Raw genomic sequence first — 60,948 nt, 5'->3', positions numbered from 1 at the left:
GGCAAGGGGGTTTCACACACACTACCAAGGTATCATGAGGGTTCAAACTTGAGATCATTGATTTACAAGTCAAGACCCTTTTTCATTGGAGCTAGACACCGTTGACAATTTATTTTCTTTGCTTACATAAACATAATAGGGTTATGCACATGGTGACACCACAGTGAAAAAGTTGGTCAAACTCTCCCCTTCTCTCACACCCCTATCCCCACCCCCAAGTTAGCCCATTTTTCCACAGTGGTGCCATCTCATGTGATCCTGATCTAATGTTTTACTTAAAGGTGGGCTCGGTTTGGTTTGGTTCGATGTTGAGCCATAACCAGAGGCCGAATCTAGAGCCTTGGTGGAGGGAATGGTAAAACATTCAAAATACCAGAAAATACCTTTAGTTAATGTAAAATTAAGAATTGAAATTATTAATTCAATGAGGATAATATGATAAATTCACACTTTTTCATATTAAAAAAAATTAAATTAAAACAAAAATAAGATCAATTATCTTATTTTATGGAACACAACTATCCATTATCTATTTAATTCTATAAAAAAATTAAAATTATTTTTAAAAAGTATCTTATAGGTGTGGAAGCGCTTGCGGAGAGCCTATTATTTAATTATACTACAAAATTTTGAAAATTTCAGAAAGAAAACCGCAACAATTTTTCCATTAAACAAAAAACAAATTGCTTTTTATTTCTAAAAGACAATATATTTGTACCATTTTACCCTTTTCTATTAATTGGTTTTACAAAATCGACCTATAAGAAATTTTAACCCGACAAAACCTAAACCTCAAATCCACCGTCTCTCCCGCTGATCTGCAACTCTCTTTTGCCGCTTGTCCCGTCTCTCCGGCGGATGTGCTGAAAGCCTTCGTTACACTTGGAACATCGAACTTCTCAAGGTACTCTCTCTGTCTCTCTCTCACACACACACACGGGACATAAATGAAGATTCAATTGAGCGAAATTGAGAAAAAATTTATGTATTAGCTGCTGTAATTTTTCAATGGAGATTTAGTTTGCGTTGATCAGGATAATTCATCTGCATCACTTGAAAATCTCAAACAATATAAAAAACCGGTCACTTGATATCTCAAAAAATAAAACCTTCAAATTTGTATTTGAATTCTTGTTCTAACATCGAGGGTATTCAATTACTGTAATTTACACTTTGTCTTATGCGGACCACCCTCAATATGATTGACCCAACATGGCAAATTTAGGTTATTTTGTTGTTATGTGTCAAGGCTTTCCCTTGCCATGCCATATTGCTGATTTCAAAATGGTTGACCCCTGAACTGTGCAGTAATTTGGAGGGAATAACATGCTCATAGAGTATTAAGAAACTGTCCCTGTTATTAGTAGCGTCATTCACTGCTTGAATTGAGTGAGGCACTTCACTACCGCATCGTGTCAGCCTATTCCCTAGCCATGAGCCTGTAAAGATTTACAAAAACCTTGTTAGAACCAGTGAAGGGGCTTAAATAAGTGTAAGGGAATGTCTCTGGTCTTTTAAATGACTTAGATTTTCACCCTTTTGAGGTCTCTCATTTTTCCCCTGCTAACATCAAAGGTGATTAGTTTAGGACATTGCCTCTCTTATTATTTTTTAGACAATATGTGTCCTTTCACTTCTGCACACTGCATTTTCATTGTTTGTTGGTTGGTCACACGTTTTTCACTGTGAAATGTATTTTGAGGTATCCATTTTACTTTCGTTACACAATACTATTTTTCACACTAGGCAAGAGAGGCTATATGTTTTTTGGGCAATAGAAAAATGTGGCTAGAAGTTGGTTATACATAGACAATGTTCTTCTTTAGGTTTGTAGATGACTTGTGCCACAAATAACCCTGCAGCATGTGTCCAAAACCAAACTATCTGTATATATCCCATGTTGGCAGGAAACAAAGCATAGTGAGACTAAGAGCCACTTATTTGAGAAATTTGTGGCAGCTGAGTGGCTGTTTTAGCTGAAGCTTTTCCATTAAGAATTTCCTGTTGAATTAAACCATTGCTTATGAATTTTTGAGGCCTTTATCCTCCTATGCTTTTGTTTTTCTGGTAGTTCTCTATTCATGTTTTGAGAATGAATTATTTCATGTGAAGCGTAACTCTTAATGTCTATGTATAAGAACATATTTGGCAGTTGCCAATTTGCCTTTGGATTTTCTCATGATTAGCATTTTCATAAGATACAGTTGTATGCTATCTATGCTATTACATTTTAAGCTTATTATAATTCTTTCCTTTTTTTGCAGATTCTTTCCATCTTTCATCACAAACTACTGAAGTTATTGGTCCCTGATTATTTATTTATTTATTTATTTCTGTTCATGATCAAAAGAAACCAACATGGGAAGGGAGAAGACAACAGATTTGGAGTTTGAAGCAAGGAAAGACAAGAAAAAGTTAAAGGAGAAAAGGAAGAAGGATGAAGCTGATAGAAATTCCTCTTTGATTGAAGTCTTTAAGGACAAAATGGGCGAGTTAGTTCAGGTGCAGAAATTTGACAGGAATGGTGGAGAAGGGGTCAAAAAGAAGAAGAAAAGAAAGAGGGAAATGAAGGTGGCTGATAGTGAATTAAAGTCAAACCTGACTACTGAACAGGTGCTCATAAAAGATTGTGACAAATCCAATGGGAAAGTCATGGAAGAAGATGACTTTGCTGGTAAGGAAAAGAAGAGAAAGAAACTCTTTGAGGATGACAAAATGGATGAGTCAGCTAAGAGGTTTAACTGCTCTAAAGACAAAGACGTTGCCGAATTGAACAAAGTAGAAGTGGATAAAAAGAAAAGAAAGAAGAAAGAGAGGAGAGAAAAGGTGGGTGGTCAATTGGTACAGAACATCACAACTGATGGAAAGGAGACTGAAGTAGAAAGTGAGCATTCAGATGGGAAAATCATGGAGAATGGTGGAATCATGAAGAAACAGAAAAGAAAGCATACAAAGAATTCAAGAAGTGAAATGCAGGAAACTGTGGTTGAGAAACTGGGCACAGAAAGCAGTAGAATTCAAGAAAATAGTTTCTTAGAGAATGACGGTAATGTGCATGCAACTGGAGATGAGACAAGCAACAGAAACATAGATGATGTGAATGTAGAAGATGGTAATAAAGGGAAGAAGAGGGCCAAGTCAGAGAAACATATGAAAAAAGCTAAGTCAGATAAAGGAAGCCTAAGAACCCAAAAAAGTGGTAGGGGTCCTGATCTTTCTGAAAATTCTACACCTAAGAAAGTCACAAAAAGAGTAAGTTTTGCTGATGATGTGGAGGTCTTTTCACCATCTGATGGCCCAAAAGATGAGGAAAAGGGCTTAGTACGAGGTAAGCGGTTTTCAAAAGAAGAAGACAAGCTTGTAAAAGAGGCTGTTTTAACATACATAGAGGAACATGGCTTAGGTGAGGAAGGCATCAACAAGATACTCAATTGTGGATCCAACCCTGAAATAAGAAATTGTTGGAAGGATATTGGGGGATTCTTACCCTGGAGGCCTTATAAGAGCATATATTATCGAGCCCATATTTTATTTGAACGAGCTGAGGAACGTAATTGGACCACTGAAGAGTATGAAATAGTAAGACGTGCCGCTATGGAAGCTGAGGCTAAAGGTGAACCCAAACCCAATTGGAGAAAGGTGGGTAATGAACTTGGCAAACACAGAATTCATGTCAAGGATGCATGGCGTAGAATAAAACTGCCAAACATGAAGAAAGGACAGTGGTCGCAAGAGGAGTACCAGACTTTATTTGATTTAGTGAACAAGGATCTGCAGATGAGGGTGTTGGAAGAAAAAAAATCCAAGCATGGCATGCTGCGAGATAATATTAAGTGGGAGTCAATTAGTGAGACTTTGGGCAGCAGAACCAATCCCGTTTGCTGCCAGAAGTGGTATTACCAATTAACATCACCTTTAGTAACTGAAGGTCTGTGGTCTGATACTGATGATTATCGCCTACTTTATGCTCTCGATAGCTTGGATGCTTGTTGCATGGAAGACGTTAATTGGGATGATTTGCTTGAGCATAGGTCTGGAGATGTATGTCGAAAGCGATGGAATCAAATGGTCAAGCACATTGGTCGGCATGGGACTAAGTCCTTTGCTGAACAAGTTGAAATTTTGTCGAAGCGTTATTGTGCCGATGCACTTGAAGCAAGAGAAGTCTTTGATAGTAAGCCTGTAGTTGACTGAAATTTGTTTGGTATCAAAGTGGCTGCCTTTTCTTGTTTCGTTGGTTTTGTGTCAAAGACGAAGGTTGTGTTGAAGAGGAGATCATTTGACATTGTCCGGTTATAAAAAATTAGTCATATGCTGATAGCCTCGGAAGGTTCCAACTGAATTTGCATGTGATTGCAATATGCTTTTTCAGAGTTGTATTCAGCTCATGAAACTTGATCTATCTTTAGTTTTAGTATCCGCATTCCTCAGCAGTAATCAAAATGTTTGAATTTGCATGTTGTTGCCCTACTAGATCCATAAATTATCCGTGAGAGACTATTTTTCCGTGTTTCATTTTGATGAATGTATTTTTTTTTAGATTGCTTTGCGTTTACTTCAAACTCAGTTCTTTTTACATGTTTACTATGGAGGATCAGACTGGACTAGCCTAAATTAGCTAAATAACTAGATTTCATGTACAATCAAAGAAGAATATGGATGTCATCTTCTAACTTGAAGGATTAAGGGGGACTATTCGTATGGGGTTGATGCCTAGAACTTATCTCTACTATTCATATGAGGTTGATGATTAAAACTTACTGTAGTCCTCTTTACACCACATTTTTGCCCTTCTCTCCCTCTCCATCTTCTCCTTCGTCGATCGCTCCTCAACTCCATCATTGGTGTTGCTCATCTCTCATCTCTCTACTTGTCTTAGGACTCAAATCTCATATTGAAAAAATGGCATATCCTAGAGTGGTTTAAGAACTTGTCTTTAGGACTCAAATCTCATATCGTTGCTTCTCTACCTCTCCATCTTCTGACTGGTTTGGTTTAATTATACTACAAAATTTTGAAAATTTCAGAAAGAAAACCGCACAATTTGCCCATCTCTAAGAGCAATTCCAGCGTAGAGCCCTTCCCAGGCAGGAGGGCCCAAGCCCCAAATTCATCTTCCAATGGCTGAAGCAAGCTAGGCAGTTGTTGGGGCCCACCAAACCAGCTAGCCCTCAGGCAAAATGAGCCCATGCTCTAGCTGGGTTTCTTGACAAGCAACAACAAAAATATGAAAAAAATACAAAAATTTCAGAATCTTTTTAAAAATAAATACTTAGTCATATTCTTCACTTCCCACACCAAAATTCCATACAAATTTCTCTCCTCATATCTTATGTGAATAGTTGTTCATGACAATGGGTGAAAAAAACAAGTTTTTGTAAAAAGCGCTATCACTATTTACGTGAATAGTAATAATTCTTTCTCAAATGCGTGGAAGTACTCTAAAGACACCCAACAATTTTTCCATTAAATTAAAAACCAATTGCTTTTTATTTACTTTTCTTTTTTATTTCTAAAAGACAATATTTTCATACCATTTTACCCTTTGCTAATCATTGTTTTTACAAAATGGACCTGTAAGAAATTTTAACCGACAAAACCTAAACCACAAATCCACCATCTATCTCGCTGATCTGCAACTCTCTTTTGCCGCTTCTCCCGTCTCTCCGGCCGATGTGCTGAAAGCCTTCGCTACACTTGGAACATCGAACCTCTCAAGGTACTCTCTCTGTCTCTCTCTCTCTCTCACGCACACACACGGGACATAAATGAAGATTCAATTGAGGGAGATTGAGAAAAAATTCATGTATTATCTGCTGTAATTTTTCAATGGAGATTTAGTTTGCGTTGATCAAGATAAGTCATCTGCATCACTTGAAAATCTCAAACAAGATAAAAAGCCGGTCACTTGATATCTCAAAAAAGAAGAAACCTCAAATTTGTATTTGAATTCTTGTTCTAACATTGAGGGTATTCAATTACTGTAATTTACACTTTGTCTTATGCGGACCACCCTCAATATGATTGACCCAACATGGCAAATTTAGGTTATTTTATTGTTATGTGTCAAGGCTTTCCCTTGCCATGCCATATTGCTGATTTCAAAATGATTGACCCCTGAACTGTGCAGTAATTTAGAGGGAATAACATGCTCATAGATTATTGAGAAACGGTCCCTGTTATTTGTATCGTCATTCACTGCTTTAATTGAGTGAGGCACTTCAGACCACATCGTGTCAGCCTATTCCCTAGCCATGAGCCTGTAAAGATTTACAAAAACCTTGTAAGAACCAGTGAAGAGGCTTAAATAAGTGTAAGGGAATGTCTCTAGTCTTTTAAATGACTTAGAGTTTTCACTCTTTTTAAGCTCTCTCATTTTGCACTTGCTAACATCAAAGGTGATTGGTTTAGGGCATTCTCTCTGTCTCTCTGATTATCTGTTGGACAATAGGTGTATTTCTTTCACTTTCTGATGCTGCATATCACTGTTTGGGCTCGTTTGGGATTGATTCTGAATAGGCCAAAAAACACTTCTATGGAGAATCACTTCTCCAAATAATCACTTTAAGTAGTTTTAAGTGATTTTATGGAGAAGCATATGGGAGGTGCTTCTGCCCATAGTCACTTAAAATCACTTAAAAGTGATTATACGGAGAAGCACATGGGAGGTGGTTCTCCCTAGAATGATTTTGGCCTATCCAGAATCACTCCCAAACGCGCCCTTTGACCTTTTTCATTCAGAACTGTATTTAGATGTAGTCATCTTACTTTCATTACGGTACACTATTTCTTCAATACACCAAACAAGGGTGTGTTTTTGGGCAAGAGAGACATGTGGCAAGAAGCTGGAAATACACATGCAATAGTCTTTTTAGTTTTTTGGATGACGTATGCCACATAAAACCCTTGCAGCATGGGTCAAATGACAAACTTGTTCCAGACTCAAATTTCCAATATATATCCCCCATTGGTAGTGAACAAAGCATAGCGAGACTAATAGCCACATGCAACACACTGGTTATCCAAAACAACGATCCATCCAATTTCCAATATTATTTGGTTCACAAACTTCACTAAAACAATAGAAGTTCCAAAGCATGAGACTAATGAAATTTCAACATGATAATCACCAATCACATGTTTGGTTGGAAGATAAAAACAAATTATAGGTAATATCAAAATAGTCCAAGAAATTAAAGCAAGATATTTTCTCATGTAAGGACCTTATTCTTTAGGAGAGTAGGGATTGTTTACAGATGCTATGTGGTTTAAAAGGATGTGTCAAAATTTCTTACGCTGCACGTGTTTTTATACATGCACACACATATGTACATGCAATGAGTTTGTTTCTCCTGCGACAACACCTAACAGCCCACAGTTTTCTTCGTGCAAACCTCCTTAGATGAATTAAGGGACTCTTTTTACTTATTTGATAAATTTGTGGCACCTGAAGGCTGAGTGAGTTAATTGAAGCTTTTCCTTTTAAGAATTTTCCTGTTTAATTAAACCATTGCTTATGATTTTCGTAGTCTTTATCCTCCCATGTTTTAATTTGGGGGTAAATCTTTTTCATGTTTTGAGAATTAATTATTTCATGTGAAGCATAAATCTAGACTAACCTTGTAAACCTTGTTTCTGTGGTCTTGTTATTTTTAAATGTTTGTTTATAAGAACATACTTGACAGTTGCCAATTGGGCCTGTTTGATTTTCTGATGATTAGGTTTTCTTAAGATACAGATATATGCTATAACATTTTTATGCTTATTAGAATTGTTTCATTTTTAGCAGATCTCTATCATCTTCATTTCTCATCACAAGCTACTGATACACTTTAGTGAAAATATAAATGGAGCTGACCACCATTAAAGATGCATTTGATCGTGTTGCAAAGAAACAAAAACTGTCAAGCTCTAAAGCTCAAGAAGTGATCGATCAGATTGACCAAGAAATCCAGAAGACATTACAAAAGATCCAATCATCTAATGATTGCGAGTCTCAGGTTGATTATAAGTCTGCCCTTGCTGAACTTAAAGTGAAGCTAAAAGATATTGCTCCACTCAGTCAGTTGGAAGGCACGCAGAAGGAACTGAACGGAGCACTTAGCAAGTATCCAAAGCATCTTGAGAAATTCTTCAATCCTGATATATCCAAGGCTTATAGAAACATTGACTTTGATACACACACAGTTAATGAGATAATTGGCAGCCATTTCTGTCGGCAAGGCCTTTTCGAAATTGGCGACTGTTTTAGAACTGAGGCGAAGGAACCAGAATCTGAAGCTTCTGTGAAATCTCAGTTTCAGGAAATGTTTCAGATAGTTGAAGCAATGAAACATCGGAACCTAGAGCCAGCACTGAACTGGGCCATGACTAACTCTGATAAACTCAAACCAAATGGATCGGACCTATTACTGAAACTTCACAGTCTGCAATTTGTGGAAATACTGCAAAAGGGAAACAGAGATGGAGCTCTCCAGTATGCCAGAACTTATCTTGCTCCTTTTGCTTCTGACCATATGGCTGAAATTCAAAAGCTGATGGTGTGTCTTCTGTGGACCGGAAGGCTTGATCGCTCCCCATACTCTCACTTATTATCTCCAGCCAATTGGGACAAAGTGACTGGAGAGTTAACCAGGCAGTTCTGTAATCTTCTGGGGCAGTCTTACGAGAGCCCATTGAGTGTAACTATGGCGGCAGGGATTCAGGGGTTGCCACCTCTTCTCAAATTTATGAACGTAATGGCAGGAAAGAGACAGGAATGGCAGTCTATGAAGCAGTTACCTGTGCCAGTGGAGTTAGACCGTGAGTTTCAATTCCATTCTATATTTGTGTGTCCAGTGTCTAAGGAACAATCCACTGAAGAAAATCCGCCTATGTTGATGTCATGTGGACATGTGCTTTGCAAGCAGTCTATTACGAAGATGTCAAAGAACGGCACAAAATCCTTCAAGTGTCCATACTGTCCTTCCGATGTCGATTCAGTGCAGTGTAGGCCGCTCGTTTTCTGATGAATCTGCAAATGAACTAGTTGCAACACACTGTCCCAAACTGGATTAAGCTTGTAGAAATTAGTCATGTTGTGTTATGTAGCTATAGGATGTGTGGTTATGGTGGCAAAGCCAGTTCGTCTGGTGTGTTGCGTTTGTTGTAAATAGATATTCTTTTTACTGGCTGGCAGTACAAGCAGTCCACTTTCCCTGAGAATAATTTGAATGCATGATCTGGGCAAACGAAAACGGACAATACTGGCTCATCCTTCCGAATGAGTTCTACTTCTCCTGCTGGGTCATGTAAATTGTAATGGGCTTCTCAGGCTCTGGGCTTAATTGTTGAGCTGGATCTATTCTGATTTTCAGGATCTCAAATCCAGGTCAGTCTACAAAGCCGTGTTTGAGGCACTGGTAAGAGTCTTTTTCATCTAAACTGACCCTAATGACCTGCCTTTAGAAGAATGAGGAGCCTCCCCGGAAAAGTTCTCACTTTTTAGTATCTGTATCTTTCTCACCAACACAATAGACATTATAATATTTGTACTTTTAGTAATTTAATTTAGTTGTTTCCTTAACTTCTTGGCCTAGCAAACAAATTTTGGATGACCATTGGATTCTTATCTTGTTTGTTATTCAGGGTAGTTAGTGAAACAACACTCTCTGTGTCCTCTTTTTATATTTCCTCCTTGATTTAAGAAAAGTCTGAATCATCTTGAATTTCTCCCATCTTTTTTATCTCTTCATTTGATTAACTCCTGATATTCGCACTGGTGATAGAAACATATTATCTCTTTGTTGCTAAAAATTGAAAAATTGGATTTATGTTCAATGGATCACACCCACCAAGAAAAAGTAATTTGTTTTTTTCAATTCGTAATCATATATGAAATAATGGACGGTATAAATTTAGCAAGCAGTATTAGTGACTTACTTTAGAATCCTGGATTTTGTCACACATTATGGGAACTAGGCTACCCCAACACACATGTAATCATATCTTGGTGGTGAAATATTTATGCAGGGGCATAGAAAAGTGTTATGGATGATGTGCCTTTTGGGATGTAAATTTTATACAAGTTGGTGCTGCTTGGAGATGCACAATTGGGAAAAGAGAAGTGCAGCAATTAAAAAGGTAGGCACTCATGCAAACCCACTAAAAAGGCTTCAAAAGTGTGCGCAATTTATGGAAATCATCAGTGTACCCCCAAAAGTGCAATAAAGAGCTCCTGGCCAGAACAATAGAAGGAGTGTCTCAGAGAAAACGAAAACCTTTTTCAAGCTTAAGTTACTGTCACTCCCTTTCTTCTCTTTTCAGTTTTCACGCAGATTTAGGTTTGTAAAAGTGTTTTTAAGACCTTTTGTTTTCACCTTTATCTTTTTACTAACGTGCAGCTAAAGCCATGCTAATGTAATATTATGTACAAAATTAAGAGGGCTCTCAGCTAATATGATGGATATGAAGTGGTCCATGAATAAGAGCATGTGATTAGTTACTACTATGGAGGGTGGAGTGGGAGAGGGACTTTCCCATACCCATCACATTCTCCCCCCCCTCTCTCTCCCCCCATGTAATTTAAAGAGAGAGAGGTGACGCTGCAACTGGAGTAGGAAAGTATTTATCACAGGCTGGAGATCTGAGCTTAAGCAATTCCATGGGGACACTGTGAAGATGATTTCATAATTATAGTCTTCTAACATCAAGCATGTCATAACTTACTGGTTACCGCAAGCACACGTGATTGACTTCTAATTATTGATGCATTGTAACATCACAACGCATCATCGGTTGAGAGTCCCTAATATTTCTGCTTGTATATTCAGCTATTGATGTTAGAAAAGATCCCACATCAATTCATAAACTTAAATGTGGTGTCGATACAACTACAGATCCTTTCTTAAACCTCTTACATCCTAACTAATTCGATAGGTATGTCTGCGGAATGTGTTGGCTCTGTTTTTCTTTTCTTTTCATTTTTTTTGGAGTTTCTCAATCTGGTTAAGTCTGGTCAATCGCAATTCAAGCAAACTGTATGAAATTATGTGGAATATTTATATTAAACAAACGTGCATGCATCCTATCCAAGTTCCAACCAAGTTATTATCACCCCCATTTCATTGTGACAGTCGTGGGATTCTCATTGATTGGAAATGGCCCCCCTCAACTAGAATGATGAAAGATAATGGGACATGTGCAATGTATCCTCTCCCACTCACATAATTAATAAAAATTATGTTAGCATCGGTCGTCATTAACGTATTAGTAGCTCATAGTTATGTGGACGTATTAGTAGCTCATAGTTATCTACAAACGCATGGACAATTGATGATAGTATTCCTCAATTGACAATTACAATGTATTTTTTAGTTCACCCAAAAAACAATGTTTTTCTTTGTTTAGGTACCACTAAGGGTCGATGAATTTGACAAGTGCGCCACACATGTGAAGAAAGTGGTCAAATCTGAACACATATACATTGTACCACATCTAGTGCCAAATTCCCTTTTACTAAATCAAGCACTTGGTGCGTTCATAAGCATTTGGCAATCATTAAGCCTAATTTAAAACCCTACACTCCAAAATTCTTACAAAATATAGTGATATATAAAAAGGTTTTTTAGGTTTTAGACATAAAAAAAATTTCACTTTTGGAAAAAGCCAAAGCTTTTTCAAAAAAGACAAAAAAACCACTCAACTTTCAAATCAAAGACATGCAAATGTATTGGATTCCTTAGAAATCTAAAAATAAATAAGGCATTTTGTCCATTTTTGCTTCTTTTAAAATTTTTCTCTCTCCATTTTGCTTTTTCCAAAATGTCCCTAAAATTTTTGGCGTTGGCATCATCTTCTGCTTCATCTTCGAAGGCATGATTCTTTGTCATGCAGTCGGTCATTTGGAAGTGAAAGCTTTTGTCAATTTCTCTTAAACCCACCAAAAACCACTGAGGAGGGAGCCAACAAACAATATTACAGCTCACACAAACTTGCAAAAAACCAAAACCCATACATCACCTGCAGCTCATTATTGATTAGACCCAACCACCATATACAAACCAAAACAGCCATCATTATTTAAGCAATCCACTACCCATTCCCTTGGGTCTCTTTGGATATATCTAAGAACTTTGCTACCCACAGTCAGCAAGGTGTGGACGAAATCTAACCGTTGATGCATTGTTGGTTCTATATATCTGATTATTGATGTATTGTTGATTCAATATGAAATAACGGTCTGAACTACACACACTTAGAATAACAGTCAGAAATCGCTCAAACACACGTAACCGACTTAGGATATAGGTATATTTAAATACACATTATTTGGGTTTTGGGTTTTGGGTTTTTGGCGGGGAATGCTAATTGATAGAGACAATCAAAAGAGAAACACACCCCACACACTGAGCAGTGCAAACAACAAAAGGCTTCGTATTTTTTCTCATGTGGGGTTTAGGTTCAATGTTTGCCCTTTTTCTCTTCACTGCCACTATCACTATCCACTCATTTCCAAAAGGGCCAAGCCGTCCGTTCCTGCTTGTCGCTATTATGGGCCTGGGCCCAGGACCCGGGCCCATTTTACTCAAATTTATTTTATTTTCATCATTCAATATTAATATATTCCTTTTTGTATTACAATTACAAAATATATAAAATTTTAAAAAAAAATCTATTTTAAAGAAGAAAAAAAACTAAAATCTGGCATTTTCGAAGCCGTGTAAGTCGCTGACTCTGTTCAAGGACTTTCTGATAGTAGCCACCTTGGCCAATCTTTCGGCGGCTCGCCAAGCCGATGTTGGAGTAAGCGGCTCTTGCTTCTCCTCCAAGTGTCCATTATTGGCTCCTCCTCTCTTGCTCTGCTTTGCCTCAACCTCAGCTTGAAGCTGAACCTGCCTGCGCCGCTGAAGCTCAGCCATCTCGCCTTCCAAACCGCGCAGGAACTCCTCAGCCGAAGCCGAGCTCGTCTGGAGGAGCAAGGACCGCGCCGACGACAGCAGGTGATACGCCCCCGAGAAGTCGCTGCTCCGCTCCACAAATCTCCGAGACTCCGCCACGGCTCTGGCAGCCACGTGGAGGTTCCTCAATCGTTCGATGTTAGGATTGGATGATGCTGATCGAACGGTCTGAGATCGAGGTACGAGGAGGACCCACTCTTTGGAACACACAAGCTCATTGGACGACGGGTCTCTGTGTGTGCACCGTACGGACATCACGTTGTGGGGAGAGTGGGGCCCACCAGTGGCGGTGCTGGTTGATGCCAACGCCTTCAATTCGACTAACAACTCTCTCTCCTCTCCGGCGTACAGGTCTCCAAGTCGGATCGACCCGGATCCGAGTGCCGCCGGGCGACCCGTGAGAGAATAAACGGCGGCGATCTCCGCCGGAGCGGAACCCGAAACGACGCCGAGTTGGAGACTGAGATCCTGAACGACGACGCTCAGCAAGCCCCCTAAGCATTTCGCCAGCGGGTCATCACCGCCGTCGCCGAGGCCGACAGTGTGGACGGGGATGTCGAGGTGAGGGAAGCGCGTAGAAGACACGACGGGGGAAGACGAGCGCTTCTGATTGGAGTCCTGAGAGCCCTCCGATAGGAGCATGATGCTCGCGACGGCATTTCGCTCGCGGCGATCCTGGAGCACCTTCGCGGCTTTCTTAAGGGCGTCGTTCACACACATTCCATTGCCGACGCCACAGAGCGCGTCTACGATCCGACGCGCCGACCGTCGGCCGGCGGAGGTCATTCGCCGGAGCGGCAACAGCCGCTTCGAGGTTGAAGAGAAGGCGACGATGGAGAGACGGTCGGTATCGCGGAGCGACGAAACGATGAGTCGCATAGCGCGTTTCATCATCTGAATCTTCGCGTTGCTCGCGCTCGCGCTCACGTCCACCACCGTCACCAAGTCGATGGGAGCTCGGCGCTGCAACGACGCCGTTTCGGACCCAATAGGTTGCGGAGCTTTGATTTTGAGAACCACCGCGTACGTCTCGTAGCTCCTTCCGACGGCCACAACTGCCGATTCTGGCAACAGACTGACCTCCACGTTCTTCACATTCCGGTCAGTTGAACTCCGAGTGGAGGGAGGTTTGGAACTCGCGTTGACGAAGAAGCCTTGGAACTCGACGGCGTCGTTTTCGTCGTCGTTTTCTTCAGGGATTGGGTTGAAGCGAGAACCGGAAGTTGGGGACGAGAGGGGCTCGTCGTCGTTGTAAACCCTCAAAGGCTTGGTCTTGACATCTCTGGGCTTCTTGGGTGATGATATTGGCACCTGGTGTTGGGTTTGTTGCTTATTATTGGTATTATTATGGACAGAGATTAAAGGCAGCTCCTTCCAGGTGGTGTTGCAGACAGGACACAGGAGGAGCTGGTTCTTCTTGACATGAGTGGCTATGCAGCCAAAATGAAAGGAATGCGAGCACTCAGCTGTGAAAATGGCTGTGCCTTGACCACTTTTCACACTCTGTAAGCAGATTCCACATCTACTCTGCAAAAAGGAAGAAAAAAAATCGTCACTAAAAAGGTAAGGTACTAAAACTAAAAGTCAAGTTTTTTTCTTTCTTTCTTTTATTTACAAAAAGTGAGATGATGGTATTGTGTTGTGTTGTGTTGTGTATTATCAATTTATCAATTATCAAAAGAAAATAAAAACTGGAAAAAGATGCTTACTTTGGAGAGGCGTAAGGTGGACTTGAGCAGGGAGAAGCTGGACGGTGATTTTGGTGATGATGGGTTTGAGCGTTGGAACTGGAAAAGTAGTCTTGGGCTGTAGCTGCTGATTTTCTTAGGGTTTGTGGTGGCTGAGATGTTGCATTGGAGTTTTGGGCTGTTGGGTAGTGAGGAAGTAGGTGTGTTTGTGGTGGTGATGGTGGTGGAGGGGGCGGTGGTTCGACAGCGGAGGCCGGGGCTTGAGGAGACTGGTTGAGATTGAGATTGCAACCGAGGCGTTGATGGGTTAGAGAAGAACCCAAATTTGGAGCTGATTTTGGGGCTCTGTTGATTGCTGCTGTTGTTGCAATGTTGTTGTTGCTGCTGCTGCTGCTGCTTTTCTATAATCACTTTGGTGTCTCTGTCTTTTGGGATTGATGTGCAGAAGGCCCTTCGCCACCCAGTCACCATTTTTTTAGTCTCTCAAGCTTTTTGAATCAGTGGAGAAAAAGGGGTTTGATTTGGATTTGGTAATTTAGGAGATGATGAAAATGAAATGGCAGCAGAACAAAGCATGAAATGGAGAAGAAGAGATGTTGCTTTAAAAAGACAAAAAGAGTGGATTAGGATTTGGAAGAAGCAGACGCCCTTCTCATCTTGGACTTTCCCATGTTTCCATTTCCCTTATTTAAACTCTGCCTCTGCTTCTGCTGCTTCTTATTTGCATCAATTGCTCTGTTTCAGTGTTTTCTCTTTCTTTCGAAACCCCCCAAAAAGAGAACACAGCAATGGAAAAGGCCTCGCTGCTCTTGCCAAATTCAATACTCTCTCTCTCTATCTCTCTCTGCTTTCTCTCTCTCTCTGGGTCTCTACCTATAGGATGCTAGATATATCATATATGCAATATTAGTAATACAATTTACACAGACTACTACCGATGCCTTTCCATTATTTACAACAATAATTTATACTTTAAATTAATGTTATTATTTATTTTTAAATTCAAAAAAAGGACTCAGAGGGATCCCATAGGGATTAACATTTTCTTAATTAGTGACTGGCAAGTGGAGGTTGTTTACCCACAGTAACAAGTCAACGGGGCCCATTTCCATGTTATGGTCACCGACCTTGCTGCACACAAATCTCACTTTTTTTTTTCTTCTTTTTTTTTTATATCCCTGGTTTGGCAAAAAATCACCCTATCTCATTTGTGTATCAAATAAAAAATTTGTAGTTCAAGTAATTAAGAGCAGTTGCGTGTTGAAATTCTTCGTTCACCGACGTGGCTTGTGTCAAAAAAATAAAAAATTGAATGGATATTCTTTACCCAGCCTTTAGCCTTACTCTTTGCCATCTTTACCTTTTCTTAACGAAGTAAAATACAAATTTCCCTTTTTGTATGTATTTTTTATAATATAAAAATGAGTAGTTATTTGCATGAAATGATTTATGGCAAGTGCTGAAATTGGGTTGGTGTGCAGTGCAGGGATGAAAGCTCAGAATCAGAGTAGCTGACCCAAACTTTGATCCCTCTGGTCCTATCCGTCCCAGTTGTGGGGTCCATTTCGTTGATAAGAGGGTTGAATGGTCATTTTGGCACTGATTGTGATTGTTTATTATTATTACGTCGATCCCTATAAATCCAAACCAGTGCTGGGATGGAGCAGAGAAGGCTACAGTGGAGGATCAAGCATCCCACAGCCCCTATAATTAAATGTTATTTATTTATTTTGTTTAGGTCATTCTTTTTCTTTGGTGCCAAGTTTCTTCTAGGTTTCAACTTGCCCTTCACTATTAATTAGGACCAAAGATGAGATAACCAAGTTGCCTAAAGTCTTGGAGCACTATTTCGTTGAATATGAAATCAAACTCAATTTTCAAAATGTTTAAAAATTAAAACTTTTGGAAATGTTGAGCTTAACTGAACATGTATGTGTATGTCAACCTAATTTGACATTCATATTTTTCTTTTAATACAAGCGATATTTTACTTTAATCTAATCCAAACAACGGAGATGAGAATTCGAACTAGGTGCAGAATATGGAGCATATCCGTTCTAACCAACTTGGCTAAGTCCATATTTGCATTTGAAAGTTGAATTCTTACTCACATTTGACATTACATGGCATACTTAGGTGCCTACTTTGCCCAAAAGATTTACCAGTTGGAAAATTTAAAGGAATCTATTAAATCTTTAATTAGCACCTAGGGGCTAACTTAGTTTATGATAAATTTAGGCAGACCATTAATGCAATAAAGGTTCTGAAGCAATAAAAATATAAGCAGCTTTCTTTGAAGCACCTATCATATGATGGATAGATTCTTGGAATGGCCTTAAAATACAAAGGTCAACACATTTTTTTGATCCAACTAAAAATTATATAGTTGGCTAGGGAATACGATGTCTCATACTTAATTTTTATTATAAATGATCTCCAAAATGTTCAATATGAAGTACAAGGTCAAATTGTTGGTGTGTACGAGGGGAGAACTAAGATTTTTTAAAATGGATTGAATTCAGATTTAAAGAGATGAATTAGAGTTTGTTAATGGATGAGCTATGGGCTAAACTAACTTAAGTGAAATTGAAAAAATAAAATAAAAATTGCTATGAGCTAAAGCCCATGCTGATCCTCCATTACTAGGTGTGTTTATACCAAAATGAACAGTCAATAAGCATCGGACACGTGGACCAAATTGGAGCTATGGAAGCCTTCGGCACCTAGCTACAGTTCCATTCCTACCGATCGCACGATTAGGGCAACTCCGCCTCCAAGGGCCCGTGGCAGTCTCACAATTAGAGTCCACAGTCCCACATCGAAATTCTAAACAACTTGCACACCTCCCAAAGCCTATAAAAGAGGACAACTATCCCAACTAGGACGTAATCAATCAGAACTTACGGCATACTGCCTATTGATCTGTAGTTCAATCTTACTAAATCCGTACTTACTTAAGCATCGGAGAGCCTTCGGCCGGTACCACATCGGTGCCCTAAGTCTTACCGAGCGTTTGTTATCTTGCAGATCGAACGCCCTACCGAGACCCCTAGCATACCGAATGCCCAACATCACTAAGTTGTGCGGGAAAGTGCCGAACCATTTTTCTGCGTCAACAAGGTGTGTGATTAGGGGTCATCTCAATTCAATATGAAAAATAATTGAACTTAACACGAAGTCAGAATTTGCTCATCTTCAAAAGGGTATCAATCCCTACAAATCAAGGATCAATTAATTTCAATACTTTTAGTGTGGGGAATGGTTTCATCTGCTTCTGAAGAAGACATCATTGCCCTTGCAATTTAAGAGAGAATGAAGGATCCCGAGTCTTTGAACACACTAATGTGGTGTGAGCCAAAGAGCCTTCAATGCCAAAGTCAATTCCAAGATTAGAAGAAATAGGGTTTCTTAGGCTGATGGAACGTTACCTCCTCATCGCGGTGGAGGTTGGGTTTTATATGGCCCATTGGTGGCTCACTTGTCGCTAGAAGAGGTTGTGTATTTGTGTTCACACATCCAGTCAATTAGTCATTTGACATGGGATGTGTGAGATATTTGCCCATAATGTATGGCCATAATCTCCTAGATTACAGCACTAATTAGGAAGATCTTGGGGAATCAATGTTGAACAATTTTGTAGGCGTGTTGCCCAAGGATTGGCCCTACTTTGGCGTGTTCTGCAAGCCTAGGTAAGGCTTATTTTAAGCCTACGTGGTTCTTGGGAACCGTCCTGAGCCAATTTGAGATAATAACGTCACTCATCCCTTCATTAATGAGAGATGAATGTGTTTTTGGACTTCGCATCCTTCCACCATGGGGTAATTTGGTCCATACGGTAGCTTCGGATACATGTGACGCTTAATTATTGGCATGCAATTATTTGCTCCCATATTTACATAGGCTTAACTAGTGATTTACCTCCAGAACTTGTACTTAACTTTCGATTTATCTCATATCCTTTTTTATTTTAAAAAAATGAAGGATATGAACTTCTTTTTTCCCCCAATTTTTCCCCTGCCGTCTAAATCATCAACATTTCATCCAATTTTTTTGTTAAATCATTAAAAATAAATTTATTTTTTTGGGAAAAATTAAAGAAAAAAACAAAAACAAAAAAAGAAACTTATCCCTACCTACATACCACCTACCCCCTTCCCCTATCTTTTTTTCTCCCCAACCTGATCACCCCCATCCCCACCCACAACTTACCCCAAGACCCATTCACAACCCATCCCCATCCCCACCATCACTGCCTCCTTTCACAACACACCCCTAGACCCACGACCACCCATTTACCTATCGCGGCCTCCCCTTTCACTCCCCCACCCTTCCACAGCCACCACCGCATAACCATCACTTTCTCTCTCTTCCCCCAAACCCCAAGCCCAGGCCTGACACCCACATAGTTACCCACCTCGCCACAACCCCTCGCTCCTGGTGCGGTTTTTGTTCAAATAGATCTGATTTTTTGTGTGTTCAAACATGTGCATCTGGGTTTTTGTTTTTTTTTTGTTTTTTCAAATATATGGTGGTTGTTGTATGGGATGTGTTCGATCTTTAGGTGTAGTGAGGATAGAGATAGAAGTCAAGGGAGATAGAATGGGTGGTCGTGTGATTTGTGAGGAGGACATGAGAGGCTAAGATTCGGGGAAGAAGGGCTTGGAGAGAGAGAGAGAAATATATATATATTATAATTATTATGAACCTTTCTGCACACGCTTTGCTGCGAGAGACTTTTTTTAAATTTAAATTTATTTTAGAATTAAAAAAGATAATGGGTAGTTGTGATCCATAAAAATAGGATTCATTATCTGATTTTTCTTTTAATTTTAATATGAAAAAGTGTGAATTTACCAAAGTATCCTAATTTAATTAATAATTTCAATTCTTAATATTTGCATTAACCAAGGGCATTTTTTGATATTTTGAATATTTCACCATTCTCCGCCTTTTGCTATATATAGAGATTTCAAAATTTCAAAATTTATTTTAACATGAAATGACCAATTTTCTCTCATATTTACTGGCAAATTAGATGGAATATTGAGGATTTAGATGGCAGTGAGGAAATTGACGAAAAAAATAAGTTCATATTCTTAGTTTTCTTTTTAAAAAAGAGATATGGGTGAATCAAAAACAAAGTACAAGTTCATGGTGCAAATAACCAATTAAGCCTTTACATGAGGGTTTCTTTTTGGGTGACAAAATAGTACACTGACTATTTTGTATGAACCCTAGCTCATTCAATTTTTCTCCTCCTGCATTTTGAAACTCATCTCCCCAACTCCATTATTGAAGACCGTTCGGAAAATAATCACAAAAAATAAAACTTACAAATTCAATTTTAATAAGAAAATTGAAACGTTTTTCAGCTGAAAGGACAAGAGAAGTACCTTGTGAAAAAGAGTGGGGAGGGAGGCATTGATTTGACTGTTGACAGTGTTTGAACGTAAACCATGACAGACTGACACTCACGTGCCCTCCTCGGCACTAACGCTGTTAGCTCCGCCCTAAACATCCCTTGTTTACGAAACTGAGGCCAGTGGGACGGCGTTAGTCAACTCCCCAGGACAAGTCGCAAATCCCACGTTTGGTCTTTGTTTGTTTATTTACCTCGGAACTGGCTTCTGCCTGCAGTCTCATCATTAACGTCACGGTAAAAAATGTGTGCCTTGCTGGATGATGTAATTAGCGTCTAATAATTCAGGCTTAAGCTCCTCGTTAATTGGATCCAAACCCAAAAGTCACTTTCTCCTCACGGTTCACACTGTTTTTTTTTTTCCCTAATTAACCGGCCACCGCCTGCTTTGGTTGAGTAAGTTATAATTTTTATGAGATAAAAAAAAAGAGAGTAAGTTATATAATTTGGATATTTTTGGGGGGCAAGAAGCCATTTATGTCCCATGTGGCACGTGATACGTCCCTAGGAACAAGCCTAGGCCTTGGTTGGCTGTCAGGGTGACTCACAATTCTCGTCTCAATTCTCAAGGTAGAACTTGGAAGAAGCTAATCAACACACAAATTATTTTGATGTTAATTTGAAATGAAATTGACCCAAAATAAAGGTTGAAAAGTTGACTCCAACTCCGATGGAATCTAGTCTCTCTCTCTCTCTCTCTCTCTCTCTCTCTATGTTAGTATGTCGATGATCATTTGGTTGAGGTGAGTGAGCTCCATGGATTTCGACTTGCATGCTATTAAATATCAATCAATATGGTATCTTCGCTATTTCTCAATATTATATCTTTGATAGCCACTAGCACGTTTGTAAGGTTTCACATATACCATTTTTGGTCATGTAGTTAGAATTGTCGGTGGAATAAGATCTGCGGCCAATTTGTTCTTTGACCAGCATAATTGTAAGTTTATTTCACGTGTTATGTGAGTCATTCTCATTTCAATTTCATGTGTAGATTCAAACAATTACGGTCACATAAATGTTACGATATGTTTATTACATGCTCAGAAAAATCTCACTCAAAGATATTGATCCCCATCAAACTTAAATTTTTTATTTTTTATATTTAAAGTTTCAATATTAACCCTAAATTTGACCTTATATATGCATATGGCAAATATCAAGCTCTAGTGCTTTGGGCATTTTGTGAGGACATGGGATCAGAGGATTGGCCACAGAACACAAGTTGCTTTGGCAGTGGCACCAGCCTAATCATTTTCCCTTCAATAATTCTTATCCACTGTTCAAATGATTTTATTATAGTGTGCCCCCACGCCCATACACAGAAAATCCACATGGTAAGAGGCCGTTGGTAGAGCACGATATCTGCCAAGCCAAATGCTGCCAATAAGATATATGAGAGAACCCTTTACTCATAAACTAATACATTAATTAATTTAAAGGGGACATCTGCCTTTGACCACACTCCATCAACGGATGTAAGTAAAGATTTGCACATTAAAATTATCATGCCTTTGGTGAGCTTAATTTTTAATAATAATAATAAGGGTTTTCAAAGCTACCCCATATTTCTCTTTTGACTTTATAAATTAAATTAATTAATATAATAAAACCTTTTTTCTCATAATATTATGATAATCTTGCAAGAGATTCCCAATGCACCTGACTTGGGCTAAGGCAAAGGGCATGTGAGTTGTCCTTCATATCCTCAAGGGATGGATGTGTTTTTAACCATACAAAAGTCTCTATCAAAGGAGCTTGAGGAGGGTATTTAGGACATTTAATGTTATATAGGGCACCCATATGATTGCCCCTCTTTAAATTTTTTAATATATATATCACCTTGCACATGAAATTTGGACACCCCCCACATGATAGATCCATCCAGAAACACTTTAAATAAGTTGATCTTGTGAAACCAAACTTTAGCAAAGTTTAGGGCAACATAATCATATCTACCTCAGATCTTGGTTGAGGCTTTAATCCTACAAAGTTACATTATGGGGAGATTGAGGCACCCATCAACATCTCTTATTGGATTCTCCTCCTTTTTTATGAATACCATTCTCACGAGAAAATTTTAAAAGTCACCAGTTGTATGTAATCATATGTCTATCTCTACATGAAGAGAGAAATAGACATTATAAACAGATGATATAGTAAAGTTTTTCTACCGTCACACGAAAATATCTCAAGTATAACCGAATGTATATAAATCTTAGGTTAAACATGATATTTTTAGAAAGCAACTTTTGCATAATTAAGGTTGTAGGGTGGATAAGGATTAATGTTGGAAAAGAACTAGGATAGCAATAATCAACTATCATAAACAGCAATAATCAATGACAACTTTTTAAAGCATTTGTCAGGTTCTTAAACAGCTGGGGGGCTCCTAAGCGTTTGATGATGCTAAAGAAAAAGGTTAAAATAAATCATCCCTTCCACCATATCGGGTGTGGATGCTTGCAGAAAGTATGAAGTTCATCCCAAAGGACAGAAACCAATGATGGGCTAACTAAATTACTCGCCCTACATGTCCACAACTAAGGAATGCATTCACTGACATAATTATAACCATCTTATATTTTTTTAAATCAAAGTTTGTTTTTACATACATGTCTATATATATGCATGCATCCAAACATATATATATTCTAAATTAATTCAGCAAAAAATATTAAAATATATACCCTAATTTAACCAAGATAGAAAATTCCAAGGTGTGACAGAAATATACAATTGAGCTATGATGAAAGGTAATTAATTATGTTCACCTTTTGATCATTTTCTTCAAGTAAACAACATGGTAAAAAAATTAGTACATGATTTACTCTCATACACATTCTAGTGCCATTATAACTTGGGGAGGTAAAGTCACATGCTTAAGCATATAATATAATCAGTTTCTAAGCAAATAATTAATAAATAGGATTAATAATCATACAATGTTATGAAATTTGTAAGATTTTCCACTCTGGTTGGTAGTTGCGATAGGTTCTCATTATTGGGGCACATGCCATGAATATAAACTGCTACGATCTCTGTCAACTCATCATAATAATTGCATCGAAAAAGAAAATGTTAATTATATATTAGAGTCTTCCTGCAACAAGATCAGAAGATGCGTCCAATTCGTTCATATTGGTCTCCTAACATTTGGGCATTAGGCAATCCAATATAAGAGGTTTGAGAGAAAGGCAAAAAATATATTATATATTTAGTTAATTAAGGGATCGTTTTGAAGTGATTCTGGATAGACCAATAATCACTTTTATGAAGAATCATTTCTCCATATAATGTTTTAAGTGAACATATAGAAAATCACATCCCATGTACTTCTCCCGAGAATCGCATAAAATCACTTAAACGTGCTTATCTCCATAAGTGATTATTGGCCCTTCCAAATGCTTATGTGAGATTCAAAGCCTTTGAGAGGATAAGGGGTGCCGCCCCCTAACCCTAAGTTATGAGGTATAACGTGGAGATTTTGTTACCTCTACAATGATCCTATTTATTAAATTTAGGCCTTAAGCTGAAAAAAGCCTACGCATCCAGATATTAATGAGCTAACGTTTTCAGAAGAGGCATTTAAGGCCTGATTTTGACTCACACCTTCCAATCTTATTAAGTCTCTATTTGTTTTCAGTCAAAAGGAAGAACAGAAAGAGAAATCAAGAATATTGTAAATGGGCATATGTGGATTAGGCCAGGGCAGTGAGTCCACCCCTCCCTTAGCACCCAAGTTTGAATTTCCCTCTCTTAAATTAGATTAATTTAGAGGATATTCGAAATGGGTGTAAAACATGCCATAAATACTCCTAATTAAACCATCCTTATCAAAATCTCTCTCTCTCTCTCTCTCTCTCTCTACATGTAATGAAAATATTAGCCATGCACGTTCCCAGATTTCATTTCCGCTGAACCAGCAATGTTTTGGAAGCTGCTGAAACTTAAATGCAAACATACTTCAAAAACATGATCAATCGGTATCAAACTGCATCAATTAGAATTAAATTCATGTCGTACGTAGCTAGGTGAAAAAATTAAATACCAAAATTGTGACACATGCATGTTTGTATATTTGCATAAAATAAATGGGGTAGTAGGAAGAGCACGACGATGGCTTTAAAAAGAAAGATTTGCAAATTGCAGCCATTGATTCGTACGCAGCAATGTGGCAGCATACAGCTCATATATATATATATATATATATATATGTGTGTGTATACAATTGAAGCATATCAAGGCACTGCTGAAAATGAATGCTTTGATCAGCATATACAGTGAATATGTTGTGTGAGGGCTATATATATATAAAATATGTTATAATATGTATGCATAGAGTCTATTTATGCCAAAAACGTACAAGGTTGGGCTAGTTAAAAGAAGGATTGAAAGGAATGTGTCAATGCAATAAGAAGAAGCCTGCATTGCTGTTGGGACCTGTTTAGGGCATAGAGGAAATGAGAATGATGGATAACAACCATGTCTTGCCATAAAAAAGAAACGTTGATTTGTATCGTTGACGCATATAAATAATCGTTAATTAATGTCGATGTATACGTTGATTAATGATTTAGATCGATGAGTTATCGACTCACAGGTAGGGACTTGGTTAAGGGAACCCACCAAACGAGTCTACAATAGGGCATGCAAGTACTTGTTAGTTTCCTTTTATAAGAGTAGTATTTACCTACAATTAGTTATATATAATTTTGTGTGTATCTCACGTAATGAAAGGATAAATATTGTTGTCTAATCAGTTATAGCTCCTTTTGTATGATTGTAAGTACATGAATTTTATTTTTTTAAAACCAAAAAAAAAGGAGGTGAAGAAAAACAAATGAAATCATCAAGAGCATGTGTATGTGTATGTGTGTGTGTGTGTATGAGTGGTACTGCCCTTTATATTTATAATTTTGACTTGAACATGTCATAATTTTCTTTATAATTAATGTCACTTGTGCAATTACTCTTCCCTTCCACTTACAGGTGGAAACATTAACTTCACAAAAACAACAAAAAAACAGATTCTTCTTTTAATCAAGTACTTGACATGTACTCCAATTCCTTTTTCCAAAATGAAACTTTATCCATAAATAACTCTGCACAAACAAAACTTAGACTGTTCAATTTAGACAGGACAGTAGTTATGCAGATGATTTCTTTTCTAAGATTTTTTTGGGGAGGGGTCTTTAATGTACGGAGAGGGGGATTGAACTCGGATATAAAGAGGCGGGCACATGATCTTAACTAACTGGCCTAACCCACATGTATCATTTCCTATGAATCATTGCTGACTCTAAAAACCAGATGAGACAAAAAAATATATGAATTTGTTTGGTACACAAACTAGACAGTTGTGAGTGATGCTGAAACCGATAATCCAAATGATGAAGGTCACACTCATCTGAGTCAGCTCAACTCATGGCACTTTGATACGTATGAGTTGTTGTTCCATTACTAGCAGGTACATGAAAATGATCACTCAGCTCCCATGACAGCTCAAATGGCCCATTTTAGAAGAACCACTATAGACCTCACCAATGGCAAAAAAACAGGAGATCTAAGGAGATGCTCATGTTATTTCAAAGGGTCTAATAATATGAACACATTTTTGGGAAACATTGGGTGGCCGAGAGGTTAAAGCGATTGTTCAATGGATGAGGTCGCAAAACAGCTGCCTTTCTTTCATATAGTTCCTGTTTTTTCAAACTTACCTTGTAGTTGTTTAAGGTTTGCAGTTCGAGGACATATCTTTATTTCCGTCCATTGAACGGATGGTGTGGTCATGTGCCTCGCACGTGATTTAGGTTAAACTATAAAGGTTTTAATTAAAATCCAGTTAAACTATATGAACTTTAAACGCCCTAAAATGTGTGTGATAGATTATCATGTTGTTAAAAATAGAAAATATTCATTGAATTGTAAGAGATACACAAACTATATAAAGTTTTAGTGAAAATGAACTCAAATTACAACCGCATTTCTATATTTGAATTTTTCGATTATTATGTCATAATTAAGGTGGGTGACACCATGCATATATTGAGATGATCATCATCTCTCTGTGTCGAAACAATCTTAATTATGATATCAAGTTTGAAAAACGATTACAACTTGGGTGAAAGGATCATGTCTAAGGTTGCAAAACTTGATCAACATGAATGGGATATGTCGCCTCAAGGCTCAAGATCACACCATATATCAATTTTATATTAAGGAACAAATTTACCAATTTCTAAGAATTACTCAGAAGCAATTCACTAGTACTTTTGTCCCCCACTATCAGCCCAACAAAGAATGACCTTTGCCGTCAATCACATTACTTTTACAGTTTACTGCTGCACATCTGACATCTGACATCTGTCTATTGCTTCAAGGAAGATTTGAGCCACATGATGGCATGTTATTGGTCACCGTAATTTTTAATTTTTTTAATCTTCCTATAATTTTAACCAGACGAGAAATGATTCCAACGAATCTCACTAACTACTACGGCTTTTTCCCACTAACTTTTTTGATTTCAACTAATTTTACCGACCCCTTCGGATATCGTTTGGTATTTGTTTTCAGTTTGAATAGTCTACACTTTTTCGTGTTGATTTTGTGCTTATATATAAAATAAATTATACACAATTATAATTTAGATTTTAAATGCTATAACTTTAAAGTGGTTTTGGATACAAGCACAAAATGGATGTAAAGTTTCCACTGAGAAATCACTCTCCTAGAGCCAATATTGCATGTACTTATGGTGAGCCAAACATCAAACATTGAACCACTCATATTGGTTATGGAACAAAATGGGTATACAATTGCCAAAGGTGTTTAGCCAGGTGGAAAAAGAATCTTGACTTGTAGACCAGTAATTTCAAGTTCGAACTCCCACAGCACCTTGACAGTGTGCATTTACCAAATTTAAGTCGGGAGGTGAAAAATGAACCAAACCTTGAATTTATATGGAGGAGAAAGTAAACCCCAAGTCTAATGAAGTGAATATATGATATATGACAACGTTGAATAGAGTGCTTAAGTCCAAGCACACCCAAATGAAAAATAAAATACAATCAGTTTTCGTTGTAGTTGTGGTTATATATGCTCAAAACCCTAGCTAGCAAGATCCAAATGACAAGGCCATGTTTAAGTATAAACTTTGTCAGTTGTTTTTAGGACAGTGTGAGATGGCAGTTTATATGTCTGATCTGAAAGACAATAAGATCTATGAAATCACCCTTTAGTTTCCACCAAAAGTATTGCTACTTCAAATTTGCATTTCAAATCAAATATCACAGGTTCCATGATACATGGGAAGAAAATGACAAAAAAAACTCTTGATCAAGGGCTATGATTTTTTATCAGTCAGCAACAACATCATCATAAGCTACCCACTTCATATGATTGAAATCAAAAGTAACATGATGGTTCATGGAATCTGGAATTAATAAATGAAGTCATAAACAGTATTAAATGTAATTAATGTCATGATTATGCTTTGCACTCACTCACTAACCTCGCCAGAATAATCCAAGGAATTATGAACCAACCAGCAGCATCACCAAGGCTTGAAGCCAACAAACACCCCATGATCAAGAAAATGGTCAACATTGCAGAACAGAAAAGTCAAAAGGTGCATCATCAAGCTCATATAAAATAATTGTCACATCAAATATAATGACAAATAAAGAATTGTGGGCGGAAAGCTTGGTTTGATAATGCAGCAATGGAGCTATTTGGATGATGTTTTAAAAAAAATTAAAAAAATTAAAAAAAGTGGAAATTAAATTAATAATTATTGCTTCCACTTATGAAGATTATGATATACTTATTATTTTAGCAAATCTACAAAATATTCCTGCCACAAGAAAGTGATGGAAGTGTTTGATGCATCAAAAGTCAATGTGTATATCCACTGAGCCGGATATCAAATGTGCTGCTTTATTTGAGTTACTGGATCTGATTGCATCTCCCCTGACCTGAATAATGAAAATTGACAAAGTACCAACCAGTCAGCAATGTGCTATCTAGCTAGCAAACATCATTTTTGGCTTTGAACTTGGGATTATATCATAATTGCCTTTTGATTTTATGAAGATGACTTTTATACCTTTTTGTTATTTAGATTTTGAACTAAAATACTAGGCGAGCAAGTTTATCCAATTTCAAATTCGAACCCATGTAGCACCTTGATAGTGTTAGTTTAGTTTTTGTTTTGGGAATCTGATCCCCCACTGTTACCAATAAAATTTCAAAAAGAAGAAGAAAATCATTTAGCATTTACCTCATTTTGATTATGTTCCATTCCAATTCCCCCTTCTATTTTAATTCCAAATAAGTAAATTTGTGAGAGATTGGTCTGACTCGCCCAAACCGGCCTACCCGATTTTCGGAGGACTTGGACGGCAATCCGACCTCGAACCAAATTCTGAACTTAAATTAAGAGTAGTCTAAACATGCTTCAGTATGTTAACAGACAACAGCCTCTACTCTATGCTCTAGTTAATATACCAGGAACAGGAAGCACTTGAACATGTTGTCTATACCTCCCACACTCCGACGGCAGAACATGATACAGAACACAAAGAGACAACATCTTTGCCACATGGGGCGGTAGTCAATGTGCAGAGAATAGAATCTCGTAGATTAAAGAACATGGCCTGTTGAATAAAATCTTTAGTATGTTTGGCATTGCTTATTTAGGGCGATAAGTGATTTTTTAAAATTTTTGAAAAATCCAACTCGTTTGGTAAATTATGAGAAAATCACTTATTGTTAAAAATTACTGTGAGAGAAAGCTATAAAGGAAAACAACTAATAAAATGCTTTCATTTTCTGAATATGCAGATTTCAATTTTGAAGAGACGATGAGTTTAATGATTATGCAAGAATTATTTTTTGATTATGCGGGAATGAATACTAACAACATGTTTAATAAAACGTTTACTAAACGCCAAACTGCTTTCTCTCACAATAAATCTGACAATGATTATTTTGACAACACAGCAATGCCAACGTGTTTAGTGCATAACGTTGATTGAGTTATTCATAAATCTGGGACAGCCGGGCCAGGTAGCAACAAGACCTATTTATGGCCTGGTACGAACCCAGCCCAATCTAGCCATTAATGAAGAGCAAGGCTGAGCATGAGGCAGAGTAAAGAAACCGGCAAAATGGGAAAATTTGACATTACTGAAAAGGAAGCCTATGAAGAGAGTGATGAAGCAGTATTACATGCAAGAACAATTATCAGCATCACAAACAACTTCAACTAGTTGGCTATAACATTATGAACTCCACAAATACTAATATTCTTAACATGTTTTAAGATGTTTCATAATAAACAGACTAAAAAACAATGGCTCTCTTTTTTCTTTCTTCAGACAATCAAAACATCAACAAGACAAGATGCTCAACGTGATACTGCCATCCAGCCCAGGCCATACTCTGTGTTCTTCCTTCCAAGTTCCAACTTTTGCAGCTTACTCCTCTTTCCCCACAAAAATGTTCAATTGAAAATGGGAACCCGAAACAGTCGATTTCAGGCACCGGCTAGTTCCTGTTTTTGGATTTCTCCATGGCTCTAGGAGCTAAACAAAAAAAAAACCAACAAAGAAAGGGCCGGATAAGAGTACAATTTACCATTTAATTAAAAAGGTGAAAATATCAGAATGTTTATGAATGCTGGAGGTTACTAACCAAGCTTCACACATATTGATCTATCTTGCAAAAATATAAGCTGGGACTATAATAATATAGAACTCTAATATGAAGAAGTATTTCCTTAAGTGACATGGCAAATATGCAACTAGCACTAACAAATGCAATAGTCTACTGTAATGATAAATAAAGTTGTGTGGCAACAAAGCATGAAACTGAAACCATCACTTCAATGCATTCTACTTAGCACAGATATTGTCAAATTCAACCTTAGATAACTCCACTAGGAAATAGTTCATGTCAAAATACCAACTTTATTTGTTAGACCCTTTCACCTCAGGGCTCGGAAAGTCGAAACAGATTCTCCTATATCACATGATCATCTTTGCTTAGCATTCAAGTCAACTAAGACGGATCTATTCATTGCTGGATACCGATCCTCAACTGGCACACTGCCATCATACTTACTGAAGTAAATAGGAAATCAACAAACCTGTCTACAAAATTCACTCCTCATTCACTGCCTCAAAAAATTTCAGCCTACATTGTTTTATAATCATTTAATTCCCAATATCCATCTGATAAGCACATGAAAATATTTATCAACTGGTCCAGCTGAGCACGCCAACAAGATAATTTGGTAAAACTTAGAAATGTATCTTACTACCCTTTTGTTTATGCAGACAAACACTCTCCCAAACCTAATATGACATTTTTGACCAAATAAGATGATTATTATCAGCCCAATCAGTGCAAATAGTAGTAGGGGAGATCATTAAAGACAAACCTAAGCCAATGGCATCGGAGCCCTTCATTATCTTCAACCTCTTGCATGAATCAATAAACATCCTGTTAAAAAGTCGAAATGGAGTTAAAATTGCAGATGCATAACATAAATAAAAAATAAAAATGCCTGAGATGAGTATCATGGCCTATGTATACATGATATTAGAATGAACTACTTTTCTTGCCTTCGTTTTTTTCCCCATTATTTCCCTTCCTCTTTTGTCTGATAACAATGAGACTACTCATGATTGCTGTTAATACTTAAAACTCTTGGAACATTTTTGCATCCATAGAAAGATATAAATTATACAAAACAGAAGAACTTAATTTTAGCATATTGAACAAGGTTTCTTGAGTTCGTAGTTCATCATAAAGTAACTAGTTGAAGTCTTTCTACTATCACATTTTCAAAAATTTATGAGTGAGCTTATCAATTAAAACTTGTCAATTTTGAAACTTTAATACTACAAATGGACCTTCTTTTTTTTTTATTATTAATATAGAAAACATATACAAATGAATATGGAAATTGAGGTAATAACATGTATAATTTAAATAGTTTATGCAAGAATTCATCTGAGGTAAAAATATTGTGCGTCAACTAAATAAGATTTGTGCATATTCTCATATTTCCATCAACTCAGTAAATGATACTATGATGGTCAACCTCACATCCTTAGTCACAGTGGCTTTATCTCTCTGTAAATAGGAAAATAAGGGTTGCATGATAACTTTGTTGTCCATCACATCTTGCACCCCACATCATATAATCAATGAACTTGCATACATTCTCATCGCATGGACACAATTTGATGTAAAAATCAAAGATAAAGAAGGATTTGAATGTAGACTAAAGCAGACTATCCAGTCCTCGAGATGCTTCAGAATCTCAAATCTCTAGTTTCTTGGATGGTTTAAAATGTACAAAATACTATCACCCTCCTGACACGAGGTGGGTAATGAAGTATTTCATTGATAAATCTCTTGCCCTTCTAGTATCACCCTCCTTCACAAGTGAACTATAATATTCCTCACTCAACCATACATGTAAATTTTACCGACATACATCAAATTTTTACTGTTAGTTGAGTAAAAATGGCTATAACATATATAACTTCGAATGAAAAGCTTAACTTTTGGAATAAAGCAACAATGTTTCTACACTAAATCAGTTTAAAAAATTGTCTTTGTGGATGGAAAGCAAAAGAGAAATATTGGAACACTAAACGGGTAAATCAGAACTTACTCCCATGGGACATCCCCAACAAGCATCCAGTCACCATCCTTGTCCTCATACGTAAGCACATATTCTGATCCATGAAGAAGATCTCTCAGCTTACTCTCACTCAGTCTTTCCCTTCCCGGAGCTCCATGGGATCCATATTGCCCTGAAATCACAACAAAAATTGCACAAATTGGGTTTGTGCAGAAATGGGATGGTTTTCTCTATTTGCACTTTAGACATCTCAGATTGCAAACATCCATCAATATCCAAGCATGAAATGACCACATTGATAAGAAAAAGAAAATAAAGGCACGATATTACTATTAAATAAACTAGAACAATAGTTCACCTATGGTAAAACAGCTGAACATCTTTTCGAGAGCAGAAGACAGCTCTTGATATGTAGAGTAGGTTCTCAGATCTACCTTCCTCAAGTAGGGAGCACCATCCATGCTGACCTTGACAAAAAGACCACCAGGACCAGGTTTTCCATTAACTTCGTCATTGTTCTTTGAGGTGGTGGCTAAAGAATTTTTCCTAAATGATCTAATTGGAGGCCACCCAACAACTTGTGCCCTGTCAAACAAAGAAGAAGATACGATTACAAACAACCACAACTTTCATATAAAGCTTCACAATCCTCAATTGAAAATTTCATCTTACTTAGCAGCTGGGGCACTGCTGTTGTTAGAAGCACCCAAAGGGTTACGGCTGGCTCCATTCGTAGCATGAGACTGTTCTTGTAAAACTTTAGTGAGCTCCTCTTTTGTCATGGTTGGCTGAGTCCCAGAAGGCCTGGATGATAGCATTACATTGATTGAATTCACAGGAAACTTCCCTTGTCCAACAGATTCTGGAGCTTCAGAATCAGAACCAGCTGCATGAAACATCCAATTTCCTTCAGTATAAACAGCACTTTTCACCTCTGAGAATCCATCCATGGTGTCAGCAAAGCCCCTTTTGTTGCCTGAAACAACATTCTTCTGTGATGAGGAGCAGATTCCATCTTTTGACGGAAGCAAAGGAAACAGTGGCTTCTCGTCAAGTTTTCCTGAGCTCAGCAAGCAAAGATCTGGTACCCGTTCTGGTGATTGGGATCCAGGAAGACCAAGCCTCAACTCTGTGGCCTGAAAATTCAGCTTGTTCTTCTTCTCTTCTGACAAGCTCGAAACTGTGGAGCTGTCAACCGAAGAACAATCTGACAACCCAAGGTAGTTGCGTTCTTTCAGTCCAGACCCATTATGGGAGATACAGTCCATAGAGCGTGAAGAAGCTACCATAGATCCATTGCTCTGTCCTTCCTCCTCACCACCCAACAGTGGTGGAGACATTAGAAACTACACTGCTTTAAATGGAAACAAAATTAATAAAATTATCAGATCTATTGCTAGCAAAACCAACACTGAAACCAAAACATGAAAATCCTGACAGCACAAGATGGGGAAGGTACACTTATTAAAGGTCTAACTATTTCATCTGACGGAAATTAAATTCACAAAAAGTAATAATAGAGTTCTGGAAATTTTGATCGATTGGACATCATGTATTTTCTCATCATCATTGCCCCACTAAAATAATTGAGGGCATGAATAAAGGTTTTTCAGTAGGCAAACTTCCTGCTAAAAAACACAGTGCCTAGCAGAAAATTAATGAAATTTGTTGCACCACAAAAATCTCTAGCCACTAGGTTCATGAAAGGGTAAAAGAGACAGCTTGGGCCAGTGGCCAGTGGTACTGCACATATAATCATAAGGCTTCAGAAAACATAGAAATCAAGATTCAAGAGTATTGTTTTCTAACGCCCAAAAAAGAAAACATAGAAATGAACCAAGAAGAAACTTATACAAAAGAACATCAAGAAGAAACTTATACAAAAGATCATACCAAAAATGGAAAAGTAAATTAACCACCAATGAAAGATTGTAACAACACAAGAAGTAAGCTCCAGAACGTCAATTTCAGAACCTTATAAGACTCTAGCTGTAATAAAATTTCAATGCTCCATCCAAAGCCAAAACAAATGCACAATAAAAACAAATTGAAAAGAAGAACCGGGTTTTTCTACTTCCTTTAATAGGAAAAAGGTCAACTCGGTTTTGTAGCATTTGTCAGCATGAGCTAAGCTTTACCTTTTCTTAAAAACTTGTAACCCCTTTTCTCTCATTTCCCCAATTTTTCTACGAAACCAAACAGACAACGGAAAAAAGTAAAACATTTTTTCTGTGTTCTGTCTATAAAAACACAGAAAATTGCAAGATCCACTAAAAGCTTAAAAAGTCCAAAGAAAAAGGGGGAGTAAACTGAAAATGCTCGAGACCTTGACCTGAAATAATGAACAGTGAAATGCAGAAGTTAAAAAATAAAAACCCAAAAACAAAAACCAACCCAGAAAGGTGTAATTACAGAGAAATCAAAGAAGACTAATTTCCAGAACGAACTCAAACTTAGACTGTATCAAGATCTCAGAACACAAAGACCCAGAATTCAAACAAGCAAAAAAGCTTAGCTTGAACCATATACCAAATTACATACAAGTAATAAGAATAAAAGAAGCTTTTAAGCATAAAAGAAGCTTTTAAGCATGAAAACAAAAAATAAAAAAGAAGGAATATTCGTAGCTCGTACCTGAGGAACTTGTGTGGATCAGGCAAAGAAGAGAAGTCCGACGAACCCTTTTCTGAAATCTCAAATAAAATGCAAAGAAAGCAGAGCAGAGAGAGAGAGAGAGAGAGAGCTCAAGACCCTTCCATTAAGCAGAAAGCAACAAAAGCTTTATTTTTTAGGCTGAGCTCGCCGAGGAACTCGAAGCTCACAATAGTGATTTGTTTTTTCTTTTGAAAAGGAAAAAAAGCAAGTAGGGGCAGAACCGAAAATACGGATAAAAGGTTGGCTTTTATTATTATTTTGATATGCGCTTTGTCTGCGAAATACGGACCGGCTGGTTTTGCACGGCGCCGATCTTGGACAGGAATGGGAGGATTGAAGGCTGAGATTGACTAAATTTAATGAATCTGAGCCGTCAGTTCTTGGTTCAAGTGAGAACTTCATACTATTTTCTTTCTGCTCTTTTTAGTTTCGGAAATGAGCAAACAAATAGAATTTTGGGGCATAGACGGTTTGGTTACAAGGGCTTTAACGACCCGTTACGTTATTGCTCGTGTCAAATATTATAAGGCCTTTTCAATTATTTTATCTCATTGCTCCTTTTTTTTCTCCTTTTTTTTAATTTATAAAAATCTTATTTCCTCGACTATAATGAGGTATACATGTTGCACAGATACGGATACAAATATATGATATAGGGACACGGGAAAAACGACAAATCTCAAAAAATTAGGACACGAGGACATGATAATTAAAAAATAAATTATAATAATACTTATATATATATATTTATCTATATATGTGTGTGTGTGTGTTTGAAATCCCCCTCCCCTATAATTTATCCATTTTCACACCTCTTAAGCCCTACAACCTCGAGCATCACTGACCACAAACCACTATAAACATTGACTCATGCACCACAGACTCTCACTGTATCCCTCTAGCTTTTACCTTTAATAACCCTATTCGTCCACAACCTTTTCCTACACTAGTCAAAAGTCTAACCAAGCCAAGCTCGCCGAAGACGTTGTCTTTTTTTTTTTTTGGTGAATTCTTTGATTGCATTTATAATTCAGCAAAAAAAGTCACTAGTCATAAAGAGTCAATACAAATTAGCCACAAAAAGGCTATTACAATAACGAAGTAGTCTAACATCAAAATTAAGACAATTTGGTGCGATTCCATTAATAATCACACAGGATCAAAAAAACTCTAGTATAGGCATCTCAACTAAGATTGCAAGCTTAGAATAATCAAAAAGAGATCAAGCTTGAAAAAATCAAGTTATAACAATACAAATAAAACTCTCACAAAGGAGAAATGAAAAGCTTTCACAAATGAGAGATAAAAAGCTCTCACAAAAAGAGAGATGAAAACTACACACAAAAAATCGAAAGAGTCTATACAACTTATTTCAAATATAAAGAAACCGCAAGAAAAATGATGATGGAGATCTGATGCCGAAATGCGGCCGCCTGTAATGGTTAGATGAAAATCATAACAAAACGAATACAAATAGGGAAATCTATTTGTCATCTTTGAAAATGGGGAAAGAGGTGAAGGGACCCTCCCCCCTTCAAAGTGAAAATGGCTTTATGAGTGTTTTTTGGGAGAAAGAGTGTTTTTCAAAGTGAAAACGGCTTCCTCCCTCTAAACTAAACCCTAAATCCGAAGATGTTGTCTCTAGCCCTTTGATAAATTATAAAAGTTTAATTTATTGAAGGTGACTCTAAGGTTTTAATTGATGTCTGAAGTACTTGAAAAATTAAAAAGTTTGTTTACTGAAAATAAACTAAAAATTAATGTTGCATATTATGTAATTGATCTAACATTATTACATAGACAATTAATTTAAAGAGATAAAGCAAAACATAAGTAAGTGGCGACAAGTCTTTCGTATTCAGAAGAGTAAACCAAGGCATTAAACCAGGAATGCGATTTGATAATCAAACCAGATATCAATTATTAACTAGTTTTGTATGATTTATGTCCTGGTTTTGTCAACCTGCATTGCTATTTAATCTAAATATTAAATGGTTGCTTGAAGAAATCAATATAAAACGGTGGATTTGGTTGAGATTTACGAAATCAGTAGGGACAAAATGGGGAAAAAACTCAGAAAGCGCATGGATGGAGTAGGTGAGACGGTGACGCAAGAGGCAATTAATGGGGAGAGAGAGAGTAGGGAGGGGGACAGAGAAAAACAGGGGTTGGGAGTGTGATTGGGGGACAAGAAAACGGCAGTTGACGTCTGTTTGCCGGGTGGTGGGCGGGACATCTAACCTCCCTCCTCCATCCTTTTCTTTTTTCCACAATTACCCTTTTAATAATCAATTATTATTATTATTATTATAAATGTCTAAATGAAAATAAAAACAAAAAACAAAAAATATTTGGGGTTATAGTTTGGTTTGGTTTGGTCTAAACGAACGAGAGCATCATGATGAAACTGGCAGTAGCGGTCTTGCACGCTTGGGCACAAGCATTCATGTTTTGTGCATGCGACAATGTTATCCATCATCACCCTGACATCATCCCCCACGTCACATTCACCTACTATTTATTTATTTATTTTTGAAAAATAATATTACTATTAATGGTAATTTATGTAGCTAGCTACTAATGGGAAGTCTAGCTAGCATACAGAATATAGATGTAGGGTGGTGGGTTCATTAAGAAACATGGGGCAGTGTCATTGTTGGCAAAGACAAAAGCATGTTGGTTGTTTGAAGCCCGCCTGGCCTGGCCTGGCCTGGCCTGCATTTTCCTAGTGATGAGTTCCCTGGCAAAACCAAATTTAATGCCCGAGATTTTGATTGGGTTGAATTCTCGCTTCAGATTAGACAAAGTTTTTGGTGTCATATGAGATTAGACATTGCATGTTTTTGGTGTCATATGAGATTCAAATACTTGATTAATTGAGTAATGTCATCTTGTGTTTGGTATTGACACATCTTCCCCATCATACTCTGTGGCCTAGAGTAACCTCGAGGTTGATGCACGTTGTAGAGGAAAGAAGACAAAACCATGTCACACAAATCGACTCCACAATTCGTGCAACGGTTAAACCAAGGCTCATAGAGTTGATAGGAAATCAATCGGATGATGCGTGAGTTTACTGTTCATAACACCGTCGTATTAGGGTATTCTGGGTTGTAGCCCAAGTCACTCCACCCATTAATCCAAGCCCAATTTTCCACACTAGCCCAAGTTAGATCCCAATGAAAGAAAATTCCTACTTAAGATTCTAGGCTTAAAATCCCCAAGCCCAATCAAAGCCCATTTCCCCCCATCTCAACGCCCAATGCCCTTAGCTTAGATTTGAAAGTTCCTACCTACAATAAAACATTTTTATTTCCTTTCTAGAAGAGTAAACAAGGAAAACCTCACGGCTTATTTTACTATTTGGGTCCAGTAAATCTGAGTGTTGCATCTTTGAATCTTGATGGAGATGGTTGAAAATCAATTGACAGGACCCAATTCCGGATTGGGCTCGATATGAGTTGAACTTGGTTTTGGTTGGGTTCATATCTCAATTTGAAGCCTTCTTTGTGGATGGGCTCCTTCTTCCAAGGCTTCTCTGCAACAAATTACAAAGTTAATAAGAATAGTTTTCAAGATAGAAAAAGTAAAAACTGACCCATTACTTAATAGGAAATTGCCATCCATACAATGGACTGGAATAGACCATATCAATTAAAATAGATAAAGAGTTTTAACCGTTGTTTGGTGTGCTTAGTCTGTATTTGTTAAAATGGATAACAATTCAACATATTGTAAAGACTAGTTTGGACTTAACTCCAATCCAATCCAAATCGGGTCACCAAACGAAGCTGAAACGTGTATGAATAATTGTTTTTAATGACCTAAGCTATAAGCTCCTTTCACAAGAGATAGGCTATCATGTTTGCTTGGTTGGGTATAATTTTCTTGAAATGTCAAACAACGTAAGACCAAAAATGAAGCTACCAAGAAGTTGCCTTGGTGTGGACTCATCAATGCACCTCCAACAGAAAGGAGACTGTTTAGTGTTAGGCACCCTTCTTGGCAAGCAACCCAGCTGCGTTGGTTCTTGCAGATCTCTGTGGATAAAAGGCCGAAAGCATATGAAAATGACATACATATATGACCTCAATTAGCACAGAGCTCTTCATAATCTTTGGAGTGTACCTAAGGACTGGCACATTGGACAAGAAAAGGCAGAGCCATATTTCACTCGGCTCCAGTAAGCACTAACAGCCTAGTTGCTGATATTGTTTTGTCTTTTTAGGGTTTCTCCTTAATTTTTTTTTCTTCTGAGTACAGAATTAACGCATCTAACTCGAAATCAATTGACAGTTAGTTAGTGATGAATGAATATGCCCGATATCTTATACACTATTATGCGAGGCTCTATTTTCTTTGGGGAATTGCAAGAGTTCAATTGTTACTTTTCCTCTTCTCTGTTTTTTTCTTCCACTGGGCGTGAAGAGCATGTCAGTGAAGTGAAGGTGAAACACACAAAACTCAATCAATTAGGTCAATCTTTTTAGCTTCAGTCGTAGAACAAGTCCACATCGTGAAGAGAAAACAGTGCGAAAGGGTTTTGCTGGTCCTTGTCTAAGGGAATTGGAGTTTATTTACAAGTAAAAAAAAAAAAGTCAAGTCTTTGCCAAGTATTTTCAAAATTTGAGTTCCACACGGCATATCTTCTAAAAGATAGCAGCAGCAACCATGTTGATGTTGTTGTGCTTGATCACGTTCTTTTACGGTCGCTGAAAGCAGACTTTGGTTGTATTAGCAACCACATGGTATGGTCGGTTTTTGGCTTGCTTTTGGGTCCATATTTCTTTAATTAATTTGTTCGCAACCGTAGCCATCTCTTCAAAAACACTCAAATGGAAGTGCACCATAGTCCAAGGCAACACATTAAAAAAATTTGAATACTTTTTGGCAGAATCCATGAAATCTTGATCCCATTGATCATTCTTTTACTTTTTCTCTAGATTCCATGAAAATTTGAAATAAAAATAGTGCAAAATTTTTCTTTATCCAAGTTTTGGTTGACACGTTGGGGATGTAGCTTTGGATGGAAAAAGTTATATCAGTCTCATAATTGGAAAAACTCACCTTACTAGCTACACGGCTGCTTTTGCTCAGAAAAGCTCATATTTCTTAGGTGTCTACCATTTTAGCCAAAAAGAGGAGGAAAGAGAAGGACTACGGCTCCACCCCCATGGTAAGGGATAAGCAGCACTGCACAAAATGGGCTCCCCTTCATCATATATAGCACCTACCACAAAAAGGAATGTTAATTACATTTGTTCTTTTAATTGAGACTTGCACTAAATCCAAGCGGTTAAAGGTTTTTGTACTTGTACTTGACGTTTTGTGTTCGATTTTCCCTTATGTTCTACCAGAACACTTACCGACTTCATGCATGCATATGATTGAATGATTAAAGGGGTCTATTATTAGAAAACAGGTGGTTGCCCAGTAATGATTTACACATGCTAATTGATTAACAAGTTCTTGGGAAACATATTAAAATGAGGGTTTGGGGAATACAATAATTCTTCTTTGGACACAATAACATGCACCAGAGCCATCCATACATGAACAAAAAGATGAATGGTTTCCTTCATATAGTAAGCATCAAGGCAGCCAGCTCAAGGGCATCTTTCTAATTCCATTAAAATTGCTTTCACATTTAGATCCAAAAATTTCCCAACTATTTTTAATGTTATCTTCTTTTGTTTTTTTATATCATTTTGTTTCTTTATTGCCAAGGAAACAATCAAAAGCATAACAAAATAAGGTCCAAAGTCTAATTCATTATGCTTAGCACCAAGCAAGTAGACCCCACTCTCCTTCCGTACCATGGACTGAACATTTGAGTGTATCCTTTACACGTACTCTCTCTCTCCCCCCACCCTCCTACTTACTCATTTTTATAAATTCCCATTTCCAAACACCCCAAAAAACCAAAACCCATCTCTTTTAAATTCCCAGACTCCCATTTCCTCAACCCCCAAAAAAAACACTCTGGCTCCTCTGAGTCCTCCTCACCACATGAGTGAAGGAAGAGGACCATCACCACCGTCGTCTTCGTCAGCAGCAGCAGCCTCAGATTCAAGTGATGGAGAGCCAGGATTTTTCGCCACCCCACGTGGATGCATCTCGGCCGTCCTTGGGCTTCCCTCTTGGCACAGCACTCCTCTTGATCATCATCTTCAGCCTCAGCGGAATCTTCTCCTGCTGCTACCACTGGGACAAGCTCAGATCACTCCGTAGATCTTTCACCCAAGACGCAGACCCCGAGGCCGATGCTGAGCCACAATCACCCTCCAAATCTAAGCCTCCTCACATGGTAATTGCAGTAAACTGTAAATTCATTCATTTTACAGCCGACGTGCATATTTTATCATGTTATGTTATCAAAATGTCAATTTAATCTACGGTTTAAGTTTACAGTTCTCGTCCGTAACATAACATGTCGGATATCTAAAAACATTTACCCTGTTCTTTATATTGAAGAAATTAATGGACTCTGTGTTTTTCTTAGGATTTAAAGCAGAAGCAGAGTCAGAGCTTGCCTGTGATAATGCCTGGGGATCAAATTCCAAAGTTTATGGCATTGCCGTGCCCCCGAGAGCCTCCAAGAGAAGAGAAGATTGTTGTGAAGGTGCAAAAGCAGCCAAAGCCACCTCGCTTTCCTGTGCCTTTGTATTAGCAATTTGATGACAATTTTCGTGTGTACATAATAAATATATAATTTACCATTCAATTAAATTTTAGTTCACTTATTCATGAGGCAGAGCTAGACATTTAGAGCAGGCTATATGATCACCACTCTTAGTCTAGGACCATGTTTTGGTGAAAGTGTTTAATTTGAGTGGTTTTGTTACTTTTTCTGGGACTTTGTAGGTGAACATTTTCTACAAGGATTAGGAATATAATTACATTTTTAAAAGTAAATGTTGTTTGCCTTTTTTCATAATTAATTGTTATCCAAATTTGAACAATTCGGTGCAATAATATGGTGCCAAATTGCCAATTCGAACATTCATTGCCATTTGGGTGTTCCCTTGAAAAGCCAACTCCATGAGAATCCTTCAGCTAGCCCGGGTCCTTTGTTTTTTTTTTTTTTTTGGGGTTGATAGCTAGTTCGGGTTTTGGTTCTAGTGGATTTTCTACCCCTCTATGTTTCTGCTTTGGTGCGTTTTGTTCAAGTTACGTATTCCTTTGTCCTTTATGAGTTTTCAATGCACTAATATCGAGAAAAAGCACAAACCACTTCTGCACTGGGAGGGTAGCAAAGTAATTATATTAACCAAAGATCCTATATTTTCTTTTTAGACTTAATTATAGATGTGCTCTCTTTGTTTTACCAAAAATCTCACTTTGTCCCTTACAGACCCCTGAGCTTTAGTTTAGCGTCATCCGTTCCCCCATTATGTCAATTTTGTCAATAAAACTGTTAACTTAATGACGTGGCAAGGACATTTTAGTAATTTTAAGAAAATAATTTTTTGTCTAAATTCAAATAAAATATTAAAATTAATTAATTTTTTCTGCAATAGTTAAAAAAAAAAAATTACTTAAAAAAACCCAGCAGCCCCTCCTCCCTCTTCCCCTTCTCCACCCTCCACCCCCTCTCCCCAACCACTCGGGGCGGTCCTGGTGGTGCAATACATGGCCCTCGATTCTTGAGGGCCATCGAAACAAAATTTCTTTATATATATATATATATATATATTAATATTATAAAAATTGTATATATAGTATAGCGTGCTAAATATTTGTACAAGAGTATGTCTGGTGGAGTTGTCTTTAGTGCATATCCACACTATAGAAGTGCCAGAGTTTGATGCTCACTGAAGTCAATCTATTTGCGCCTTTTCACATTATTTTTGCATTATAACAACAAACTTTACATAATTATTATAAAAATTTAAAAAAAACTAAAAGCCTTTAATAAAAAGAAAAGAAAAAGGAAACATCGAAGCTAACCACAGAATGAGTATATATAACCCCTAAACACTTTCTACTCCTCACATGTAAGTAATCACCACAGAAGGAGTATATATAAGTAATAATCATCATTCATCAATCTTCTCTTTGGTTCTTTTTTCAATCATTTGACAATTTTTGTTATTATTTCAATTTCAGGAATTTCAACACAAAAAAGAAGAAAAGAGTAATGCTACACTTACCACATTATTATCCCACATTTCTATACCACATGATGTGGCATATGCCACATCAATTAAATGAATGAAGTGTATTTTAATAAATAAAATTAGAAAAACAAAAACTAGTATTTTACATGATGTGGATATATACACATCAACTGCCACATCATGTAGTATAAAATTGTGGTATAAAAATGTGGTAAGACTAGTATTCATAAAGACCATTCAAAATCAAATAGTCAGATTCAAATCTCAATTCAAATTAAGGTATGTATCTAAATTTCAATCTATTCTATATATTACATGACTTATTTTATTAAATTATTATCATGTTGATGATTGGTTATATGATAATATAGTTTTTAGAAATATTTATCTATTTCTTGTTGTGGTTTTCTTCAGGTTATAGGGTTTTGAAATTTTTCTTTGTAATCTAAACATGCCACTTGCTAGAAAATACGTTTCTGGATATACAAAATGACTTAGAAAAAGAAAAATCGAGGAATTGACTCAATCTCAAAGAGGAGCTCTTGATAGATTCATTGTTAAAGAATCACATGCTACAATTGATGAAAATATTTCCAATGAACAACAACAAGATGATGTTGAAATCATACTTGCGATCAACTATGTCGCAAAAAAGATTAAACGGACTAGCTTTGATTTCAATTGAAAGTGAACTTCTAGAAAAACTTGATTATGAACATTTGATTGATGATTTCTCTTTTAAAAATTCAAGAAGATCAATTTTCAGACATTAGTATTGTATTGGCTGTGTTTTTTTTCTTCTGGGGAAAAAGCTCTCGTAATAGTTTTAATTCTTCAAATAAAGACAGCAAATACAATGTGAATGATTTTAATATAGTTAGGTATGTTTTTGTTGTTGCTTTTGTGTTTAATGCAATATAATCTAATTTGTTAATGACATTTGTGTGCAACTACTCTTTAATTTGTGATTGCCAATTTTTTTTCCTATTAAACACAAATTGTTTATTGGAGGCATCAAGACACCTTATTGGGGCACAATGAGCTTATTTTTGTACCAAATATTTAACTTTATCAAATAGAAACATTTAAATTTTTATGAATTTGATTTCTGATTGTCATTACATATTTATTGATAGTGACTTTAGTTATAAAAAAATTGTTTATGACATTAAGTTATGGCAAATTTTCATTTATAATATTTTTTATTAGATTATGTGAGGCTTCAAAATCTCAAGGACGGCCCTGCAACCCACCACAACCACCTTTCCCCCATCTACCTCTCCACTTGTGCAACCCCCCTCCCCAACTCACTAATCAAATAGATAAGTTTAGATATGGTTGAAGGACTGACTAGGGTCGAACTCAAGTTCCCAACTCAAGTCCAGAGCTAATGGGGTCGAAGGAATGATTCGTTGTAGTTGGAGGAGATAAGTTGAGATTTGGTCGGGGTTTGGGGTGATGGTGCTGAGTTGTGTTGGCGAAGAGGGTTGGGGCCAGAGAGAGAGAGAGAGAGGGAGAGAGATATTGAGTGGGGATGGAGGGTTGTGGGTGGTAGGTTGAGAGTGGTGGAGGTGTCTGGGTAGAGGGGTCGTTGGGAGAAGAGGAGTTGTTTTGTTTTTTTTTAAAATTAGTTGTGATAATGTTATTTTATTTTGTTTATTGATTTGTAACTAATTTATAAAACTAAGAATTTGTTCGGATTCTAAAAAGTAAAAAGAAATTAAAACTATTTTTAATTGTTTTTTATATTTAATTAAATATATTTTTAACTATTACTTATATTTAATTTAAATGTTAAAACTTTTAAATGCTAAAATTATTAAAAGAGTACATGCCACGTCATCAAGTTAATAGTCTTAATAACTAAATTGACGGAATGGAGGAACGGGGACATGTAACTAAAGCACAAAGGGCATAATGACCCAGTTTGGATTGTAGGGGGCAACGTGGGATTTTCGGTGAAGCACAGGGGGCACATCAATAATTAAGCTCTCTTTTTATATTAGAGAGGATTTTCGAACCAAAGACTATTGATATGCAAGTTAATGATATTTTTCACTGGACTAAACCCCATTAACTCTTAAGTGCTACATCACCCCCTAAAACATTGGTCAATTCCCACAGATTCTTAAAGTTAAAGTGACCACTTTACCTTTTAATCGATGTTTTGTGTCTCACTTTGCCATTCATCTTCAAGTCTGTTAAAAATTTGTTAAAAATGCTGACTTGACACCAAAGGACCCACTATTTTGCTTAAATATGTCTTGACACATGGCATCTAGTTTAGCAAAATAGTGAGTCCCATTAGTGCCACGTCAGCATTTTTAACATAATTTTTAACAGACTTGAAGGTGAGGGGCAAAGTGAAACATAAAACATCGGTCAATGGAGCAAAGTGAGTCACTTTAACTTTAAAGGGGTACTGTGAGAATTGACTAATTTTTCAAGAGGCACTGTATCAATTAAGCCTTAACTCTATAATATTATTTAGGTAGATAAAAAGAGGTTTCCTTTCTTATTGTGAGCATGTGATGGTTAAATATAATGTCAAGACATATTTCCCATGCTAATGATGGCTCTCAAGTATACCAAATCTTTCAAACGATTGAGTATTGTTCTTTCTAAACAGTAAATCTATTTTAGTGGTCAACAATAATAGTTTACCCTCCTTTTTTTTGCCAAACAATAACTGTTTACCCTTAAGTCACTCAATTTTATGGTCAGAACATGTGCTGATGTGCTTATGCCCTAACAGTAAATGTCCCCAAAAAGACCCACTACTAAGCCGAAAAGTGCACATCATTTGCACAATTGCAAAAGTACCCAATCAATTCAAGACCAAAAAGCACCAATACCAGCAGCATAACGTAAATAAACAACTAAACAAGCACACAGTTATGTGCACGACAGATTATAGTGACACACAAAACGACCACTCTCTCATCAAATTCGTATGGTCCTCCTGTCCCTAGTTTCCTTCTTTGTCAAAATTATTAGGTATGGAATGCAATGTGGAACATAAACGTCCCACTGTGACACTTAAAACACAAGGGATATTCTAGGTAAGCTACTTGAAATTTGCAATATTCACTGTTTGCGCATTAGTCAATGGCTTCATCAAGAAGAAATTGTGTCCCGAAACGCAATAATGTACATGACTCTTCTTTTTATGGTGAATTTCACACTTTTGTGCACAAATGTCTAATTCATTGTACCGCACACAAACAAGAACTTATTTTTTGGTTAGTACTACGTTGAAAAATCACAACAACAACAATTTGTGTGTGCATTTATATTTAGATTTAGCATTACCATATGACCTACACTTTAGTGACACCTCTCTAATAACAGTGAGCAGACTCATGTAAATGAGACACGTTTATGTTAATGAGATTGAGTGTAAGAATTTTCTTAGTCAATAATTTCATTGCATGAATCACGATGGTGGTTCTACTATTTAAAGAATCACGATGGGGAAACAAATAATATGATATGACATGCAACACAAAGGGAGAAGTTTCGAGGAAATTCAAGCACTTTAAGTAGCCGATTAATTTGACGTCATGGAAAGTGACCCAAGACCCAAAAGAACATGATGGCCAACAAAGACTATCCAACATTCTTTCAACCACTAAATTCCGATCAGCCCCACATTGATCAATGATCACCCTTCATTTTCATGTCCTAATTTCACTGTTCCATGGACCGTAGTGTTTCAAAGTTTCAAATATATCCATGACGATCTCAAGACCCTTTTTTTCCTCTCTGTACTGAAACTTTGTACTCTCCTCCCCTTGATGTTGTTGTTGCCAGAGTACACATCACTTTTCCAGTTCTATTTGATCTTTTCACCAACAGTGCCATTTTGATGATCCAATTCCACTATGAAAAAAAGGGTCTTTTGCGACAAACTTTATTCGATGGCCCCTAAATATCGTCGAAAAAGGTCATTTTTTCGACTAAAAAACGTTGGCCGTTGGAAATATGTCAATATGATTCATTTTATTTCCGACTATGAATGTACCCTCGGAAACAGTCTCCATGGATGTCCGAAATACATTGTTTTTAGGCAGGAAGCCTCGGCGCCAGTTGTATTACCGACCAAAGGCATGGCCGTCGGAATTGTAATGGTTATTTATGAGGGGCTGTTTTTGCCCTCGGAAATAGTCACTTATTTCTGAAGGAAAATATGTCTTCTTGGTAATGAGTCTATATTTCCAAGGGCAATTATGTGCGGTCAGAAATAATTGCATTTTACCGACGACATGTTTTGCTTGTCGAAAATAGTTGTTGATTTCTGACATATAATTTTAGTTATTGGAAGTAAATTTTCATTTCCGATTGCAATTAATTGCTGTCAGAAATAGTTATTATTTGCTATGGCATATAACTTGCATCGGAAAAAGTTGTCGAAAAATTTGATGCTTAATTTCTAGTGTGAATAAAAATATCACATAGAGTGTTCATATATGTTTTCAAGGGCGGACCCACATTGGGGCAAGGGTGGTCAATTGACCCCCAAAAGCGGGAAAAAGCCATGGAAGGCAAGATGGTTGACCCCTGGATTGTTTGGTGGTTGGGCAGGAACACCTATCATTTGCTCCAATAAATGGAAGAGAAGACATGTATTTCCACAACATATGAGAATATACACCACCGCTTTAGCTTTAAGCTTCATACACACGGTGGATTACATTTAACTAGGAACCAGATCAGCACACCCCTTCGTTTCTCTTCCCATCTCAAACCAAGTTCCAAAAGCCACCACCTCTCTAATCTCTTTCTCTAATAACTACACATCTTCCTAGGCTTCCAAATTGTAGTAACCTCCCTATTCTATAGTGTTATTAATTATATATAACAAAATTGTAAATTGTCTTTTATATCGAAGTGTACAAACATTAGATATTTAGTTTTTAACAATTGTTATTACACTTGATATTCGGAAGGTCTACACCTCAACGATTCATATGAAATTGGGGTAGGAGTGGTACTATGTGAGGATATAATTGGTTAAAAAAATAAATTCCTAATGGGTTTAGTTCTACATGAATTAAAATACCACCTCCTACCCAAGAATTGAATTCCTCCAAAATCAAGAATAAGTTCTTTACACTTCCCCATTGCCATTGGCAATAATTATTTAAAATAATGTACATTTTGATGCCACAGAGATTAAATTTTTTATTTACTCTCCAATAAAATCACCTTATTAGCTCATTGCAAAATTGCAATCACAAACAAGCAAGTGGGCACTATCTGGTGTTGGTGTTGTGAAAAATACCCTTCAATCACATTCTTTAGTCTTTACAAAAGCTATGATATATATGCACCCACGTTTCATTCCTAGGGCATATTTTTTTTAAATCTTGTTTCATTAAATAGAATATATTAATCAAAATGAACCTTATGCAATATGCTCATTGCAAAATTCCACATCAAGGCAGAAAACCCACAAAATGCAAAAGCCCACAAAGCTCAACATGAGGAAACCTAACACCATGGGAAACCCTAACATCCTATCTGGTGGGCAAGCCACCAAAGCTTGGCACTACCATAATGAAATTGTGAAAAATACCCTTAAAACACGAAACAAATTAAACTTTAAAAAGAAGAACAAATCACATTCAGAAAATTTAGTCTTAGAGATACAAAAGCTATAGAAGATAGGGGGCTATCAACATGCCGCCTGTTCCAATCCATTCCGTCCCTCCAAAGATACTTCCGTTTTGTTCTCATTCGCTAGGGCATAGGGGTTAGGAGGCCCAAACAAATCTCTTTCCACTCTTGTCTTACCATATATATGAAAAATCACATTTTCCCACTCTTTTCTATATTTTTGAAATGTTAATGACTCACCTTTTTTATCGCAAACTCAAGTCTCGCTTTCTGTTGTTGTACATAATATTTTTGTGCTCATAGAAGTTGTTCATATTGATTCATCACATTATTTGTTAGTTTATGATATGTTAATTAATTGTACAAGCTGAAAATTGGTATGACAGTCCCCCAGAAATGGACTTTAGTCTTACTTTACCCTCTTAAACTGAAATTTTCTCACTTTACCACTTCTTTCCATTTCCATTCATAAAATTGTTAAGTGTGCTGACGTGGCATGGGCATTCTAGTAATTTTAGTTCCTTATATTCTCTCTTCTCTCCCTTTGTCTCTTTGGCCCTCTCCTCTCCCATCCTAAACCCAACTCTATCACATATGAAATTACTAGAATGTCCATGCCACGTCAGCATACTGAACGGTTTTGTGGATGCAAATGGACGGAAATGGTGAAGTGAGAACATTTCATGAATTTTTAGAAATTTAGGGGGTTAAATGAGAAAATTTCAGTTTAACGAGGTAAAGTGAGACTGAACATTCATTTTAGGGAGTGAAACGGTAAATAAGCCATATTTTTATGTCATGTAGTGTGCTTAGATATGGTTTAGTGCAATAACAACGTTCGCTAAAATTATATATCCTTATAGAAATTTGAATTCACTTGGCAGCTAAAGATGAAAAACGGGATTTGACTAGTTATTTTTTATTTTTGAAGAAACCCCACTTGGATTATGGTGAAATCATATTGATCCCGTGGATCAAAATCCACCTTAAAACAACACATTTGGATTATGGTGAAATCATATTGATCCCGTGGATCAAAATCCACCTTGAAACAACACATTTTACGTGGTAGTTAGTTAGTAGACTTTTTTAAGTAAACGCCATGATGATCCAAGTGACTTTATCCAATGCTTGGGGGACCAATTTTAAAGTTTGGTATACGAATTACAAGTTTGGGTTACCTCCTACTGCCCCAACTGAATTTTTCTTCAAACACCTCATTTCAAATCTGTCCTCCAAATACCAACTACATTATAGAGCATCCCCCTTCCCCCAGAAGCAGCCCGCAGCTAATTCTTTTCAAAGAAAATCAAGTGAAAAGTAGGATTTGTAAACGTACGGGGATGATAAGCAAGCTACGCATTTGGGTCCCAAATTGCACTAAAATCACATGGGGACACAGAAGCTTTTGAGGGACAATTGTTAGTGGAATCCCTAGTGGTAGTCTCTTATCTCTCAACAGTGCCCTGGTGATGTAACGTGCATTTTTGTTCTTACCCATGAGACATCCTCTTAATTATAATTAAATGTTTGATTAATGTTTTCTTGTCCTGATCACTGCTTTAATAATGCCGGGGGTGAGCATAATTGACGGAAAAATAAAAAGAAACAGAAGAGAATGGTTGATATATATATTCTTGGATCTTGATCACTAGTGTGTGTATATATATATATATATATATATATGTCAAACAAGAATCAAGAATCTTTCATGGAAAGATCTGCATGAATAAAGAAATTGCTTGGGCAGTACATCATTGGAATTAATTAAAAATTGCATCATGTTTCTTGCACAAACTTATTTTTTTGTAGATTAATTATTTATATGTAAAATTAGTTCCATGGTAATGGAAACCTGACCTCAGTCATTAGATAGAGGAATAGAGGGAATGAGATATATAGGTCATGAGTATTATTTTGTGTGGTTAGAAATGCTCATGATTTCATTCCGAATGTCATGATTAAATATTAGGTGGAATGATTCTTTAATCTTTCAATAAATTCTCTCTCTCGTCGACGTTATGAAAAAAAGAAAGAAGGTAATATGCATTTTAATTATACAAATAGAATACTTGAAAAAAGTTGAGATTAAATGCAATATGTGTGAGAAATATTATCGAGGTTTACGCTTTGTTTCTGCACCAAAATACTACTTGCCTTTCTTAACTAAGATCTAGCAATTGAAAGAAGATAACATTTTGTATTTGTAGCCGGAATGGGATATGGACACGTATATGTGTTTTTTAACATTTTAATAAAGGAGCACAAATTCTAACCAAAAAAATAAAAATAAATAAAGCACAAAGCCATGGCCCATGTTAAAAATATTTATCTATATAAGAAAAATCAATACAAATTAATAAATAAACTCAATCTTAGACATGTATTTATAAAAAAATCCAAACACTATTTAAACATAGAAACACACCCAAAATCAACCCCAAAGTCAACAATTGTATATTTTTTGGGTGTGTTTATAAATGGGTTTTAGTGTGTGTAAATGGGTTTTGGGTGTGTTTATAAAGCGTTTTGGGTGTTGGGTTTTTTTATAATTTCAGCTCCCATATAAGTGAAAAATCAATTGGCATCAAAAGCTTTGTAGGAATCGAACTACATTCCCTTGTAAAAGATTATTTCCTTTCAATTCAACCCCCGGCCCACAAAACTTCAATTAGCATCAAACCCTAAGTTTGTAGCTAAGGAATCAAACAACATTGGCTTCCACAAAGAGATTTATTTTCAATAGTTTACACACGCATAGGTAATTTGTCAATTGTTTATGTACGTTAAAACATAAAATGAGATTGGCAAAAATGATCAGTTAACAATCATTTATAATTTCCCTGTTCACTATGGTTAATCATTTCAAACTAAATAAAGTTGACATTTTTCGGCAAGGTTGATAATTGGATTTGAAACAATAAACCTCATTAGGGCAACACTGTACAAAAAAGGGCAAAGAACATTACCATTTGGGAAGGTTAGGTCTTTGCTCCTTGAAGCTCTAACCTAATTCAGTAAGCTGATGTTGATGGTAGGTAGTGGGGGTGCTACAGGCGCACAAAATATTCCATCCAGTGGGTTTGTCCCAGGATTAGTAGCAATACTAATAGTGGAAATCCATGTAGAACGCAAATTAGGTTTAAGTCATAACAAGCATGAATTTTGAGCATTTGCTTTCATTTTCTTTCCTTTCTAGTGGCTTGTGGGAGCCAATCTGAAATGGATATCTTGTTTTACTATATCTTGTGTTTTAATGGGCATTTAGATTTAGATTTTAAGGTTCCATGGGTCTGCCCAGCCAATCACATACGTAGTTAGATAGGTGTCCTATCAAATATTTTACTAAGAATTTATAAATTGCATGAGTGGGATACTTGCTCCAAAACGCACACCCTCTACTTTATTTTTCATTTCAATTCTTGTTTGGTGGGGGGTTTATTCTGTATATTTTTCCTTCTTCTGCGTCTGCACTTGACATGAAGATTCTAAGACTTGTACATGTAGTATATAATTGTATATCTTTGTAGGCATTTGTTTTGCTTTCTTTTCTTCGGCTTAGAATCTTGGGCCTTTGTTTTGTTTTCTACCTCTCGTTTCATGGTGTATTCAGAATAAACTTTTATTAATTCAACAAAGAGAAGCAATCCATATTAGACCTTATGCTTGGCTTGTTGTAGAGACTAGATATATATAGTTTTTTGTTTTCGGTTTCTTCTGACGTCTAAGTTGTGATAGGCACATATGGTAACAATTTTTTTTAATGGCAAAAAGTTGATTTTTTTAATCTATGTAGTTTGCCAGTTTCATCATTTTGGTCCTTGTAGTTTCAATTGTATCAATTTCATCCTCATAGTTTTCAGTTTAGAGCAATTTCAAGACACGTCTCAATTCCATTATGCTTTGAGCACGTGCCCCTCACGTGGAGGAATACATTTTTGTTCACCATTTTAACCAATGTGTCACTACCATTCTAAACACTTGACACATGTCCAAATGCATAACTACGGTTCCATAAATACACTACTACATTTTACATTTTCTTCGCGTAAAATACATTGTAGTCGCACAAATTTCAGCGACAAAAACTTTGTCGCGCAAAGATCGTGAAGAAAGACTTTGAGCGAGAAAGATTTTCATTGGTCGCGCAAAGTCACTTTGCGCGACGAAAAATATTGGTCGCAGTAAGACCTTGTGCGACAAAAAATGTTGGTCGCGCAAAGTTTTGCGCAACGAAAAATATTGGTGCGCAAAGTCTTAAAAAATTAAATTAAAAAAAAATTCCCGCGTCCCATTTTTGGTACCTTCCCAAATTTTTAGAGTTTTGTGAACAAATACTAACGTTGCACAAATATTTGCGCGATGAATTATTTTGGTTTTTGACTTTTTGTTTTATTATTTCTTTAATATTAATTTAATTATATTAATTTATTCAAATTTTTTACTTTTTAAATTTAAATTGATATTAATTAAATTATATTAATTTATTCAAATTTTTACTTTTTAAATTTAATTTAATTGTATGATTTTTTAATTACTTTAATTTAAATTTCATATTCAAAATAAAATTACATATGAAAAATAGTGATCAAATTATCCAATAAATATATATATACTATTCAAAATGTACACATAAATTAACAAAGTACAATAATAAAATCCTAATACAAGCGTATTGTGGTGGTAGTGGCGGAGGATATGTTTTGATAGCTTCATAATCCTCAACTTTAGTCGTCAAAGTCTCGATGATTCCCTAAAAAAAAAAAAAGGTCAAATAACAAAAAAAAAAAGAAAAAAAAGAGGGATATCTCCCCTAAAATTGTTATACCACAAATCAACCCAAACTCCAATCCTTCCCTTTACTCAACCCCAAACCCCACACAAACTCAAAACTAACTCCAAAAACACATATTAATGAAAAAAATTAAAATTTGGAGAGAATATACCTTTTGGCAAGATTGAAAGTGAGTGAGAATGAGAGAGAGAAGTGAGTGTGAGAGAATTAAAGAAGATAGTGATAGAGAGATGAGAGAGTGAGTGAGAGTGATAGATAGTGAAAAGAGAGATGAGAGAGTGAGTGAGAGTGAGAGATAGTGAAGAAAGAGATGATGAGAGATTAAGTGAGAAGAGTGAGTGTGAGACAAAGGGTGGGATTTGGAGAGAGGGAAAAAGAGAGGAGAGGTAAGAGTAGAGAATGACATTGAGAAAATGGTGGAAGAGTTATTTTCGTTTTAAAAACCATATCACTTTGCTGCGACGAAAAATATTGAATATTAGTCGAGCAAAGTTTTGCGCAATGAATATTGGTATATTGGTCGCAAAGTTTTGCGTGACGTTAGTATATTGGTCTCAAAGTGTAAAAAAAAAAAAAAAAATAAAAAATTCCGCGTCCCATTTTTGGTACCCTAATATTAGAATATTAGTCGCGCAAAGTATAAAAATTTTAAAAAAATTCCGCATTCCATTTTTGTACCCGCCTAAATTTTTGCGCTACAAAAATATATATTGGTTGTGCAAAGTTTTGAGCGACACAAAATATTGGTTGTGCAAAGTCTAAATTTTTTTTTAAATCCAGCGTCCCATTTTTGGTACCACCAAATTTTTAGAGTTTTGTGCAATGAACTGTTGGTCACGCAAACTTTTGAGAGACGAAAAATTGGTTCGTAGCACAATATTTATAAAAATAATTGTTATGAATAATAAAAAATAAAATAATTTTATTTTACGATTTAAAATATAAATAAGGTTAAAGCTACTTAATAAATATATATACTATTCAATTTCTTAAGTGTTATACGTACAAAATAAATAAATTTAAAGCTACTTAATAAATAAAAATATATATATACACACACACCATTCAAGGATTCCAACCGTTAGACTTGTTTGTATATACTTCAAGATCGTATACCCCAAAAATAGAAAAAACAAACATTCAGATATCTAGTAACGGGACAAAACTTTTCGATGATTATAAATGAAAAATCACGATTTAACAGTTATTTTAACTCCGATTTTGATGATTTTTTTACAGCTACACTCCTTGACCCTATAAGAATACAATGATTGAATTTGATCTTCAATTTAAAATATTTACACTAGTGGATACCACAAAATCTTATGTTATATTTAACGAAAGTATAAATAAACTCTTAATTGTTAGTGAATATATTGTTTTGATGGCATACGCATTCTAAGAAACTAGTTTCAACAATCCAACCGTCAAATTTGTTTGTTTATACTTCGAGATCATATACGTCAAAAATCGGAAAAAATAAACATTCAAAGATCAAGTAACGGGACAAAAAATTTCGATGGTTATAAATAAAAAATCATGATTTAACGGTTATTTTAACTCCGATTTTGATGATAAATACACTCCTTGACCCTATATGAATACAATGATTGAATTTGATCTTCAATTTAAAATATTTATACTAGTGGATACCACAAAATCTTATATTATGTTTAACGAAACTATAAATAAACTCTTAATTGTTAGTGAATATATTGTTTTGATGGCATACGCATTCTAAGAAACTAGTTTCAACAATTCAAATTTGTTTGTTTATACTTCGAGATCATATACGTCAAAAATCGAAAAAATAAACATTCAAAGATCAAGTAACGGGACAAAAAATTTCGATGGTTATAAATAAAAAATCATGATTTAACGGTTATTTTAACTCCGATTTTGATGATATTTTACGCTACACTCCTTGACCCTATATGAATACAATGATTGAATTTGATCTTCAATTTAAAATATTTACACTAGTGGATACCACAAAATCTTATATTATGTTTAACGAAAGTATAAATAAACTCTTAGTTGTTAGTGAATATATTATTTTGATGGCATACGCATTCTAAGAAACTAGTTTCAACAATCCAACCGTCAAACTTGTTTGTTTATACTTCGAGATTATATATGCCAAAAATTAGAAAAAATAAACATTCAGAGATCAAGTAACGGGACAAAAAATTTCGACGGTTATAAATGAAAAATCATGATTTAACGGTTATTTTAACTCCGATTTTGATGATTTTTTACCGCTACACTCCTTGACCCTATATGAATACAATGATTGAATTTGATCTTCAATTTAAAATATTTACACTAGTGGATACCACAAAATCTTATGTTATGTATAACGAAAGTATAAATAAACTCTTAATTGTTAGTAAATATATTGTTTTGATGGCATACACATTTTAAGAAACTAGTTTCAACGATCCAACCGTCAAACTTATTTATTTATACTTCGAGATCATATACGCCAAAAATCGGAAAAAATAAACATTCAGAGATCAAGTAATGGGACAAAAAATTTCGAGTTATAAATGAAAATTCACAATTTAACGGTTATTTTAACTCCGATTTTGATGATTTTTTTACAGCTACACTCCTTGACCCTATATGAATACAATGAACTAATTCGATCGTCAATTTATAAAATATATTTTCTAACAAAAACTCAATCCGAACAACAATAATATATTTTTCTAAAAAAAATCCAATCCGATCTAAAATAAAAAATTTAAAGCTACTTAATAAAAATATATATACCGTTTAATTTCTTAAGTGTTATGCATACAAAATAAAAAACAAAAATAAATTGGTTTAGGCGACGAATGTTTGGATTACGCCATGCAAAGATTTTAAAAAATAAAATTTTTATTTTTATTTATTTTTATAAGGACTTTGCGCGATGAAGTTTATTGTTTTGTCGCACAAAGTCACTTTGCGCGACGAATTGTTTTTCGTAGCGTAAAATTTGGTCGCGCAAGACTTTGAGCGACAATGTATTGTCGTCGCGCAAAAGTTTGTCTCGCAAAGTGACTTTGTGCGAGGAATTATTTTTCGTCGCGCAAGGTTTTGAGTAACGAAGTTTTGAGTTTCGTCGCAAAGTGACTTTGATTAATAGTTTTTCATAGAAACACACCCAAAATCAACCCCAAAGTCAACTTTTTGGGTATGTTTATAAATGGGTTTTGAGTGTGTATAATGAGTTTTGGGTGTGTTTATGTGTTTAAATAGTGCTTGGGTTTTTTTATAATTTCAACCCCCATTTTGGGTGTTTTAGTGAAACTCCCTATTTTTTACTAGTGATACAATAAAAAGTTAACCATGATTATGCATTTAGACACATGTCAAGTATTAAGAAGAATAGTAAGAATGTACTTTAGGTTAAAATGATGAACAAAAATATTTCCCATGTGGAGAGGTAATTTGGCCCACTCGAGAAACCAAAAATAACTTTTATCAAAGAAACCAAATCATCATTGAAAAACAAACCGGTAAATTTGAGTTTAGAATTTGGTTTTATCAATTTCTGTTTTGCGGCCCACCGTTGTGTCTTATAACGCGTGGACTTACAGAGAAGCCCACTTAGCAGTTTAAACTTTTGAATTCCATATTCTTTTCCCTCTCAAAAACTCTCTATATGAAAAGAAACACCACCAAGTGTTCGCGAAAATGCCCGAGAGAGACTCCATAGTCAACACACCTCAACAAAACATAACTCTCCGAAGGTCTCCAAGATTTCTTCAACCCAAGAACACTCTAGAACCAGAGAAACCCCCCAAGACTCTCTGGAAGTCTCAGACGCTTGTCCACCGTGAAAAGAGCGCTTCAGAATCCAAAAACCCGAGAACCCCCAAGTCCGAAGGAAAAAGCAGATCTGTTGTTCGCTCTTCGAGTCCTTCACTCAACTCTAAGAAATTGAGTAGAGTTCATGGGACCAGAAAATCTCCGAGATTGAACACTGGGGTTGAGCAGTTTCAGAGTCTCAGACGTTCTTCAAGGATTCTGAATCGGCAGCGCGTCGTCGTTGATGCTGGTAAGGATTTCCCACAGAAAGTCTCGAATAAATTGGTCAAATTTGATAATGGGTCGAGTAATTGCACGGATTTGAGTTCCGGGTCAAGAAAATGTGGAAGAAAATCTCTGAGGTTTTGTATTGAGCAACCTGTTGTTGATGTACGCACGAATAAGGCAACCAATACTAGATCTAAAAGTAAAACAACTAGTTTCTTGGATAAAGAGGAATTCTCAGGTGTTGGAAAAGATGGAGCCTCTGTTAATTCACCCGAAGGAGTTCCGAAGAAGAGCAAGAAGGTGACTTGGAGGAGTTCAGGTGGTGGTGAAGTGGTTAGTTCGGAAGGTAGAGAAAGGAAAATGCAAGAGTTAGATGGTGGAAATAAAGAAGTTAAGGTTAGGAGGAAGAGAAAGAGAGATGAAGAAGGTATTGGGGTTGTTCATGGATGGACAAAGGAACAAGAATTAGCCTTGCAGAGAGCTTATTTGGTAGCAAAGCCGACACCCCATTTCTGGAAGAAGGTTTCTAAAATGGTAATTTGCTACTCTTTGATGATTCTTAAATTCAGAAAATCTTGTTTTCATGTCAAGCCTTACAGAAATCTTTCATATTACTGACAAGAACAAGAATAGATACATTATTGGTTCTGATACTTTAGGCCGAATTGCATTTGGTTTCTATACTTCTGTCTTAACAAAATCACCCTTATAGCTTGGTAACATATTTTGGTATGATCTAAATTTTCATTTCCTCCACATTGTTTGATGAAAAACTGAATTTTCACCCCCTAATTTCACCAAGCCGCAAAAACTAATGTGACGGGAATATAGAACCAGACCATGGTGAAAGGTAAATGTGTTCACTTTTTGATAATTTTGTTAGCCAATGTGATAGATGTGTATGCTTTTGGACCACATTGAAAACCTTAACAAATTACAAGGGCAAACTTGTTGGAATTAGAACTATAAGGATTCAGGTGGAGTCAGTGTTAAACATTTGGGATCAAAGTATAATTTAGCCTCCTAATATTTAGAACAATACTGAAAAAGAGCAATGAAACTTTTGCATCTTTGAGTATAAGCTTTTGAAGTCTACAATTTGGATTTTGTTATGAGTAAAAATGGTAAACTTTTGTCATCAATGTTGACAGTTTCTCTCCTGTTTTATTGGTGTGGTGGGACTAGGAGTACTGCTCTTGCTTTTGTTTCTTTTACGTCTGCAAGTTTTCTGTTCCAATGACACTGAAAGGCAAGATACTGGAGGGAAAGATGTTATTTTGGGTGTGAAAGTTCATATAATTAAATTGTGTAATGAAGATCAGTCTAACTCTTGAAAGGATAATTTTTAAGATATAGGGTACATGCTCTTTCCAGTGAGTGACAATATTGGTTACATGCTGGGAGCTGGCCTTAATAGTTGTGCTCAAATTCAGTGTGATCTTGGATCATTTTATATACGTAGTTGTGGAGCTGATACTGCAGTCCACCTAAGTAAAGAACTCAACAGTAATGCTAGCCTGAAAAGGCTGGTTTAATGGTAATTAATGAGGCTTTTGATTATGCAAGTATGGTGATAGGTCCTGCATGATAATCCTTTTAGTTGTAAGAAAAGGCCATACTGGTGGTATAATTGGAGTTTCATGTTCCAATAATTAGCATTTTAAAGTTAGCTGTAGTGTTACCCTTTGTGAATTACATCCAACTGCAGTTTTCTCTTCATTTTCTATCTTGCGAGTTACTGATTTGAAAGTTAGTTGCCATTGAAGCTTTCAGCTATGAATCGATGCTTTGTTTCAAAGTCCCTTGAATATTTTGTGGGCTCATTTAGATTTGTACTTGAGACAGTAATTATATATCTTTGTCGTTTGACATGCATAGCCAAATTTATATTTCCAGTGTTTTATTCAGATCATATATAGAGATCTTATGTTTCCATACAAATTTAATCTCAGGTGCCTGGAAAATCTGCACAGGAGTGCTTTGATAGAGTCCATTCTGAGCATATAACCCCGCCTCCACCTCGTACCCGATCAAGGGCACAGATCTTAGAAAATTCATCCCCCCTTGGACAATTTTCACTCTCTGCAAGTAAACTACTTAAACCCACTGAGCCAAAGGCTAAAAGGTCAAACTGCAATAAACAGAGGAGTCATATTGCTCAGAAAACTCTCAGAAAGTTATTACAAAAGCATCATCAAGTGTACCAGGAATATGAGGCAGATCTATTTTCAGTACTTGAGCCCAGTCTAGATTCATCTACTGAGAGTCAGCCTAGTGTAATACTTTCTACCCCAAAGAATTTAAAGGGAAAACAGGGACTTCTTCAAAAGTGCAGTCAAAGATCTTCAGATCATAATAAGAAGCCCCTGTCGAGATTTAATAGCTCATCTGGGGAACCTCTTGTTAGCCCCCCTGTATTGAAGCAGGTCAAAAATAGGGTCTGGCATGATAAGTATATTGACCAATTACATAACAGGGAAGCTAAGAGAAAAGCAGCCTCTACATGCACTCAAAAATCCACTGTCCAGGAAGTGGATATGGTCAGAACTGCAAAACTTGCCCTGGTTTCTGAAGCAAGAGATGCTATCAATAAGCTCCAACATCTGCAGGCCAATACCATGGAAAACTCTTCTGATTTGGATGAGGATGGGATTGTAAATGATGATGAGGAAGGCGAAAACGATACTTAGTAATGTGATTTATCTCCTTTCTTTTTCTTAGATATGTAACATACTAATAGAGATGTAGCATTTCCTATCACAATAATTGAAGATGCCTTCTGTAACTGCTTACTTTGGAACCAGTAGTGTATTCTATCATTGATCCCTAAATTTTGTATTTTGTATTTTTTTTTTGGGGTAATAGAAATCCAAGTTCTTCTTTGATGATTTCATTATTTGTTTCATATCCTCATGCAATGTATTTAAAACTCATCTGATTTCAGCTTAGGTAATTAAGCAAATGGAAGACAATGACGGGTGAGATATGTCGGGTAATCTTTGACTAATTAAACCCTATGAATCTGTTTTTATGCATGTTGCGTCAATTGTGGACTTAAAGAATGTTTGGTGTAATTTCGCTAACCATACCTTTGTCGTTATAAAGAATGTTTGGCCTTGCAGTGTTCCATCTTGAATTATCTAAAAAGATGAGGTCTCTATCCCACAGAATGTCGTGTTCTCGGACTATTGGACCCGACATTCTGATAGTTATATTGTCAAATTGTGAATTGAATTGCAGATCCAAACAACAACAGTTATATTGTCGAAGTGTGAATTGAATCGCAAATTCAAACAAGAACGTGCAAAGAAATCTTTACCCTTGATTGAAGGTGAGGGATCACATCTGATGAAGATTTCTGGGGGAAAACAACAAGGTTTTGCTAATTGATTAAACATGCAGAGTCCTAGTATCTCATTAACCAAAAAGTGCAGATTAAATTAGCTAGTTTGGCCAAGTTAACTATCGAGTGAAAGGAACAACAATTGTTTCGGCTTTAAGGCCTCGTTTGTTAGGGAGGACTGGACTAGACTAGCAAAATACCTACATTTTATGTGCAATCCATGCATAATTTGGATATTGTTGTCTAACTTGGAGGATTAAAGAGGACTATTCATAAGAGGTTGATGACAAAAACTTATCCCTCATAATCCCACCATTTTTAAGGGATTAGGGGGATAAGTTTTAGTCATCGACCTCTTATACATAGTCTCCATTATTCCTCTTAAGTTAGGCAAAATATGCATATTATGCCTTGAATGCACATGAAATATAGACATTTTGTTAGTCTAGTCCAGTCTAATCCTCCCTATCAAACCAGCCCTGCATATTGGTGGGAAAAAGAAAATTTTGATGGCTCTTCATGAATTAATTTCTCTGGTTGTTGTCATGGTTTCTGTGCAGTTTATCATTTCTGGTGCTTTAGTTATATTCTTCAGAGATTTAGGGACAAGTAGTCTCTGCCCGTAATATAGCAACAAGAAAACATCATGTAGCCATTGAAACGCAGAAAAGAAACAGATGAAAATC

At 36.4% G+C, this 60,948-nt stretch overlaps 7 protein-coding genes and 1 long non-coding RNA gene across 12 annotated transcripts in view; 5 read left to right on the top strand and 3 right to left on the bottom strand.

The window, feature by feature from the left end:
* The first annotated feature begins 762 nt into the window (after positions 1 to 762).
* LOC103335522 (uncharacterized) lies at positions 763 to 4,543 on the top strand. The gene is made up of 2 exons (XM_008238540.3): positions 763 to 904; positions 2,265 to 4,543. The coding sequence occupies exon 2, from the start codon at positions 2,359 to 2,361 to the stop codon at positions 4,192 to 4,194; it is 1,836 nt and encodes a 611-aa protein (XP_008236762.2). The 5' UTR covers positions 763 to 904; positions 2,265 to 2,358; the 3' UTR covers positions 4,195 to 4,543.
* A 1,035-nt stretch (positions 4,544 to 5,578) lies between these two features.
* Positions 5,579 to 9,565, top strand: LOC103335512 (LisH/CRA/RING-U-box domains-containing protein). 2 transcript variants are annotated; one of them, XM_008238529.3, is made up of 2 exons: positions 5,579 to 5,719; positions 7,790 to 9,565. In XM_008238529.3, the coding sequence occupies exon 2, from the start codon at positions 7,848 to 7,850 to the stop codon at positions 9,006 to 9,008; it is 1,161 nt and encodes a 386-aa protein (XP_008236751.1). In that variant the 5' UTR covers positions 5,579 to 5,719; positions 7,790 to 7,847; the 3' UTR covers positions 9,009 to 9,565. The 2 variants fall into 2 exon arrangements, with proteins under 2 accessions (XP_008236751.1, XP_088909745.1); XM_089053619.1 differs by having other exon boundaries at positions 5,602 to 5,719; positions 7,787 to 9,565.
* A 2,994-nt stretch (positions 9,566 to 12,559) lies between these two features.
* On the bottom strand, positions 12,560 to 15,535 carry LOC103335501 (putative E3 ubiquitin-protein ligase EDA40). The gene is made up of 2 exons (XM_089042918.1): positions 14,648 to 15,535; positions 12,560 to 14,465 (listed from the first exon to the last, which is right to left on the bottom strand). Exons 1-2 carry the CDS (start codon positions 15,095 to 15,097, stop codon positions 12,675 to 12,677), a joined length of 2,241 nt encoding a protein of 746 aa, XP_088899044.1. The 5' UTR covers positions 15,098 to 15,535; the 3' UTR covers positions 12,560 to 12,674.
* On the top strand, positions 14,359 to 16,363 carry LOC148921005 (uncharacterized). The gene is made up of 2 exons (XR_016122713.1): positions 14,359 to 14,501; positions 16,108 to 16,363. It is a non-coding gene; the product is annotated as an uncharacterized LOC148921005 (long non-coding RNA).
* Positions 16,364 to 29,203: 12,840 nt separating this feature from the next.
* IAA9 (indole-3-acetic acid inducible 9) lies at positions 29,204 to 34,726 on the bottom strand. Of its 4 annotated transcripts, none has more exons than XM_008238492.3 (6): positions 34,339 to 34,726; positions 32,377 to 33,055; positions 32,063 to 32,289; positions 31,735 to 31,876; positions 30,490 to 30,551; positions 29,204 to 29,632 (listed from the first exon to the last, which is right to left on the bottom strand). In XM_008238492.3, exons 2-6 carry the CDS (start codon positions 33,042 to 33,044, stop codon positions 29,595 to 29,597), a joined length of 1,137 nt encoding a protein of 378 aa, XP_008236714.1. In that variant the 5' UTR covers positions 33,045 to 33,055; positions 34,339 to 34,726; the 3' UTR covers positions 29,204 to 29,594. The 4 variants fall into 4 exon arrangements, with proteins under 4 accessions (XP_008236714.1, XP_008236708.1, XP_008236728.1 ...); XM_008238486.2 differs by having other exon boundaries at positions 32,377 to 33,058; positions 34,339 to 34,580; XM_008238506.3 differs by having other exon boundaries at positions 32,377 to 33,050; positions 34,339 to 34,576.
* Positions 34,727 to 40,265: 5,539 nt separating this feature from the next.
* On the top strand, positions 40,266 to 41,274 carry LOC103335463 (hydroxyproline-rich glycoprotein family protein). The gene is made up of 2 exons (XM_008238476.3): positions 40,266 to 40,666; positions 40,862 to 41,274. The coding sequence occupies exons 1-2, from the start codon at positions 40,436 to 40,438 to the stop codon at positions 41,027 to 41,029; spliced, it is 399 nt and encodes a 132-aa protein (XP_008236698.2). The 5' UTR covers positions 40,266 to 40,435; the 3' UTR covers positions 41,030 to 41,274.
* Positions 41,275 to 56,484: 15,210 nt separating this feature from the next.
* LOC103335456 (Homeodomain-like superfamily protein) lies at positions 56,485 to 59,812 on the top strand. Its single transcript, XM_008238464.2, has 2 exons — positions 56,485 to 57,453; positions 58,872 to 59,812. The coding sequence occupies exons 1-2, from the start codon at positions 56,578 to 56,580 to the stop codon at positions 59,607 to 59,609; spliced, it is 1,614 nt and encodes a 537-aa protein (XP_008236686.2). The 5' UTR covers positions 56,485 to 56,577; the 3' UTR covers positions 59,610 to 59,812.
* Positions 59,813 to 60,940: 1,128 nt separating this feature from the next.
* The window catches only part of BHLH093 (beta HLH protein 93), a 1,936-nt gene continuing 1,928 nt past the window's right edge, over positions 60,941 to 60,948 (bottom strand). Inside the window, exon 4 of the mRNA XM_008238452.2 lies at positions 60,941 to 60,948. This exon is cut by the window's right edge and continues 353 nt beyond it. The gene's annotated coding sequence lies outside the window, so the exon portion shown is untranslated.

Source organism: Prunus mume, linkage group LG1 (genome assembly GCF_029339155.1).
Source record: "Prunus mume cultivar Tortuosa linkage group LG1, ASM2933915v1, whole genome shotgun sequence".
NCBI lineage: Eukaryota > Viridiplantae > Streptophyta > Magnoliopsida > Rosales > Rosaceae > Prunus > Prunus mume.
This window is presented reverse-complemented; position numbering and strand designations above follow the sequence as displayed.

Bases quoted from the DNA above. Each gene is read 5' to 3' on its own strand.
- LOC103335522 (XM_008238540.3), top strand. From the start codon at position 2,359: ATGGGAAGGGAGAAGACAACAGATTTGGAGTTTGAAGCAAGGAAAGAC.
- LOC103335512 (XM_008238529.3), top strand. From the start codon at position 7,848: ATGGAGCTGACCACCATTAAAGATGCATTTGATCGTGTTGCAAAGAAA.
- LOC103335501 (XM_089042918.1), bottom strand. From the start codon at position 15,097: ATGGTGACTGGGTGGCGAAGGGCCTTCTGCACATCAATCCCAAAAGAC. The intron at 14,466-14,647 runs GTAAGCATCTTT...TCCTTTTTGCAG, and splicing joins CCACCTTACGCCTCTCCAAA to AGTAGATGTGGAATCTGCTT.
- IAA9 (XM_008238492.3), bottom strand. From the start codon at position 33,044: ATGTCTCCACCACTGTTGGGTGGTGAGGAGGAAGGACAGAGCAATGGA. The intron at 32,290-32,376 runs GTAAGATGAAAT...TTTGTTTGACAG, and splicing joins AGCAGTGCCCCAGCTGCTAA to GGCACAAGTTGTTGGGTGGC. The intron at 31,877-32,062 runs GTGAACTATTGT...TTGTGATTTCAG, and splicing joins GTTCAGCTGTTTTACCATAG to GGCAATATGGATCCCATGGA.
- LOC103335463 (XM_008238476.3), top strand. From the start codon at position 40,436: ATGGAGAGCCAGGATTTTTCGCCACCCCACGTGGATGCATCTCGGCCG. The intron at 40,667-40,861 runs GTAATTGCAGTA...TGTTTTTCTTAG, and splicing joins AATCTAAGCCTCCTCACATG to GATTTAAAGCAGAAGCAGAG.
- LOC103335456 (XM_008238464.2), top strand. From the start codon at position 56,578: ATGCCCGAGAGAGACTCCATAGTCAACACACCTCAACAAAACATAACT. The intron at 57,454-58,871 runs GTAATTTGCTAC...ATTTAATCTCAG, and splicing joins GGAAGAAGGTTTCTAAAATG to GTGCCTGGAAAATCTGCACA.